The sequence below is a fragment of the Oryx dammah genome, unplaced genomic scaffold (genome assembly GCF_014754425.2).
Source record: "Oryx dammah isolate SB20612 unplaced genomic scaffold, SCBI_Odam_1.1 HiC_scaffold_25, whole genome shotgun sequence".
NCBI classification, from domain to species: domain Eukaryota; kingdom Metazoa; phylum Chordata; class Mammalia; order Artiodactyla; family Bovidae; genus Oryx; species Oryx dammah.
Window position 1 is genome coordinate 46,500,466 of NW_024070209.1, and position 72,089 is coordinate 46,572,554.

The following is a 72,089-nucleotide window of genomic DNA, read 5'->3' on the forward strand; positions in this document are numbered from 1 at the left end:
GTTCACGGCACCATTCAGGGTCCTTTCAGCAAAGAAAAGCCAGTCTGTATCTTCCAAGCAGGGTTTTATGAAAATACTCAAAATGTGCATCTGAACTATAACCTTTTTTAACTCTGGGGAGTGTGATACTAAGTGAAGCAATGATAGAATAAGTGATTCCCTGGTGCTTCCACAGAAGCCAGAACATATTTGTCACTGGAAATGTAGGCTGTGGCCAAATCAAGGGGCCTATGACACCCAGGGATGGGAGTGCAGATGTCGTGAGATGTCTGTAGCCCCTCAGGTGATTCTCAGCTCTTGCCGGTGTTAATGCATCTGCCTGCAGGTGCTGATATAGATTGAATTTTCCTTTTCTGACCTTCCAGTCTCACTGGAGTGCCCATCATTAAACAACTCTACAGAAAACCATAGAAGAAAACGTGGTTTTAAAAATGTGCTTCAATATGTGAAGATGATAGTGGAAATTTGACAGCAGGTTCATCAGTGTGGTCATTATATCCCATGTCTCAGAATCTTTCCATTTAGGCTGGCCCCACCATATATTTGAATGTACTTCTGAATAGTGACAGCAAGTCTGGGCTTATAACAAAGAAGAATCATTAACCTTTAATGATCATTAATCAGTAAACAGAAAAATGAGGAAAGTGCATGAAAAATACAGCAGCATTAGACTAAAACACTTGAAAAAACTTTCTTTACCCAAAAAAACCCCAATCACCAAAACGTAGATATAGAATTCTTTTGCTTATACATAAAACACGTTGCTACTCAGAGTTTGTTTGGAATCAAACAGCATCATCAGAATCATTGAGAAACTGCTTATTATGACGTGTGAGATACAGTGCTCACTGGTGACTCAGCGGTAAAGAATCCACCCGCCAATACAGAAGATGCAGGTTCGATCCTTAAGTCCAGAAGATCCCCTGAAGAAGGAAATGGCAACCCACTCCAGTATTCTTGCCTGAAGAATTCCATGGACTGAGTGAGGAGCCTGGTGGGCTTCTCCATGGGATCACACAGAGTCAGACACAACTAAGGGACTAAACAGCAACACCATCTTAAATTTACTTTTTAAATTTAAAAAGAGCAATCTACTTTTTAATAAAATAACAGATGATCTGTACAGCTTCTTAAAAATTATGTTTTAGGGTATGAGGCCATTTAAGAGGGTTTAAAAAAATTGAAGATAATTACTTTATAATATTATGATGGTTTTTGCCATACATCAGTGTGAATCGATTTTAGGTATTCATATGTCCCCTCCCTCTTGAACTACCCCCCCACCTCCCTCCCCATTCCACCTCTCTAGGTTGTCACAGAGCACCAGGTACCCTGCATCATACATCAACCTCCCACTGGCTGTCTATTTTACATATGGTGATGTATATGTCTCAATGTGTCTGCCCTCTGATGCCCTCTCGCAACACTTACCGTCTTACTTGGGTTTCTCTTACCTTGGACGTGGGGTATCTCTTCACAGCTGCTCCAGCAAAGCGCAGCCTTTGCTCCTTACCTTGGACGAGGGGTATCTCCTCACCGCCGCCCCTCATGACCTTGAACGTGGGATAGCTCCTCTAGGCCCTCCTTCGCCCGCGCAGTCACTGCTCCCTGAATGTGGGGTTGCTCCTCCCAGCCGCTTCCCCTGGCCTCGGGCGGGGGTAGCTCCTCTCTGCCACTCCTGCACCGTCGCAGCCTGGCACTGTCAGCCACTGCCCCTGACCTCCAACATGGCGTAGCTCCTCTTGGCCACGCTAAGTGCACCGGTCACAGCCGCCAGAAAACTAGTCAATCTAATCACACTAGGACCACAGCCTTGTCTAACTCAAAGAAACTAAGCCATGCCCGAGGGGCCACCCAAGACGGGCAGGTCATGGTGGAGAGGTCTGACAGAATGTGGTCCACTGGAGAAGGGAATGGCAAACCACTTCAGTATTCTTGTCTTGAGAACCCCATGAACAGTAGGAAAAGGCAAAATGATGATACTGAAAGAGGAACTCCCCAGGTCAGTAGGTGCCCAATATGCTACTGGAGATCAGTGGAGAGAAAACTCCAGAAAGAATGAAGGGATGGAGCCAAAGCAAAAACAATACCCAGCTATGGATGTGATTGGTGATAGAAGCAAGGTCCAATATTGTAAAGAGCAATATTGCATAGGATCCTAGAATGTCAGGTCCATGAATGAAGGCATTGGAAGTGGTCAAACAAGAGATGGCAAGAGTGAACGTCGACATTCTAGGAATCAGCGAACTAAAATGGACTGGAATGGGTGAATTTAACTCAGATGACCATTATATCTACTACTGCAGGCAGGAATCCCTCAGAAGAAATGGACTAGCCATCATGGTCAACAAAAAAGCCCGAAATGCAGTACTTGGATGCAATCTCAAAAACGACAGAATGATCTCTGTTCATTTCCAAGGCAAACCATTCAATATCACAGTAATCCAAGCCTATGCCCCAACCAGTAACAATGAAGAAGCTGAAGCTGAATAGTTCTATGAAGACCTACAAGACCTTTTAGAACTAACACCCCCAAAAGATGTCCTTTTCATTATAGGGGACTGGAATGCAAAAGTAGGAAGTCAAGAAACACCTGGAGTAATAGGCAAATTTGGCCTTGGAATGCAGAATTAAGCAGGGCAAAGATTAATAGAGTTTTGCCAAGAAAATGCACTGGTCATAGCAAACACCCTCTTCCAACAACACAAGAGAAGACTCTACACATGGACATCACCAGATGGTCAACACTGAAATCAGATTGATTATATTCTTTGCAGCCAAAGATGGAGAAGCTCTATACAGTCAACAAAAACAAGACCAGGAGCTGACTGTGGCTCAGATCATGAACTCCTTATTGCCAAATTCAGACTTAAATTGAAGAAAGTAGGGAAAACCACTAGACCATTCAGATATGATCTAAATTAAATCCCTTATGATTATACAGTGGAAGTGGAGAAATAGATTTAAGGGCCTAGATCTGATAGAGTGCCTGATGAACTATGGACTGAGGTTCGTGACATTGTAGAGGAGACAGGGATGAAGACCATCCCCATGGAAAAGAAATGCAAAAAAGCAAAATGGCTGTCTGAGGAGGCCTTACAGTCTACAGCCACACCACCCTGAATGCACCCAATCTCATCTGAAGAGGCCTTACAAATAGCTGTGAAAAGAAGAGAAGCAAAAAGCAAAGGAGAAAAGGAAAGATATAAGCATCTGAATGCAGAGTTCCAAAGAACAGCAAGAAGAGATAAGAAAGCCTTCCTCAGTGATCAATGCAAAGAAATAGAGGAAAGCAACAGAATGGGAAAGACTAGAGATCTCTTCAAGAAAATTAGAGATACCAAGGGAACATTTCATGCAAAGATGGGCACAATAAAGGACAGAACTGGTATAGAACTAACAGAAGCAGAAGATATTAAGAAGAGGTGGCAAGAATACACAGAAGAACTGTACAGAAAAGAGCTTCACGACCAAGATAATCACCATGTTGTGATCACTCACCTAGAGCCAGACATCCTGGAATGTGAAGTCAAGTGGGCCTTAGAAAGCATCACTACGAACAAAGCTAGTGAAGGTAATGGAATTCCAGTTGAGCTATTTCAAATCCTGAAAGGTGATGCTGTGAAAGTGCTGCACTCAATATGCCAACAAATTTGGGAAACTCAGCAGTGGCCACAGGACTGGAAAAGATCAGTTTTCATTCCAATCCCAAACAAAGGCAATACCAAAGAATGCTCAAATGACCACACAATCGCATTCATCTCACTAGCAAAGTAATGCTCAAAATTCTCCAAGCCAGGCTTCAGCAATACGTAAACCGTGAACTTCCTGATGCTCAAGCTGGATTTAGAAAAGGCAGAGGAACCAGAGATCAAATTGCCAACATCTGCTGGATCATGGAAAAAGCAAGAGAGTTCCAGAAAAACATCTATTTCTGCTTTATTGACTATGCCAAAGCCTTTGACTGTGTGGATCACAATAAACTGTGCAAAATTCTGAAAGAGATGGGAATACCAGACCACCTGACCTGCCTCTTGAGAAATCTGTATGCAGGTCAGGAAGCAACAGTTAGAACTGGACATGGAACAACAGACTGGTTCCAAATAAGAAAAGGAGTACATCAAGACTGTATATAGTCACCCTGCTTATTTAACTTCTATGCAGAGTACATCATGAGAAACACTGGGCTGGAAGAAACACAAGCTGGAATCAAGATTGCCAGGAGAAATCTCAATAACCTCAGATATGCAGATGACACCACCCTTATGGCAGAAAGTGAAGAAGAACTAAAAAGCCTCTTGAAAGTGAAAGAAGAGAGTGAGAAAGTTGGCTTAAAGCTCAACATTCAGAAAACAAAGATCATGGCATCTGGTCCCATCACTTCATGGCAAATAGATAGGAAACATTGGATACAGTGTCAGACTTTATTTTGGGGGGCTCCAAAATCACTGCAGATGGTGATTCCAGCCATGAAATTAAAAGACACTTACTCCTTGGAAGGAAAGTTATGACCAACCTAGATAGCATATTCAAAAGCAGAGACATTACTTTGCCAACAAAGGTCCATCTAGTCAAGGCTATGGTTTTTCCAGTGGTCATGTATGGATGTGAGAGTTGGACTGTGAAGAAAGCTGAGTACCAAAGAATTGATGCTTTTGAACTGTGGTGTTGGAGAAGACTCTTGAGATTCCCTTGGACTGTGAGGAGATCCAACCAGTCCATTCTAAAGGAGATCAGTCCTGGGTGTTCAGTGGAAGCAATGATACTAAAGCTGAAACTCCAATACTCTGGCCACCTCATGCAAAGAGTTGACTCATTGGATAAGACCCTGATGCTGGGAGGGATTGGGGGCAGGAGGAGAAGGGGACAACAGAGGATGAGATGGCTGGATGGCATCACCGACTCAATGGACATGAGTTTGAGTAAACTCTGGGATTTGGTGATGGACAGGGGGCCCTGATGTGCTGCAATTCTTGGGGTCGCAAAGAGTCGGACACGACTGACAACTGAACTGAACTGATGCAAACCAAAATATGTCAAAGTCTTATCTCTTCATCAACTTTCTTGACATTTGGCTTTATGTCATCATGGCCACAATTCCAATCCCCTCTGTATTATGGAGGAATAGGGGACAACATAGGATGAGATGGTTGGATGGCATCACTGACTCAATAGACATCAGTCTGAGCAAACTCCAGGAGATGGTGAAGGACAGGGAAGCCTGGTGTGCTGCAGTCTGTGGGGTCTCCAAGAGTTGAACATGAGTTAGCAACTAAACAACAACCGCTGGTTCTGTGGACCCATGATGAAATATGTTGTGTCGACATTCCACAGACCCTCAAAACACTGTGTGTCATCCTCAGTGATAGGAGGACAAGGGTCAGTTACCCGTTCTTTACCTTGAATAGGCTGTGGCAGCGTGCCTCGGGCATCTGGACCCCTGCCACAATCACTGCTTGGCAACCCATGAATGTAGGATTTACAGCACATCTTCTAGAGCACGTATATTTTTACCAGTCACCAGAAGTCCTTGCAATTTCTTGCCCAGAAAGTCTATTGAATACGTGTCCTCCACCCAGTATTGATGCACCATGAAATGTCCAGACAACCACGTTTCTTCAGCCTCCACTGTGATTGAGAGCAAGAGAATTAACAGTATCTGGGACCAAGACTGAGAGTGCGAGCTGCTTTTTATGCTACATAATCATAAACTACTCCAGAGGACTACATCAGTTTGTGTGTTTTTATTCTCTTGCTCAATTTTGCATGGACCAAGCATGGACAAACCTTTTCAAAATAATGAGAATAAAGTTTCAGCTCTGGAGATGAGGAAGTTCCAGCGACCTGTGGTACAACATAGTACCTAAAGTTCTCAGCACCATATTGTGAACTTAAACATTTGTTCAGAAAGTAGGCTTCATTATTACATAAAAGTAAATTGATTAAATTAAAAATCCTGACAACAAAAAAAATGAAATACATAATGGAATGTGATAGATATTTTAAGAGACTACAATGTATCCAATACTTTGATCTTGATGGTACTTCATGGGTGTAAGCACATATGTCCAAACACATTAAATTGAGCACACCAAATACATGCAATTCATGCTAAGTGGCTTCATTAGTATCCAACTCTTTGTGACCCTATGGACTGTATCCTGCCAGACTCTTCTGTCCATGGGGATTCTCCAGGCAAGAATACTAGAAATACTAGGAATATTTACAGTGGGTTGCCTTGCCCTCCTGCAGGGGATCTCCCCAACCCAGGGATCGAACCTGTATCTCCAGAGTTTCCTGTGTTGGGAGGCAGGTTCTTTACCATTGGAACCACCGGGGAAACCCAGGTGTAGTTTGTTGTACATCAGTGAAGGTGTTGGAAAAAATCCTCACCATGTCTCAACTCTAAATCAGCAGCAGCAGGAGACATAATACACTCAGTGAAGCCACAAGGGCACCTGCTCTCTTGACAATCATGAAAAGTGAAAGTTAAAGTCACTCAGTCATGTCCAGCTCTTTGTGACCCCATGGACTATTCAGTCCACGGGATTCTCCAGGCCAGAATACAGGAGTGGGTAGCCTTTGCTTTCTCCAGGGGATCTTCCCAACCCAGGGATCGAACGCAGGTCTCCCACATTGTAGGTAGATTCTTTACCACCTGAGCCACAACCTACATGACTATTTAAACCAATATGAAATATCCATTTTGTGCATGTTCTTCCTCTAACATGTGAAGAGACCTGCCTCTTAGAACCTTATAAGAAGGGCTTTACCTTGAGATGAGGCATGAGCAACACAGACAAGGCAGAAGCAGCAACATGGTGTTTCCATCACAGCTTCTGGGGCTTTGGATCCTCTGGTTTCTAGGTGAGAATACCTGGACAAAAGAAGAGTAGGGGTATGATGTCAATGGCTGATTCACTTACTTCATGGGGAAATCTTTAGCACATGAATTTGGCTTATGAATAATTCTAAAATTTTTGAAATGTGTAAAGAATAATCTTTTCTTATCTAACTAGATTAATGGTGAATGCTATAAGCATATAGTTATGATCTACTGATGTTTCAAGTGTGGTTTCAGCCTCCAGCAGGGAGATTATTCTGACCCAGTCTCCAGACCTCCTGTATAAAACTTCAGGGGAGGAAGCCGCCATCACCTGCTGGGCCAACCAGGACACTGACAGCAGCTTGCACTGGTACCAGCAGAAACCAAATCAGGCTCCCAAGTTCCTTATAAAGGATGCCTCCCAGTCCACCACAGGGGTCCCATCTCAGGTCAGCAGAAGCGGATCTGGGACAGATTTCACCCTCACCATCACTAGTCTAGAAGCTGAAGATGCTGCAACGTCTTACTGTCAGCAGAGCTATAATACTGCTCACACTGTGCTACAACCCAGAACAAAAACTTGCTCAGTCTGAGTGGACAGAAGAGCCAGGCAGGACCATGCACTTCTTCTGATCACTGCAGGTGCTACTGGAGCAAGAGCATAACCAACACCATATGTCTGAGTCAACCCCAGCAAAGCTGAAACCCAGCAGGCTCTGTCTTACATCTTTTTATCTTCTTCCAGTTCGGTTCAGTTCAGTCACTCAGTTATGTCCTACTCTTTGTGACCCCATGGACTGCAGCACTCCAGGCTTCCCTGTCCAACACCAACTCCTGGAATTTACTCAAATTCATCTCCATTGAGTCGGTGATGCCATTCAACCATCTCATCCTCTGTTGTCCCCTTCTCTGCCTTCAATCTTTCCCACCATCAGGATCTTTCCCAATGAGTCAGCTCTTCACATCAAGTGGCCAGAGTACTGGAGTTTCAGCTTCAACATCAGTCCTTCCAATGAACACCCAGGACTGATCTCCTTTAGGATGGACTGGTTGGATCTCCTTGCAGTCCAAGGGACTCTCAAGAGTCTTCTCCAACACCACAGTTCAAAAGCATCAGTTCTTCAATGTTCAGCTTTGTTTATTGTCCAACTCTCACATCCATACATAACTACTGGAAACCTTTGTTGGCAAAGTAATGTCTCTGCTTTTTAATATGCTGTCTAGGTTGGTCATAGCTTTTCTTCCAAGGAGCAAGCATCTTTTAATTTAATGGCTACCATCACCATCTGCAGTGATTTTGGAGCCCCCCAAAATAAAGTCTGACACTGTTTCCACTATTTCCCATCTATTTACCATGAAGTGATGGGACCAAATGCCATGATCTTCGTTTTCTGAATGTTGAGCTTGAAGCCAACTCTTTCACTCTGCTCTTTCACTTTCATCAAGAGGCTCTTTAGTTCTTCTTCACTTTCTGCCATAAGGGTGGTGTCATCTGCATATCTGAGGTTATTGATATTTCTCCTGGCAATCTTGATTCCAGCTTGTTCTTCTTCCAGACCAGCATTTCTCATGATGTACTCTGCATAGAAGTTAAGTAAGCAGAGTGACAATATATAGCCTTGACGTACTCCTTTTCCTATTTGGAACCAGTCTGTTGTTCCATGTCCAGTTCTAACTGTTGCTTCCTGACCTGCATACAGATTTCTCAAGAGGCAGGTCAGGTGGTCTGGTATTCCCATCTCTTTCAGAATTTTCCACAGTTTATTGTGATCCAAACACTCAAAGGTTTTGGCTTAGTCAGTAAAGTAGAAATAGATGTTTTTCTGGAACTCTCTTGCTTTTTCGATGATCCAGCAGATGTAGGCAATTTGATCTCTGATTCCTCTGCCTTTTCTAAAACCAGCTTTAACATCTGGAAGTTCACGGTTCATGCTCTTCACATCAGGTGGCCAGAGTACTGGAGTTTCAGCTTCAACATCAGTCCTTCCAATGAACACCCAGGACTGATCTCCTTTAGGATGGACTGGTTGGATCTCCTTGCAGCAACAATAGTTGCTGAAGCTTGGCTTGTAGAATTTTGAGCATTACTTTGCTAGCATGTGAGATGAGTGCAATTGTGCTGTAGTTTGAGCATTCTTTGGCATTGCCTTTCTTTGGGATTGGAATGAAAACTGACCTTTTCCAGTCCTGTGGCCACTGCTGAGTTTTCCAAATTTGTTGGCATATTGAGTGCAGCACTTTTCACAGCATCACCTTTCAGGATTTGAAATAGCTCAACTGGAATTCCATCACCTCCATTAGCATTGTTCGTAGTGATGCTTTCTAAGGCCCACTGGACTTCACATTCCAGGATGTCTGGCTCTAGGTGAGTGATCACACCATCGTGATTATCCGGGTCATGAAGATCTTTTTTGTACAGTTCTTCTGTGTATTCTTGCCACCTCTTCTTAATATCTTCTGCTTCTGTTAGGTCCATACCATTTCTGTCCTTTATTGTGCCCATCTTTGCATGAAATGTTCCTTGGTATCTCTAATTTTCTTGAAGAGATCTCTAGTCTTTCCCATTCTATTGTTTTCCTCTATTTCTTTGCATTGATCACTGAGGAAGGCTTTCTTATCTCTCCTTGCTATTCTTTGGAACTCTGCATTCAAATGGGTATATCTTTGCTTTTCTCCTTTGCTTTTGGCTTCTCTTCTTTTCACAGCTATTTGTAAGGCCTCCTCAGACAACCATTTTGCTTTTTTGCATTTCTTTTTCTTGAGGATGGTCTTTAGTTCAGTTCAGTTCAGTTGCTCAGTCGTGTCCGACTCTTTGCGACCCCATGAATTGCAGCACGCCAGGCCTCCCTGTCCATCATCAACTCCCGGAGTTCACTCAAACTCACGTGCATCAAGTCGGTGATGCCATATAGCCATCTCATCCTCTGTCATCCCCTTTTCCTCCTGCCGCCAATCCCTCCCAGCCTCAGTCTTTTCCAATGAGTCAGCTCTTCGCATGAGGTGGCCAAAGTACTGGAGTTTCAGCTTTAGCATCATTCCTTCCAAAGAAATCCCAGGGCTGATCTCCTTCAGAATGGACTGGTTGGATCTCCTTGCAGTCCAGGGACTCTAAACAGTCTTCTCCAACACCACAGTTCAAAATCATCAGTTCTTCAGCACTCAGCCTTCTTCACAGTCCAACTCTCACATCCATACATGACCACAGGAAAAACCATAGCCTTGACTAGATGGACCTTTGTTGGCAAAGTAATGTCTCTGCTTTTGAATATGCTATCTAGGTTGGTCATAACTTTCCTTCCAAGGAGTAAGCGTCTTTTAATTTCATGGCTGGAATCACCATCTGCAGTGATTTTGGAGCCCAAAAACATAAAGTCTGACACTGTTTCCACTGTTTCCTCATCTATTTCCCATGAAGTGATGGGACCAGATGCTGTGATCTTCGTTTTCTGAATATTGAGCTTTAAGCCAACTTCCTGACTCTCCTCTTTCATCAAGAGGCTTTTTAGTTCCTCTTCACTTTCTGCCATAAGGGTGGTGTCATCTGCATATCTGAGGTGATTGATATTTCTCCCGGGAATCTTGATTCCAGCTTGTGCTTCTTCCAACCCAGTGTTTCTCATGATGTACCCTGCATAGAAATTGAATAAGCAGGGTGACAATACACAGCCTTGATGTACTCCTTTTCCTATTTGGGGATGGTCTTTACCCATGGTAATTTTTCACATTGGGTGAAAAAATTTTGAAGACTGTTCTCTTTTATCCTCTCTACATGCTTTTGTAAACTGCTCATTCTAAATTGGTAAAATTTTGTGATTTCCTCTTCAGAGGCTAAAGTTACTCATTCAGGCCAAAAGGGAATTAAGTGGAGACAAGCATGAAATAATCAGGACGTGGCACAGTACTGAGGTGGCAGTGAAGCCCATGGATTCCAGTGTTGGTTCCCATGGGTGCAAAGGAGAAACCAGCTGAGCCCACTGTGGAGCGGACCCTGAAGCCTGGACTCTTGTCAAGTCAGACTAGCATTAAAGTTCATTTTGCCAGTGGAGCATTTTTGACTGAGAATGCAGAAGGCACTAGATAGTAAACTTTACATGTTTGAAAACTGGTCCATCAACAACAGGATAATAGATATGAAGCTGGTGCTTAGGAAAAGTATATTCTCCCAGAGAGAATGTTTAGCTGGAATAAAGGAAGGAATCTGAGTCCTCTGTTACAAGCCCTGGATAAAGCATAGCACTCCTAGTCTGTGGAAGTTGTTATCGAGAATCCCCAAGTTACCTATTTAGAATCCATTCACCAACGATAACATGTATCTGGTCAATGAACAAGTGAGAAGGTTGCTTGAGAGATCACATATTGGTAGAAAAATTAAATGGGCATTTTTGTTTCACATGTCATTTGTCATACGAAATACAGGGCATCACTCCTCATGCTAAGAGGACATACTATACTCTTTACCACTTATCAGAGATTTTGATTATCTCCTTCCTCATCCACATACAAGAGTCAATCTGCAGTTTGAAAACTTTATCTTTCTCTCTCTTTATTCTTGATTGTCAGGACCAATATCCTTCTCTAGGCATTTTTTATTACCATGAACAATTCATGTTCATTTATGCTTAAGTGTCAGCAGCACATTGATATTGCCGATTACTAAAGTTTAAAACTGTACCCACTATCATATTAAATATGAACCACATGTAGCTTCACAACTTAAATTCAGTTCAGTTCAGTCGCTCAGTCGTGTCCAACTCTTTGCGACCCCATGAATCGCAGCACGCCAGGCTTCCCTGTCCATCACCATCTCCTGCAGTTCACTCAGACTCACGTCCATCAAGTCCGTGATGCCAACAACTTAAATTAGAATTACTTAAAATTAAAAACATAGCTTCTCAGCTGCACCACCTGCGTTCTAGTGCTCAGTGGTCACCTGTGGCTAATGTGGGTCGCCATGCCCTCCTCCAGGGGGTCCTCCTGACCCAGGGATCAAACCCTCCTCTGTTTTGTCTCCTGTGTTGGCAGGTGTATTCTTTACCACTAGAGCCACCTGGGAATCCCAAATGGTTGCCATATTGAGCAACACAAATGCTGGCACTTTCATCATCACAGAAAATTCAATTATTCAGTAATGGTCCAAAAGATCACCCCTGGTCACTCAGCGGTGTTATGGCTCAGAGCACAGACCTCACACACTCTTGGTCCTGATGCTTCCTTGGCTGGTACAGCTACTATGGTTCTCAAGACTGCTCTGTAGAGCTTTCTGGGATGAGAGGATGAGGCTGGATCAACAGTTCTAGACTAGGAACCTGCTCCTACCCACTCGGCCCTTGCCATTGTACCTGCAGGGACCCTCCCATCCCACCTGCTCTTTCCCAAAACCAAGAGATGTCTTTGACATTTCATGTGGATCAAGAACCTAGCTCTAACTCTTTTATGACCAATATCTTTCCTGAATTCCTGTTTAGATGACTGGATTATTGAGGATAGAAATTTTGTGTGTTTTCTAAGGCATATACAGACTAGTGATGGAAGAAACAGTATCAGTTTCAGAAGTATTAATAACAGTAAAAATCACAGAGTCAAGATGCTTTGAGATTCCACATTGAAAATTTTATAACTGTACCACAAAACTGCCGTTAGATGGCAGACAAATGCCGCAGAAACACAAGAGAGAAGCCTGTGCTTAGCAGTGCTGAGATACTGAGTGCTACTGTCCCATTTTCAACATGAGCCCCTAAGGCTTGAATGGGCTCAGACGTGATGGGGACACCTGGAGAGGAGCTGCCTTGTGCTGAGTGGTGGAGAAAACCCGTGAGCTGGGAAGGTTCCCATGCCCTCCTCCAGGGGACCTTCCCAACCCAGGGACTGAACCCGCATCTCCTGCATTGTAGGTAGATTCTTTTACTGCTGAGCCACCGGGGAAGCCCCCCAAAATGGTACAAACAAACTTATTTTACGAAGAAACAGACTCACAGACAGAAAACTAATTAATGGTTACCAAAGGGGAAAGAGGTGTGGGTAGAATATAATTTCATTGTGTATAATATATATATATTCCATTGTATATTATATATATATATCCCTTTATATATATATATATATTCCTTTATATATATATATTCCTTTATATATATATATATATATTCCATTCTGTGTGTATGTATATATATATATTCCATTATATATGTATATATTCCATTATATACGTTCCATTTCATATATAGTAGAATATTATCCAGTGGTGTGAAAGGTGGAAAACCTGCCACATGGGCATATGAATGGACCTTGAGCACATTATGCTCAATGAGATAAGTCAAACGGAGAAAGACAAATACCATATGATATCACTTACATGTGGAATCTAAAACAGTTAAACTCGTAAGAGAGGAATGATCAATGAATGAGGAGTTTTCACCAGGCCATATACACCTGTGCAAACCCAGCCTGCATCTTTTGCTCCTGTCTTCCACACAGCTCATCCCATTTTCCCGCAGAGCAGTGAGCTTATTTGCTCAAGTCTCATTTCCCATGGGTACATGTAGTTCTAAAGCCGAAACAGGGTGACCACAAGACGTGTTTTATCCCTAGAGACCTGCCTACCCGCTCATCTCCCTGCTGTGTTCAGTTTACCTCTTATGGTAACTGACAGGATCCTCCTTATGAAAGTTGCCAATGGACAGTTAGACCCAGAGAAAGAAAGAAGGAAACCAGACTAAACCAGACATGTTGTCTAACATGCTCCAAGAAGATGCGAGAAGACTGAAGGAGATGCCTGACTTCCCAGGAGGTCTTCACAAACCTCACTCCTCTCAGTCTCGTCCACGGAAACCCCAGAGCTACACACTTGTCCTGAAGAGCTGAAAACAGCACAGATGACCTGATCTGAGACTGTGAGATGCCCCAAATTACAACACACAGGAAAGAAACCAAGGGTCCCCCTGTGGTCTCTGAGGGAAGCAGGATATCATTCCTTCTCTTGAGACATGGGCTGGACCTGCTGCTGCTTTGTTGAGTCAGTAACATGCATCCATATTCCATCAATATGTGAATTCCTGTATTATTTCCTCTAGCACCAACTTAAATTGTCAGTCTTTGTTGATAGTGCATGCATGCTTCAGTCATGTCCGACTCTATGTGACCCCATGAACTGTAGCCCGCCAGGCTCCTCTGTCCATGGGGATTCTCCAGGCAAGAATACTGGAGTGGGTTGCCATGCCCTCCTCCAGGGGATTTTCCCGATCCAGGGATCAAACCCAGGTCTTCTGCATTGTAGCCAAATTCTTTACCATCTGAGCCACTATAGATAACCTGTAGTATTTATTAGGGATTAATATCAAATCAGGACCCATATCTCAAAAAGCTGAGTCTTATTTTCAGAAGGGATTATGGCATTATCCCAATACTCTAGAGGTCTGAACCACGGTTCTCCTGCTGGAGCTTTCTGTAACATTCATCCACTGTCCCTATCTACCCAAAGCACTTTAGCATCATTGGTTCACTGGGTCATAAGATCTACTACAGGTACTTAGTGCAGACTCTTCTGTTCTGGGGATTACTCAGAACCAGCAAGCTTACAAATTATTCAGAAATGAACCAGAACAATTGACTCCAAAATGTATATGTTGCCATCATAACCCCAAGAGGACTAACCAAAGTAACTCTACTTTTCAGTTGTGAGGCTGGTGTTTTCATTTTGAAGATAATTTCCTGATATTCCCCCGACCACCCGCATGTTAGAAACTTCTTTGCAACTACAGGCAGGACCACAGTGGGAGTTATGGAAAAGGTGTGTGATTATTCTTGGGCTTCTCTATTTAACCACTGAATTCATGGTTTTGAGCTGACTTTGGCTTTTTAATTTTTAAAGCCCTGGGAATAATTTCTTAAAATCTGGAAAACTCTAGTGATGCATTCAAATATTTTTTGTGCTTCTTCTCACTACCTCTTCCTCTTCAAGACTTCAACTGTATACACAATAGATGACTTCAAGTTGTCATAGCTCATTTCATGCTCAGCTCATTTTATTGTATTTCTTCAATATCTTTTTCCCATGGTGCTCAATTTGGATATTTTCTATTGCTAAAGTCATTAATATTTTCTTCTATGGTACCTAATCTTGTCAGTTGAAATTGCTGGACTCTATTAAAGTCTTGCTTTTAAGCTTTATTAGGAAAGACCAAAATGGCATTTAGTATAGGGGCAATTTTGCCCCACTACTAAAAGAAAGCCTTTCAGAGTGTGCCATCTGATGCCTAATGAATTTTGAGCTTTACTGCTCTGTCTAGTGTAAACAACTAATCTTGGCTCTTTAGGTTTCTCCCTTAATATAACTTCAGAGGAATTTTTCTATAATATCAGTAAATTACTCACATGTCTGTATCCATCAGTACATTGTTAAATATGGAAGGGAAACTCTATAGTTATCCTGGGTTCTCTCTGTGTATTGACAATTTATCACCTCAAACGCATCAGGGAATCAGATCAAAGAAGAAGATGCTCTGGGCCCAATGATATCACAAGGTATCAAACACAGAGATCTTAGATGAAAAAGTAGCAAGAAAAGCATTGTATGAACATTGAAAATAGCAAAAGAGCACTGTACTGAAAGAACACTAAACAGATTCAATGCCTTGACCTCCAGAGAGAAACACACTGTCCATAGGCAAATTTGAGCTGCTCTCGTCAGACTTGGGCGTCGGGCAGACATTGCACCTGTGCTGTGTTAGGGAGATTGGCCAGCCCTGCAGCTATGCCCAACTCTCTGCTAATTTGCATGTTACTGGAGATCAACCCCCTGCCCTGGAGACTTATTAATGCTCTGATCACATCTTGTGCAGAAATCAGTCCCAGTCAGGACACAGAGTGAACATGAGGGCCCCCACTCAGCTCCTCGGTCTCCTGCTGCTCTGGCTCCTCCCAGGTAAGGATGGAGAGCTCTAGAATTTACTCTACCTGTGTGATGAGTACTGCCTGATCCTACAGGATAGTCCTCTTGTATCATTAGTAATAACATGGAGATGTGTTTTTATGTTTCCAATCTCAGGTGCCAGGTGTGACATCCAGGTGACCCAGTCTCCCTCCTCCCTGTCTGCATCTCTAGGAGAGAGAGTCTCCATCACTTGCTGGGCCAGTCAGAGCATTAGCAACTACTTAAACTGGTATCAACAGAAACCAGGGCAAGCTCCTAAGCTCCTGATCTATTATGCAACCAGATTGCACACCAGAGTCCCATCCCGGTTCAGTGGCAGTGGATCTGGGACAGATTACACCCTCACCATCAGCAGCCTGGAGGCTGACGATACTGCAACTTATTACTGTCTACAGGATTATAGTACACCTCCCACAGTGTTACACACCCAAACATAAGCCACCCAGGGGGGCAGATGTGTGAGGCTGGGCTGCCCCAGCTGCTCTGGGTGCCTCTATCTGCTGAGAGCATTTCAGAGATGCACCCATGTTTTGAATGCCACTGGAAGGTCTGGTAGAAGGGGCAGGGAGCCTCCTCAGCACACTGACTCCTTGCTCTTCCTCAGTGTCAGCAGCATAGACATGACTCTTCCCCACCTGATTTAATAAGGGACAGATGATTATACCTGCAGAGTCTGGTTTATGACACCAGTCAGAGTTCACTCAGCAAAAGAAAAGCCAGTCTACATTGCTCAGTCGTGTCCAACTCTTTCGACCCCATGGACTGCAGCCTACCGGGCTCCTCCCTCCATGGGATTCTCCAGGCAAGAGTACTGGAGTGGGTTGCCATTTTCCTTCTCCAGGGGATCTTCCCAACCCAGGGATTGAACCTGGGTCTCCCACATTCCAGGCAGACACTTTAACCTCTGAGCCACCAGGGACTCCATATTCCAGGCAGGGATTTTTAAAAATACATGGAAATGTTTGTTCCAATGCTACTCTCAACCATATGTAAAATAGGTAGGCAGTGGGAATTTGCTGTGTGATGCAGGGAGTTCTAATCCAGTGCTCTGTGACAACCTTTAGGGGTAGGATGGGCTGGGAGGTGGGAGGGAAATTCAAAAGGGAGGGTCCATACATATACTTATGGCTGATTCATGTTGATGTATGGCAGAAACCAACACAATATTGTAATTATCCTCCAATAAAAAATAAAAAGGAAAAATACATGGAGCGTGAATCTTAAATATGACCTTTCAAAGTCTGGGGAGTGTGATACTAGGTGAAGCAGTGGAAGAAATAAGTGATTCTCTGGTGCTTCAGGTGTGGGAATTGCGCCCCCTGGTGTGGGAATTGTAAGATTCAACATCGCCCATCAAGGGACCCAGGATACTAATCCCGCAGAGAACCACCTAATAATAAGCGGACTTATTACCCAGCATAAGCTGTGGACCTGAAGAACCGATGAACCTACTCTAACCCCCTCAGCTGTAGCCTGAGAACACCTGGAGAGTGTTTACCTAGGTAGACATCCATACATACCCTCACTTTTGATCCAGCAATAACCCTTCTTGGTATTTACCAAAATTAGTTTAAAACTTATATTCACCTACACATGGAGTTACTAGCAGCTTTATTCATAGTTGCTCACATTTGGAAGTAATCAAGATGTTCTTCAATAAGTGAATGGGTGAATAAAGTGTTGCACATTCCGACTATGGAACATCGTTGCTGTTTAGTCACTAAGTCATGTCTGACTCTTTTGTGACCCCATGGATTGTAGCCCACCAGGCTCCTTCTGTCCATAGGATTTCCCAGGCAAGAATACTGGGATGAGTTGCCATTTCCTTCTCCAAGGGATCTTCCCAACCCAGGGATAGAACCCGTGTCTCCTGTATTGGCAGGTAGGTTCTTTACCACTGAGCCACCAGGGAAGCTCATGGAATATTACTCAGCTCTGAAAAAGAAATAGCTATCAAGCCTCGAAAAACACGGAGCAAACTTAAATGCACATTACTAAGTGAAAGACGTCTGTCTAGAATGGCTACATATTACATGATTCCCACTATATGACATTCTTAAGGGCAGGATTATAAAGATAATTAAAAGGTCAGTGGTTGCCAGAGATTGGGTAGAGTAGAGGAGAAAGATAAATAGACAGAGCACAGAGAGTTTCCAGGGTTATGAAAGTACTCTGTGTAATATTTAAATGATGTATGCATTTCATTGAACATTTGTCCAAACCCACAGAGTGTACAACACCAACAGTGATCCCTAAGCTAAACTATGGACTTCCAATGATCTTAATGTGTCAACATAGGGCCAGCAAATGTAACAGAGGTGTCACTCTGGTGAGTGATGTTGTTAATGGGGGAGGCTGTACTTTGTGGGGCAGGGGCATAAGAGGAATCCCCTTACCTTCCTGTTAATTATTCGACCAGTACATTTTAAACTTCATCTATGTTGGTGGCATGGCAATCATGTGTTCCTTTTCACTGCAGAATAATTCTCTTATATATGAATATATCAAAATTAATTTATTCATTCTTTAATTAAAGAGTTGTTTTTAGGTTGTATGAATCAAGTTGTTTTTTGGAATATTCTTTTCTTAATACTTATTTACTTATTTATTTGGCTGTGGAAGGCAGGATCTTTTGTTTCAGCAAATGGGTTTTCCTCTAGTTGCAGAACAAGGACTTCATTGCTCTGTGGCCTCTGGGATCTTAGCTCCCTGACCAGGGATCGAACCTGCATCCCCTGCACTGGAAAGTGAATTCTTAACCACTGGATCACCAGGGAAGTCCCTGGAATATTCTTGCAATGTCTTTTGTGGAATTATACACTCATTTTCCTTGGGTATATTCCTAAGTGTGGAAGTGCCAAGTCATAGGATTAGGATGGGTTTGGTAAACCCTGCAAAATAGTTTTCCAAAATGATGAGTGTATTAAAAAATCCTCCAGCTATGTATACAAGTTCCAGTTGCTGCAGTCCTTTCCAATATTGACAGACTTTTTATAACATCTGTATTGATAAAGATGAAGTGGTATTGTATTGAAAATTTATATTTCCCTGATGACCAGTCATGCTCAGAGACTCTTTATATGTCTGCATGCTTGCTTAGTCACTCAGCCATGTCTGACTCTACAACCCCGTGGACTGTAGCCCACCAAGCTCCTCTGTTCAAGCGATTCTCCAGGCAAGAACACTAGAGTGGGTAGCCATTCTGTTCTCCAGGGGATCATCCTGACCCAGGGATCAAAAGTGAGTCTCCTGCATTGCAGACAGATTCTTTACCATCTGAGCCACCTGGGGATCCCTTTATATGTCTACATAGACATCATTATGCTATTTATGTAGGATGAATCATATATAACACAGAAAATATATATTTGAAGAATCTGCCTACACTGTGGGAGACCCGTGTTCAATCCTGGGTCAGGAAGATCCCCTAGAAATGGGAATGGCTACCCACTCCAATATTCTTGCCTGGAGAATCCCATGGACAGAGTGCAGTCCATGGAGTCACAAACGGTGGACACAACTGAGCGGCTAACACTTTCACTAGTTAATCTCTATTGTTCTCTTGTGTTTGCTTCATGAGTTTACATGTGTGTCCTGTTCAATAAATTTTGGCTACTTTTAGGGCCCAAAGATATTTTCCTAAACTTTCTTCTAGAAGCCTCAGTATTTTACCTCTCACATGAAAACTATAACTCTAATTTATATTTTTGCCCAGTGTTAAATGAATCAGAATTTTATTTACATTTCCATATCTAATAGCTCCTCACCATTTATTGTGAAACAAAAATAAACAAGCAAAAAACTAGGAAACTATACCCCACTTCAGTGCCTCTGTTAGAAATCAAGTGATTGTGCATGTGGCTCTTTTTTTCTTTGTATTTTTAAGGTTTTTAAACTCTTTATTGAATTTTATATAATATTGCTTGTGTTTGTTTTAATTTTTTGGCCAGGAGGCACGTGGGATCTTAGCTCCCTAATAAGGGATCAAACCCACACCCCCAGCATTGGAGGGCAAAGTCTTAACCACTGGACCACCTGGGAAGTCCCAGCTCTTCTTCTTGATTCTGTTCTATCTCATTTGTCTATTTGTCTATCTATGTACCTAGGGTACACACACTGTTGATCATTGTAGTTTTATAATAATCTAGAAGAATGATATTATAAGTCTACTGACTTTATTTTTATTCTTTAAGGTTTTCCTGGTTCTTTGAATTTCCACCTAAATTCTAGGATCATCTTTTCAACTTCAAAAAATCCTTTGTGGATTTTAGTTGGATTACATCAACTCTACATGTCAAATTTGCAGAAATAAACTCTTAACAATATTGAATATTCCACTCTATGGACAAGGAAAAATTCAGGGTGCTGACCCAGGCGCTAGACTTCAGAAAGAGTCACCATAACCAGCCAGGACAGTTAATTCTCAATAGGTACTTAGCCTAGTATTAGAACCCAGTGTAGGTTCCTATGATCTTCATCAGGAGTGCATCCATCTCTAATTTGGGGCTTTTTTCTGGTTCAATAGATTGGTTTAGGGCAAGTACCTTGCCCACAGTTAGAGGCCTGCAGGTTAGAGACACTACAGAGTCACGGGTCTTGGACCACCCTCACATAGTGCTACAGGTCAGGAATAATCCTCTTATGCTATCTGCTGACCCTTGAGTTCAGATTGCACCTGTTGCTTTCTACGCCCCCACAACTATTCTTGGAGTTACTGTGATGGAGTTCAGAAAAGCAGGGTAAAATTTCATGGAATATGATTAAAACTCATTTTATTCTGATTTCAACATTCAGTACATGAGAGTAAATGACAAATCAGGAAAGTTGCAAAAAAAAAAAAAGGAATCCAGAGCTCCATAGCGTTTTTTTTTAATTCACCTGCAAATAGTAAGAAGGCCATATCCTTTGATTCCTTCTTGGTGATAGTGTTGCCAAAAGCTGTGGTGGGTCCGGCTGCTTGCCGCTCAAAAACCAATAAACAGTCAGGTTGGTGGAAAGGAAAGTTTGCTTTATTTCAGGTGTTGGCAACTGGTTGGGGGAGGGTGGCAGACATCTGTCCAAAGGCCGGCTCCCCCCCCACCACTGGCAACCAGTGGGGCGAGAGCTTTTGTAGACAGAAGGAAGGGGCTACATGCAGAAGCCGCACGGTCAGCTCTGACAGTCAGCTTCACATTGGTCACTGATGGTCTGACCAGCTTGGTTGTTTCAGGTACAGTCGATCTTCAGTTCCAGGCTCCATTTGTTCCCATTTCTTTGAGGCCAGTTCTCTGAATTGTGGCAGCTCATGTCCTGGGCACAGTCTGATCATCATGTAGTTACCTTCTCCACCTGGTGTTCTAGTATCTATATGACAGCTCACAAGATATGGCTGAGAATATTACCTATGGCTCTTGAGAAAGAGCTAAAGGTCCTTGACTATGCTTAACGACTACATTGTTATTTGGTCTCCTTTGATTGTTTTCCTTTGTTTTCATATGTTCTCACTTCTCTGATTAAATGTTTTCTTTGACTAAAGTTTTCCACAGACAAAAGGCAGGCAGAGGACACGAGGGGAGCCCAAGGATCCTAGGGTATGACTCCATTTCAACAGTGTGACTATACGACTGTTTATTCTTTTAGGTATGAGACTATTTACCCTGTTTAAATTTAACAGTGTGGAAAGTGCTATGACATAACATTCTCCTTCAAAAAATGTGATCACTACTCAAGCACTCTTCCCAAACAATACAGAATTTTCCTGCTCCTCACAGATATAACTCACATAAGTAATGTAAATCTCTACTTCAAAGCCAGGACAATGGTATCCTCCAAAACTCAGTGGGGGTAGATTACTTTTTAATGTGAAATAACTTTGAATTTAAAAAAAAAAACCTATTTAACAAGTATTCATAATTCTTAAGGAAATTCCCCGGGGGTGCAGGGATTAGGACTCTGTGCTTTTACTGCTGAGGGTGCAGGTTCAATCCCTGGCCGGGGAACTAAGATCCTGCAAGCCACAAGATGCAGCCAAAAAATAACAGTAATAATTCTTAAATACAAAATAATCCAATAACTCTACCAGGATTGAGTCTGATTTATTGTATCTCCTCTGTCATAGAAATAAATGGCACCTAATTAAACCTATAAACCCACTAGTCCCCTATCCCTCTAACCAGTACCTGAGGTTTCAACATTTCTTCCCAATACTCTAGTCTACCTCCCAGGTCCATCTAGCCTGTCACTCAAAGCAATACCATGCCAAGAAAGACATTTAGAATAGAATGAACTCCGAAGGAGTCAGAGATTACTGGACCATCCTCTGTACATCTGTAAAGAAACTATGAGTATGAGGAAGAGAACAATTTGTAAATCTTTCAGCTATTTTTTCTCCTATTTTATTCCATAATTACAACAGCAGCAACAACCTCCTGCTTCAACTGCTTGATCTTAATAAGTTTCCTCTGCTTTTTTCCTCAAACTAACAGGAATAATACTGAACCTCTTAGTCATAATAAGAAAACTGGAAAAATCCAGTGTAGCACAGGGATTCCTTAAGCCAGCAATGCTAAAATATTTGAGTCACCCATACACACATATAGACCATATATGTCTAACATAAATGAAAAATAAATCCATGAAGCAGTAACTCTCATTAGTATACACAACATGCACAGGGATCTTCTTTTTATTTTAGCTCATTTTATTTTATTCTATTATTCTAGTTTATATCATTAAAAAATTGCTTACTGCCCACTAAATTAATTTTTTGATCCGTAATTGAATAAAACACTCCACTTTACAAAATGCCATTCTCAAGCATATGCTTCTTAGTGTGACTTATTGAAAATGAGATCCAAAACACGTGAAAAAATACCCTAGAGTAGGCCCCAAGCTGATAATAGTAGTTTTCTTTATTCTATGTCATGGGCTAAGTTTTGGAGACAAAGTGAAAAGATTTTAAAAACTGAATAAGAATTATATAAGAAAAAAAAAACAGCAATGTGACATTCTAGTCTTTCACAGGGCAAATATAATGGGCAGTGGGATAAAACATACTGAAAGAGTCTGAAGGGTCATGACTATAGACCTATGGGCTTTATAACTGATTGATAAATTAAGATTAAGAGACTTGTGAACTTGTTGGATAAAAGATGATGCTGAACCCTGGCTGTGGATGAAATATACTTAGAATATATAAAAATATTCTGTAAAGTATCTACTACTGCCAAAAAATGTCCATCTAGTCAAGGCTATGGTTTTTCCAGTGGTCATGTACGGATGTGAGAGTTGGACTGTGAAGAAGGCTGAGTGCTGAAGAATTGATGATTTTGAACTGTGGTGTTGGAGAAGACTCTTGAGAGTCCCTTGGACTGCAAGGAGATCCAACCAGTCCATTCTGAAGGAGATCAGCCCTGGGTGTTCATTGGAAGGAATGATGCTAAAGCTGAAACTCCAGTACTTTGGCCACCTCATGCCAAGTGTTGACTCATTGGAAAAGACCCTGATGCTGGGAGGGATTGGGGGCAGGAAGAGAAGGGGACGACAGAGGATGAGATGGCTGGATGGCATCACCAACTCAATGGACATGAGTTTGAGTGAACTCTGGGAGTTGGTGATGGACAGGGAGGCCTGTCATGCTACAATTCATGGGGTCGCAAAGAGTCGGACATGACTGAGCGACTGAACAGAACTGAACTAATTTCACAATTTCACAAGTATGGAAACTGAGGTAAAAAGTTCCAAAATTTGATTGATATTATACAACCAAGTAAGTTATGGAGCTCCAATCCAACTGAGATGGTTTGACTTCAAGGTTCAGTGTGTTAATCACTGTGGCTGCAAATAAAGCTCTAATTCCTGAATATACAGAGATTGTCTTACAATTTGGAATAACATCAATAAAGCAGTTTTTTGAGAGAGACAAAAGAAGAGAAAGTGAAGGATTTCTACTTGGCAATGGAGTTACTGTGGTGTAGTCAAGGTTGGGGTCCTCAGCTATTCAGTTAGTCTCTGCTGATACCACACTTTTGTTGTTCTCTGCTAGTTTAATCTATGTGTCAATTTTTGGTTTCTGTCTCACTGCATCCCTCAGCTTCCCTGGAAGGTATTGTGAGGACAGGGTGATGGCTGCACAGGAAAGTTGGTCCTTAAGGTCTCAGTTCTGATTGGATCTAAGCTTCACTCCATCTAGTAATCTCACAGGACATGGTGTCCACTAGATGCTTACAGAAGGAATGGACACTTTTCTGTATTCTCTAAACCAAGTATATCGTGGTTTTATGTCACTATTTATGGGGAGATTTAAATTGCTTCTTTAAACCATATTGAATGCATACAGTCTAAAGGCTGGGAGCAGTGCCTCTGGTCCTCACTCTGCTCTCTGGTTCCACAAAAGGCAAAGAAGCCTGTGTCTTTTAGGGTTTTGCAAAGGTGCCTTTATTACACAGCCCTTTCTCCTCTTCCCCAGCACTCTCTCCATCCATTCTAGGAAGAGATAGAAAATATGAACAGACCAGTCACAAGCAATGAAATTGAAACTGTGTTAAAAATCTTCCAATGAACCAAAGTCCAGGTCCAGATGGCTTCACAGATTAATTCTATCAAACATTTAGAGAAGAAATAGCACTTATCCTTCTCAAATTCTTTCAAAAATGGCAGAGAGTAAAAACTCATTCTAAGAGGCAGCATCTTCCTGATACCAAAAGCAGCAAAGATTTCACAAACAAGAAAATTACAAGCCAATACCACTGATGAACATAGAGTGGAAAATCCTCAAAGAAATTTGAGTAAACTATATCCCACAACACATTAAAAGGATCATACACCACAATCCAGTGGGATTTATCTCAGGGATGTAAAGATTCTTCAATATATGCAAATCAATCAATGTGATTCTCCATTCATTCTCTAGTCCACAAGTTCTCACACTTTTTAGCCTGAAAATGAATGAGTGCTCCTTCTTTGAATCTGACAATCAAGTACTCTATGATTTGTAAAATAGTAATTCTATAATGTTAAATCAACTCTCGTTTACTTCTCCAGAAAAGATTTTCTTCGTATTGTTTACAACAGATTTCCACATGACCTGACCATACTTCCACCAGATCCCTGGGGAGAGCAGTAATTTCAAAATGCAATTGACTGCTGGTGACTGAAACTGCTGAAGGTGAAACTTTGGATAAGGAGGGACTACTCTCATTGACTAAATTTTTATCATGACCAGTGGATATTACAAAACAGTGACGGATTTAAAGCGTCAAAACGGAAAAAAAAAAAGGCAACAAGAATTTTATAATGAAACTATCTTTTGAAAACAAAGAAATGTACAAATATCCCCTAATAAACAAAAGTGAAGAGAAGTCATTGCTAGCAGGTATGCCTATAAAAACTACAAAAGAAAACCCTTCAGATCAACTGACTCAAATCCACAGGAAGGAATAACAAAAGTAAAGAAGATAGAAACAAAAAATGCTTGCTTCAATTTACATAATGTTCAAGTCCAGGAAAAATCAAACTATTGTGGTAGATGTGACAATAACCACTACCTTGTTGCATTAGGAGGAGTCATTATTGACCCAAAAGCTCCTGGAGAGAGGTGTTTGGAAAAGATCTGGTCAGTGAACTTACATAAACTTGATTCAGTTGCACAAATAAGATTTCTGCCATTTACCCTGTATTTGTTTTAATCTCAGTTTTTAAAAAAGTACAAACTGAGTACAAAAAAAGTACATTTATTTCGTGTTTTAAATAAAAAAATATGAAAAGAAAATAAGCATCACTGAATATTTATGAAACTTAAGCTTATTAAGGAGAAGACAATGGCAGCCCACTCCAGTACTCTTGCCTGGAAAATCCCATGGACAGAGGAGCCTGGTAGGCTGTAGTCCATGGGGTCCCTAGGAGTCAGGACATGACTGAGCAAGTTCGCTTTCCCTTTTCACTTTCATGCACTGGAGAAGGAAATGGCAACCCACTCCAGTATTCTTGCCTGGAGAATCCCAGGGACAGCAGAGCCTGGTGGGCTGCCGTCTGTGGGGTCGCACAGAGTCAGGCACAACTGAAGCGACTTGGCAGCAGCAGCAGCAAGCTGATTAAAGAGAAGTGTAAATGTAACTGGAAAGTACTAAAGAACTAGAAAACTGGCTGACGAAATGAAGGAAACATTTAATTACATCTCTCTCCCATTGGGAAGCATTGATTGTATTCTCTGTTGGTTTTCCCTCAAACACAGACATTTTTATATTTCTCTGCCCTCTCGCGAGAGCCCTTATCCTCCCATTGGCACTCTCCAAGTGACTGCACCCACCAGGGTATTTGCATTTTGGTCCCTAAGAAAAGACTCAGATAAAACACTTCAGGTGAGAACTTTAAGTCTGAGATAAAAGATCAGCTCTAGTCTTGCTTTGACTTATCATGACTCATCAGATAAACTCTCAAAAGGAAATTCTCCTCAGCTCCTGGGGCTCCTCCTGCTCTGGGTCCCAGGTGAGGACAGAGTGGGGATGAGAAGGAAGATGAGGGGTGAGTTCTGGGGGCACCACTGCCCTCCATGTTTATTTTGTCCAAGAGTTAGAGGCATATGTTTTATCCTTTGGGAAGAGGTATGTGATGTTTAGGTCTATGAGTCTGAGGAACATTCTAGAAAGAAAAAGGACCTATCCTCTGGTGAAGACTGTGACACAGAAAGAGGGGGATGCTGTAGATGACTTGCAGAGACCCCTCAGTACATCACAAATCTTACACTCTTTTTCGAAATGGAATGTATTGGGATAGTAACCAAAATCACAAAATGTTGCTTAACTTGAAATAAATAACAGAAGGAGAGAATATGGCCTTGAGAAAACAGAAAAATCAGGCATGTAAAGATAATATTTCCATAAACAGAGTGGCTTCCCATGTGGCATTAGTGGTAAAGAATCTACCTGCCAATGAAGGAGATATAAAAGACATGGGTTTGATCCCTGGGTTGGGAAGATCCCCAGAGAAGAGAATGGCAACCCACTCCACTATTCTTGCCTGGGAAATCCCATGGACATAGGAGCCTGGCAGGGTCATAAGGAGTCAGACATGACTGAGCAACTAACATACTTTTTTCCCCACCAACTCAGATAATAAAGACATTTACAAGACCTTCCCTGAGCTCCCCTTAAACTAGAATATTTATCAATGAATTTTTCCTATAGCCAAAACAGGTACAGTTACTTAGGAAAGATAACCCACTTCATTCATAGGTCTCAGGGCTCAGGAATCCAGTCCAGTGACCTGCAGGTGAGGAGCTCCCTCTAATGGATGGCTTATCTCAATTATCACCCAAGGAGAAACTCTCACTTTTCATCAAAAAGAACCTCCATTTGGACCTGTCATGACACAATCCTATGTCTGTCTTTAATCTTGGCCAAAGCAACATGGATTTGTGCTATTTGGGCTGACAAAGTCTATAAATCAAAGTCTACAAAATATGTGGTGCTGGAAAAGACTCTTGAGAGTCCCTTGGACAGCAAGAAAATCAAACCAGTCAATCCTAAGGGAAATCAATCCTGAATATTCATTGGAAGGACTGAAGCTGAAGCGCCAATATTTTGGCCACCTGATGTGAAGCACTGACTCATTGGAAAAGACCCTGATACTAGGAAAGATTGAAGGCAAAAGGAGAAGAGGGCGGCAGAGGATGAGATGTTAGATAGCATCACCGACATGAGTTTGAGTAAACTCCGGGAGACAGTGGAGGACAGGGAAGCCTGGCATGCTTCAGTCTGTGGGGTTGCAGAGTCAGACATGACTGAGCAACTGAACAGCAACAATGACTACAAAACATTCAACCATATCACACTCTCCACCCCACAAATTCTAACTGCACGATAACACGCCCAAATGATTCCACCAACAACACTATCTGATAACATGCAGGAGGCAGAGGTTCTTTTTTAGAGTTAGGGATGTTATGTTCTCTGTGTACAGGCTCTATAAGAAAATTTGAAAGCTTTTTCTGACAAAGAAATAATTTTTATAAGCATTTACTTTTTCTGTGTATTTCAAGGCAACAGATGGTAAAATAAAACACCAATCAGAATTAAAAACTTAATGTTAATTTCACGGAAAATAGCAATACTATCTGAAATTCAAGCTAAAGAATACTTTGTAAAAGTAGCCTTTTAAAGAGTTGATTTGGGACTTCTCTGGTGGTGCAGTGGATAAAAATATGCCTGCCAAAACAAGGGACATGGGCATGGGTGTGATCCCTGGTCCCGGAAGAGTCCACAGGCCCCAGGACAGCTAAGCCCATGAGCCACAACTCCTAAAGCTTTCGTGCCTAGATCCTGTGCTCCTCAACAAGAGAAGCTACCACAATGAGAAACTCACACACTGTAACGAAGAGCATGCCCCATCCATGGCAACTAGAGAAGGCCCATATGCAGCAACGAAGACCCAACACAACCAAAAATTAATTTTAAAAAAAGAGAGAATTGATTTACAACAGAAGAAAATACGGCCTTATTTCCACTCTTATTTTTTCACTATAGAAGTTTCCATATTAGGTAGTGAGTGATTAGTTTCCGAGGCCTGCCATAACCAAGTATCACAAACTTAGAGACCTAAAACAACAGAAATGTATTCTCTCATAGCTCCAGAGGCAGAAAGTTTAAAATTAACACCCCTGAGGAGTTCTGATCCAGCACCATTTTCTACAATGACCTTTTTTTTTTTTTTCACTTCTTTTAAAATTGGAGTACAATTGCTTTACAATGTTGTGTTCGTTTCTGTTGTACAATGAAGTGAGTCAGTTATAAGTTCAGTTGCTCAGTCGTGTCTGACTCTTTGAGATCCCATAGACTGCAGCACACTGGTCTCCCCTGTCCATCACCAATTCGTGGAGCTTGCTCAAATTCATGTCCGTAGAGTCAGTGATGTCATCCAACCATCTCATCCTCTGTCATCCCTTTCTCCTCCTGCCTTCAACCTTTCCAAGCATCAGGGTATTTTCCAATGAATCAGCTATATAAATACATATATACCCTCCCTCGTGGACCACCCTCCCCTCCATCCGATATCCCACCCCTCTAGGTCATCACAGAACATTGAGCTGGGCTCCCTGTGCTATACAGCAGCTCCCCACTAGCTATTTTACACATGGTAGTGTATATATGTCAATGCTGCTCTCAATTCATCCCATACTCCCCTTCCCTGGCTCTGTGTCCACATGTCCATACTCTACATCTGTGTCTCTATTTCTGTCCTGCAAATAGGTTCACCAGTACTGGTTTTCCAGATTCCATATACATGCGTTGATATATGACATTTGTCTTTTTCTTTCTGACTTACTTCACTGTATGACAGACTCTAGGCCCATCCACATAGAGTGATCATCTCTGATGAAAGCCTAGGAAAATGTCAGTCATAGGTACAGAACACTGAGACATTAAAAGAGTAGATTTGTTCTCATTATAACACAGAATTTCCTTTAAAAACTGTAGATTCAAGACTATGGCCAGCCAAATACATGATGAGAAAAAGTTGATATGAGAATTTATAACCATTCAGAAAAAAGATAATATAGTAATATGAAAATATTCCTTGTTCATTCTCTCCTACTATTCCAAGGAAATTTTTCTCTTAAGAAATCCTTTGATTAATCTGGTATATTTATTCAAAATGTGATAGTCACCAGTCTATAACAACTGGTTACCACATTCACTGCCTGAGGCATGAAACTGTTTTCTTGTCTTTTGCCTTAAATAGGGACTATAAGCTCTTTAGTTAGAAGAACGAGATTTTTCTAGCCAGATAAATTTCTTTTGACCCGAGTCACTTGAATGCTTTGTAAACTTTCATTCACTAGGTACTGAAGAAAGACAGTTTCTAATACTTGGCTCTAAAATTCTTAAACAGTTAACCAGGTGATAGAACATGACAGATCACTCGAGGTAAGTAAAGTCCATGACGGTTTGGGGAGAAAACTGGAAGATCAATACTAACGGGGATGAAAGCTGTTTCCTTCGATCACTTAGCTAGGAGAAAACCAAGCACAATGCCCATTCACCTCCCAGAGACTGATCTGCACATACATCTCCACATTGTCAGGGTCTCTAATGCTTTCTTAGAGAGGCAAGACCTCTACACTGCGTAAAGTAGGCATCCTTAAGCCAGTGCCCCTGAAGTTTTTAGATCACAGTCACACATATATATGGGCTTCCCTGGTGGCTCAGATGGTAAAGAATCCACCTGCAATGCGGGAGACCTGGGTTCTATCCCTGGGTTGGGAAGATCCCCTGGAGGAGGGCATGGCAACCCACTCCAGTATTCTTGCCTGGAGAATCCCATGGACAGAGCAGCCTGGCGGGCTACAGTCTGTGGGGTTGCAAAGAGTCAGACACGAATGAGCGACCAAGCACAGCACAGCACACACATATACACAACATAGGTATAATACATATTTTAAAAATCCACAAAACAGACTTACCATAAGACGATATCACATATTCGTTTTCCATTCTATTCCATTTTACTCTATTTTATTCCATTATTCTAGTTATTATCATTAAACTATCTGGTCATGACACTCTAAATATGGGGTCCCCAAACCCCAGGCAATGGAATGCTGCCAGTCCGAGGCCTGTTAGGAATTGGGCCACACAGCAGGAGGCGAGGGGGGATGGGCAAGTGAGCAAAGCCTCATCTATGTTTACAGCTGCTCCCCATTGCTCACCTGACTGCCTGAGGTCCCTCTCCTGACAGATCAGCACGGCACTGGATTCTCATAAGAGCGCAAACCCTACTGCACTTGAGTCATCCCCAAACTATTCCCCCTCCCCCATCCATTGAAAAATTTTCTTCCATGAAATCAGTCCCTGGTGCCAAAAAGGTTGTGGACTGCTGCTCTAAATTAATTCTTGGCCCGTGAACAGATAAAATCCTCCATTTTAAAATATGGCCCTAGGGAATAGGCTTCTAAGCGTGACATGTTACAAAGGCCCTGCATTAAAAGCCTGAAGAAACTACTGGAACAAACTCAAAAGTCACAGCAGTACTTTCTCCTTATTGTAAATCATGAGGCAAGTGTTAGAGAAATGCAGAAAAGATTAAAAAGGATCTATCAAGTTAGAACCAATATTTCACACCCATCTCAAGAGCTTGATAGCTCATATAATACACAATAGGTTCAAATTAAAGTTTAAGTCTTAGAGATCTATATAACTATTTTTCTTTCTAAATTTTTATAAGAAGACCTTCCTTTTGTAATTAGATTTTAGACCCTCAGTACAGATAAGTACCACAAAATGCAGAGAGGATTTTATCTTACAAATACCAGAGAGAAACCCCTTGGAGTGAATGTGGATCCATGATGTGAGCACCCAGGAGGCCCTGAGCCCCACAGCAGCACTGGCTCTGCAGCTGCAAGGACAAAACTGCTTAACCCTTCATGATTTGCATGCTTTCTCCAGAGTCCGTTTCTGCTCTTCAGAACCCTCATAAATAGGCTGCTAAATGATTCTGGGCAAGAAAAAAGAACCTCAGGCAGGACCTGGATGAAACATGGGTGTCCTGACTCAACTCTCCTGCCTTCTGTTCTTCTGGCTCCCAGGTGAGAAGGGGAATGCAGGGGATACCCCCCGGGAGATGATGGGAATTCTTCCCTGCTAACTGGGAAATCCTGCCCAGGGTCTCTGTGGATCTCTGACCCCCAATCCCTTCTTGGAGACCCCAGTGCAGCTAAGCTCTGCTGGGAGGCAAGTGGCATGGGATTTGTTAACCACGGTGACTTTGTGTTTTGCTTCCTTCTCAGCTGCCAGCGGGGAGGCTGTGCTCTACCAGACTCCAGCCTACATCGCTGTTCCCCTAGGAGAGAGCATCTCCATCACTTGCAGAGCCAATCAAAGCATTAGTGATTACTTAAGCTGGTATAAGCAGAAACCTGGTCAGGCTCCTATGATTCTCATCTATGATGCTGATAATCGTCCTAGTGGTGTCCCAGAGAGGTTCACTGCGACTCAATCTGGGACAGAATTTGTTTTCACAATCAGCCAGGTAGAGGCTGATGATGCTGCCATGTATTACTGCCAGCAGTCTTATGTATTTCCTCCCACACTGTTACAGCCCCAGACATAAACAGTCCTCCCAGGCCAGTTATATGCTGAGGGTTGGTGGTTACAGCAGCTGCACTGTGCCGTGTGGTCTGTTCAGAGCTGCAGGGTTTACTTTGAGGAAGGGTTTGCAGGGTGCAAGGATAATCCTTGCAAGGGACTTCAGTCCTTTGAAAGCTTCCTTTCTGGACAACACAAAACCCTCCAACTTCTATTTAATTTATTCTAAAAAGAGATTTCCATTTCAAGCCTGCAGAAGAGTTTGTCCACAACACGGTCTTTTCACAGTGTGTAAAAAGTTTATTATCTTTTATTGAGGTATAGTTGTGTAACATGCGTGTAATATGTGTTTCTGGTGTACAACATAGATTCACAATTTTTTTAAGTTATATTCATTTATGTGAAAGTCTCTCAGTCGTGTGTGATTCTTTGTGACCCCATCAACTGTAGCCCGTCAGGCTCCTCTGTCAATGAAATTCTCCAGGCAAGAATACAGGAGTGGGTTGCCGCGCCCTTCTCCATGGGTCTTCCAGACACAGAGATTGAACCTGAGTCTGCTGCTTTGCAGGCAGATTCTTTACAGTCTGAACCACCAGGGAAGCTCTACATTCATTTATAGTTATTATAAAATATTGGCTATTTTCCCTGTGTTGCACAATATATCCTTGTAACTTATTTTTTTAAGTTTTTATTTTGGATTGGGGAATAACCAATTAACAGTGCTGTGATAGTTTCAGGTGAACAGTGAAGAAACTCAGCCATACATATACACATATCCATTCTCCCCCAAACACCCCTCCCATCCAGGCTGCCACATAACATTATGCAGAGTTCCATCATGGCACAGTCTTTGAATCTCTTCTCTGAAAAGCACTCTGAGAAGTATTTTTAAAGACAGATATCTAGACCAACAAAAAGAACCCATATTCAAGGAATATGACTATTTCTACTACTATTACAAATTCAAGTAAATATGACTATTTCTACTACTGATATTTTTACTAATACTATTACTACTAACAATAATATACACAAATAATAACTACATGGCCAATTGCCATTTAAGGAAGTCTTCAGTCAGTTCAGTCACTCAGTCGTGTCTGACTCTTTGCGACCCCAAGGACTGCAGCAAGCCAGGCCTCCCTGTTTATCACCAACTCCTGGAGTTTACTCAGATTCATGTCCATCAAGTCGGTGATGCCATCCAACCATCTCATCCTCTGTCGTCCCCTTCTCCTCCTGTGTTCAATCTTTCCCAGCATCAGGGTCTTTTCCAATGAGTCAGCTCTTCACATCAGGTAGCCAAAGTATTGGAGTTTCAGCTTCAGCATCAGTTCTTCCATTGAATATTCAGGACTGATTTCCTTTAGGATGGACTAGCTGGATCTCCTTGCAATCCAAGGGACTCTCAAGAGTCTTCTCCAACACCACAGTTCAAAAGCATCAATTCTTTGGTGCTCAGCTTTCTTTATAGTCTAACTCTCACATCTAACATGACTACTGGAAAAACCATAGCTTTGACTAGACCAACTTTGTTGGCAAAGTAATGTCTCTGCTCTTTAATATGCTATCTAGGTTTGTCATAGCTTTTCTTCCAAGGAGCAAGTGTCTTTTAATTTCGTGGTTGCAGTCACCATCTGCAGTGATTTTGTACTGATCCAAGCAAATAAAGTCTGTCACTGTTTCCATTGTTTCCCCATCTATTTCCCCATCTAGATGCCATGATCTTTGTTTTTTGAATGTTGAGTTTTAAGCCAACTTTTTCACTCTCCTCTTTCACTTTCATCAAGAGGCTCTTTAATTCTTCTTTGCTTTCTGCCATAAGGATGGTGTCATCTGCATGTCTGAGGTTGATATTTCTCCCAGCAATCTTGATTCCAGCTTGTGCTTCATCCAGCCTGGCATTTCTCATGATGTACTCTGCATATACGTTAAATAAGCAGGGTAGCAATATACAACCTTAACATACTCCTTTCCCTATTTGGAACCAGTCTGTTGTTACATATCTAGTTCCAACTGTTGCTTCTGGACCTGCATACAGATTTCTCAAGAGGCAGGTCAGGTGGTCTGGTATTCCCATATCTTGAAGAATTTTCCACTGTTTGTGGTGATCCACGCAGTCAAAGGCTTTGGCATAGTCAATAAAGCAGAAATAGAAGTTTTTCTAGAACTCTCTTGCTTTTTTGATGATCCAACGAATGTTGGCAATTGACCTCTGGTTCCTTTGCCTTTTAAAAATCCAGCTTGAACTACTGGAAGTTCACGGTTCATGTACTGCTGAAGCCTGGCTTGGAGAATTTTGAGCATTACTTTGCTAGCATGTGAGATGAGTGCAGTTGTGTGATAGTTTGAGCATTCTTTGGCATTGCCTTTCTTTGGGACTGGAATGAAAACTGACCTTTTCCAGTCTTGTGACCACTGCTGAGTTTTCCAAATTTGTCGGCATATTTAATGCAGCACTTTCACAGCACCATCTTTTAGGATTTGAAATTCCAATCAACTGGAATTACATCACCATCACTAGCTTTGTTCATAGTGATGCTTCCTAAGGCCCACTTGGCTTTGCATTCCAGGATGTCTGGCTCTAGGTGAGTGATCATACCATCATGATTATTTGGGTCATGAAGATCTCTTTTGTATAGTTCTTCTGTGTATTCTTGCCACCTCTTCTTAATATCTTCTGCTTCTGTTGGGTCCCTACCATTTCTGTCCTTTATTGAGCCCATCTTTGCATGAAATGTTCCCTTGGTATCTCTAATTTTCTTGACGAGAACTCTAGTCTTTCCTATTCTATTGTTTTTCTCTATTTCTTTGCATTGATCACTGAGAAAGGCTCTCTTATCTCTTCTTGCTATTCTTTGGAACTCTGCATTCAAATGGGTGTATCTTTCTTTTTCTCCATCAGGAAGCTTCCATAAGCCTCTTATCCTTCTCTATCAGAGGGCAGACAGACTGAAAACCACAATCACAGAAAACTAACTAATCTGATCACATGGACCACAGCCTTGGAACACAATGAAACTATGAGCCATGCCATGTAGGGCCACCCAAGACAGACAGGTCATGGTGGTGAGTTCTGACAAAACATGGTCCACTGTAGAAGGGAATGGCAAACCACTTCAGTATTCTTGTCTTGAGAACCCCATGAACAGTAGGAAAAGGCAAAAAGATAGGACACAGAAAGATGAACTCCCCAGGTTGGTAGGCACCCAATATGCTACTGGAGATCAGTGGAGAAATAACTCCAGAAAGACTGAAGAGATGGAACCAAAGCAAAAACAATACCCAGTTGTGGATATGACTGGTGATGGAAGTAAAGCCCGATTCTGTAAAGAGCAATATTGCATAGGAACCTGGAATGTTATGTCCATGAATCAAGGCAAGTTGGAAGTGGTCGAACAGGAGATGGCAAGAGTGAACATCAATATTTTAGGAATCAGCGAACTAAAATGGACTGGAATAGGTGAATTTAACTCAGGTGACCATTACATCTACTACTGCGGGCAAGAATCCCTCAGAAGAAATGGAGTAGCCATCATAGTCAACAAGAGTCCAAAATGCAGTACTTGGATGCAATCTCAAAAACAACAGAATGATCTCTGTTTGTTTCCAAGGCAAACCATTCAGTATCACAGTAATGGAAGTCTATGCCTCAACCAGTAATGCTGAAGAAGCTGAAGTTGAATGGTTCTATGAAGACCTACAAGACCGTCTAAAACTAACAACCACAAAAGATGTCCTTTTCATTATAGGGGACTGGAATGCAAAAGTAGGAAGTCAAGAATTATCTGGAATAACAGGCAAATTTGGCCTTAGAGTACAGAATGAAGCAGGGTAATAGAGTTTTACCAAGAGAATGCACTGGTCATAGCAAACACCCTCTTCCAACAACACAAGAGAAGACTCTACACATGGACATCACCAGATGGTCAACACCGAAATCAGATCAATTATATTTCTTGCAGCCAAAGATGGAGAAGCTCTATACAGTCAGCAAAAACAAGACTGGGAGCTGACTGTTGCTCAGATCATGAACTCCTTATTGCCAAATTCAGACTTAAATTGAAGAAAGTAGGGAAAATCACTAGACCATTCAGTCAGTTCAGTTCAGTCAGTTCAGTCGCTCAGTCGTGTCCGACTCTTTGCGACCCCATGAATCACAGCATGCCAGTCCTCCCTGTCCATCACCAAATCCCGAAGTTCACTTAAACTCATGTCCGTCGAGTCGGTGATGCCATCCAGCCATCTCATCCTGTCGTCCCCTTCTCCTCTTGCCCCCAGTCCCTCCCAGCATCAGGGTCTTTTCCAATGAGTCAACTCTTCACATGAGGTGGTCAAAGTATTGGAGTTTTGACTTTAGCATCAGTCCTTCCAATGAACACCCAGGACTGATCTCCTTTAGGATGGACTGGTTGGATCTCCTTGCAGTCCAAGGGATTCTCACGAGTCTTCGCCAACACCACAGTTCAAAAGCATCCAGAGACCATTCAAGTATGACCTAAATCAAATACCTTACAATTATACAGTGGAAGTGACAAATAGATTCAAGGAATTAGGTCTGATAGACAGAGTGCTTGAAGAACTATGGATGGAGGTTTGTGACATTGTACAGGAGGCAGGGATTAACACCATCTCCAAGAAAAAAAAAGTAAAGAGTTTGTCTGAGGAGGCCTTACAAATAGCTGTGAAAAGAAGAGAAGTGAAAGACAAAGGAGAAAAGGAAAGATATACCCATTTGAATAGAGTTCCAAAGAATAGCAAGGAGAGCTAAGAAAGCCTTCCTCAGTGATCAATGAAGTCTTAGAGATTTACTAAATGTTGAATATTGTAGCAAGGGCTTATTCACCTATAGCAATTATCTCATAATAACCCACCTAATGATGAACAATCATTAGTGCTTAGAGCTACTTAGAAGTACTTAGAGCTTAAGTTACTCAAGGTACTAGTGGTTGTAAAGGAAGAAGATGGAAAAAAAAAGTCTGTTAATCTGACTCCAGGAGATCTTCCTGACCCAGAGATCAAACCCACATCTCCTGAAGCTCTTACATGGCAGGCATATTCTTTACCACTGTGCCACTGGGGAAGCCCACAGTTTCTGCTGGTACCAGACAAACTAGGTTTTCTGGTTGAAGTATAGAAGATTCTGGCCGGACCTGCAGTTGATGGTGATCTTCCTCTCCTGCAGACACAGCCAAGGAACTTCGAGACTGGGTCATCATGATGTCCCCAGAGACACCTGCAGTCATGATGGAATGGCAATTATACATCGCATCATTCATATATTAAAGCATATATATATAAAATGTAGGGTTTGCTCCTTATCATAACTAATTACACCATTTAAGTAAAATGATTTACTCATTTTGCATGGTAAAATCATCTTTTAATTTTATAAAGATACTTCTTCCCTAAATCTCTCACCTGAGACCCAGAGGGCCAGGAAGATAAGGAGTTAGTTATGGCTGTGGCATTATCTTGCTGCTGTTCACTCGTCTGACACTCAGGCCCTATCTTCAGGAAACCCCTTTAATAGAGCCCTGAGCATCCTGCCTAGAGCTCCAGGAGCCTAGGCAAAGCATCAGAGCATGACATCAAAAGTATGTATGCAGTGAGCTGTGAAGACAAATAATGAACAATGAAAAGAAGGAGACAAAAATATCATATCACCACTCCAGGAAATGTGAGGTCTATGAGAGGCTTGGCAACCAAATTAAAACTGTGATTCCTCAATACCACTCAGCAAAAATTCCTAAATGTAGAATTTTCTTGATATCAGCTGTACTTTCTCAAACCAACTGAAGAAAGCCTAAAAACATAAATTAATTTATGTGCTCAATCTCTCAGTTGTGTCCAACTCTTTGCAACCTCATGGACTGTAGCCCGCTAGGCTCCTCTGTCCATGGAGTTTCCCAGGCAAGATTCTAAGATGCTCTATCCATATTATGGATAGGAGTCCATATTATGGACTCCATATTCCACACGGGTCTTCCATCTTCATCTTCCTGTGTGAATGCTTCTTCATCACGCTTGGGTTCTAATGTCTTCAGTCCAAGAGTCTCTTAGGATCTTGAAAAGATTTTGTTATAGGATGGTGCAATACACAGTTTAAGGAACATAGTATTAATAGGTGCAAGGGTATAAATGGGCATTTGGTCTAGGGAAGACCTCAGCTTCTAAATAAGAAGACCTTGGGGAAAGACAGGAGAGAAAGCATGAGGAGTAACATGTAGAATGCAAGAATATCTAGCATAAATATGTGTAATCTGTTCAGTCGCTCAGTCGTGTCCATTGCTTTGTGACCTCATGGACTGCAGCACACCAGGCTTCCCTGTCCATAGGTCAACTCCTGGAGCTTGCTCAAACTCATGTCCATCGAGTCAGTGATACCATCTAACCATCTCATCCTCTGTCGTCCCCTTCTCCTCCTGTGTTCAATCTTTCCCAGCATCAGGGTCTTTTCAAATGAGTCAGTTCTTTACATCAAGTAGCCAAAGGAATGGCATTTCAGCTTTAGCATCAGTCCTTCTAATAAATATTCAGGACTGATTTCCTTTATAATTGACTGGCTTGATCTGCTTGCAGTCCAAGGGACTCTCAATAGTCTTCTCCAACACCACAGTTCAAAAGCATCAATTTTTCAGTACTCAGCTTTCTTTATAGTCCAACTCTCACATCCATACTTGACTACTGGAAAAACCATAGCTTTGACTAGATGGACCTTTTTCAGTAAAGTAATATCTCTGCTTTTTAATGTGCTGTCTAGATTGGTCATAGCTTTTCTTCCAAGGAGCAAGTGTCTTTTAATTTCATGACTGCAGCCACCATCTGCAGTCATTTTGGACCCCAAGAAAATAAAGTCTGTCACTGTTTCCATTGTTTCCCCATCTATTTCCCCATCTAGATGCCATGATCTTTGTTTCCTGAATGTTGAGTTTTAAGCCAAATTTTTCACTCTCCTCTTTCACTTTCACCAAGAGGTTCTTTAGTTCTTCTTCACTTTCTGCCATAAGGGTGGTGTCATCTGCATATCTGAGGTTATTGAGATTTCTCCTGGCAATCTTGATTCCAGCTTGTGTTTCTTCCAGCCCAGCATTTCACATGATGTACTCTGCATAGAAGTAATACACTGTCTTGACATACTCCTTTCCCAGTATGGAACCAGTCTGTTGATCCATGTCTGGTTCTAACTGTTGCTTATTGACCTGCATACAAGTTTCTCAGGAGGCAAGTAAAGGTGGTCTCGTATTCCCATCTCTTTAAGAATTTTCCAGTTTGTTGTGATCCACACAGTCAAAGTAAGAGCACACAGAATTAGGAAGATGGCTGATATTTCTCAAATGTGCAGATAGAAAATTTCTGATCTTGGCTGGCCTTGATGGAGAGAATGGGACAGACCATACATAAATGCTTAGCTGGAGATGAGAGGTTAGTGATGACAGATACCCAGTGTCTAGTGCTTTCTTTACAAATCATTACTGTGCGCATTTTTATTGCTCTTCTACTTCATAGCATTTCTTGCTTGTACTGCTAATAATTTATCTTACTTAGAGCATCAGAGGATCAAAAAGAAGGTCCCACTGGCCTCCATAATGTCCATAGGTTCTCATTTGAAGAAAGTTATAAAATGTTTAAAGTTTTCAGTGTGTGCCATACCCGAAAGACTCTGCCTTAGTTGGAGAGATAGCATGAAAAGCATGTTTTCAACTCTGAAGGGAGCAAAATCAAACATTCTAATCATAGCATGGTAGGCTGATTGTGTCCTATGGCCTGCATGAAGAAACATTTTCTCTGCAGGCTACTTTGTGTTGCTCTGGCCTGACGTGGGATGCTGGGAACTCATTGCATCTGTGCTGTTACTGAGCTCAACCAGCCCTGCAGCATCGACCAGCCCTGCCCCTCCCCTGCTGATTTGCATGTCCACAGAGCTCAGCCCACTACCCCAGACACTTTCTTATAGTCTGATCACAGCCTGGGCAGGAGCCCGTCCCGGTTAGAACACACAGTGAACATGAGGGCCCCTGGGCAGCTCCTTGGTCTCCTGATGCTCTGGCTCCCAAGAAAGGAGGGAGAACACTAGGGATTTGTGCAGCCCAGTGTGGTCAGTACTACCTGGCCCTTCAGGAAAGTCCTCTTATAACTTGGTTAATCCTGTGGATATATGTTTTCATGTTTCCAATCTCAGGTGCCAAGTGTGACATCCAGGTGACCCAGTCTCCATCCTCCCTATCTGCATCTCTAGGAGATAGTCTCCATCACTTGCCAGGCCAGTCAGAGCATTGACATTAAATTAGCCTGGTATCAACAGAAACCAGGGAAAGCTCCTAAGCTCCTCATCTATGCAGTATCCAGGTCGCCTTCCTGGTTCCCATCCCAGTTCAGCGGCAGTGGATTTGGGATAGATTTCACCCTCACCATCAGCAGCCTGAAGGCTGATGATATTGCAACTTACTACTATCAGCAGGATCACGGTTTACCTCCCACAGTGTCACACACACGAACATAAACCACCCAAGGAAGCAGACGAGTGAGGTTGGGCCGCCCCAGCTACTCCTCCTAGTTCCTCCATCTGTTGAAAACAATGCACAAATACTCTCAGATGCCTCCCCACTTTGAAAGTCACTGGAAGGTTTTGGCAGAAGGGGCAGGAGGCTCCTCAATACACCCTAACCCTCTTTCTTCCTCCACAGCACCAGCAGCACAGACATGGCCAGGTCACTCCTGATTTAACATAAACAGAGATGATTTACCCTGAGGAGCCTGGTTTGGGCTTCCCAGGTGGCTCAGCGGTAAAGAATCCTCCTGCCAATGAAGGAGATGTGGGTTCGATCCCTGGCTTGGGAAGATCCCCTGGAGGAAGAAATGGCAACCCCCTCCAGTATACTTGCCTGGAGAATCCCATGGACTGAGGAGCCTGGCAGGCTACATGGGGTCACAGAAGAGTCAGACACGACTGAGCTGCTGAGCAGGCATGCACACACGCACACAAGGGTTCATGCAGCAAAAAGAAGTCACTCTAGACAGTTCAAACAGAAGTTGTTTAAAGCAAGAAATTAAAGTCTAAAGTACAATATTCACATGCTTGGGGATATGCTAATAAGGGAAGTGGATGCCAGAAATGGAAAATTCCCACATGGTTTCCCCAAAGCCAGAACACGTCTGCTATTGGAGATACAGACTGCCTAACCGTGTGGTCCTCAGACTTGGGTAGGAAACCTAGGGAGAAGGATGTTGATCTTCCTACCTGCCTGGAGCACCTTACTAGGTGATCCTATGGTTCTCACCTCTGTCCATATATTATCCTGCAGAAAGGCTCAGTGGTGAGGAACCGACCTGCCAATGCAGGAGCCACAAGAGACTCCGGTTTGATCCCTGGGTTGGGAAGATCCCCTGGAGAAGGAAATGGCAACCCACTCCAGTATTCTTGCCTGCAAAATTCCATAGGCAGAGGAGTCTGGTGAGCTACAGTCCATGGGGTTGCAAAGAGTCGGACACGACTGAGCATGCATGCACATATATAACCCATGGATAATATTGAAGACTTCTCTTTGGGCTTCCAAATATTAGAGAAGTCCCTCACTGGACAACCCTACATCTGGTCCCACCACTTCATGGCAAATAGACGGGGAAACAATGGAAACAGTGACAGACTTCATTTTCTTGGGCCCTAAAATCACTGCAGATGATGACTGAAGCCATGAAATTAAAAGATACTCCTTGGAAGAAAAGCTATGACAAACCTAGACAGCACATTATAAAACAGAGACATTACTTTGCTGACAAAAGTTCGTCTAGCAAAGTTATAGTTTTTCCAGTAGTCATGTATGGATATGAGATTGGACCATATAAAACGCTGAGCACTGAAGAAATGATACTTTGGAACTGTGATTTGGAGAAGACTCTTGAGAGTCCCTTGGACTGCAAGGAGATCAAACCAGTCAATCCTAAAGGAAATCAACCCTGAATATTCATTGGAAAGACTCATGCTAAAGCTGAAACTCCAATACTTTGGCCACCTGATGCGAAGAGCTGACTCATTTGAAAAGACCCTGATGCTGAGAAAGATTGAAGGCAGGAGGAGAAGGAGACAACAGAGGATGAGATGGTTGGATGCCATCACTGATCCAATGGACATGAGTTTGAACAAGCTCCAGGAGATGGTGAAGGACAGGGAAGCCTGGCATGCAGTGCATGTGGTCACAAAGAGTTGGACATGACTGAGCAACTGAACAGCAACATGGAAGTAAGAGCCAAGAACAAGCCTAGTTTAACCCCACTTAGAAACCAAAGGAGCCAATTTAAGAAAAATCTAGTTTTAGAAGAGGGATTAAACTCACACATTCAATCACAATACTCCCCCTTGTTTAATAACAAAATCATGAAACTTCCCTGGTGGCCCAGGGGCTAAGAATCCATGCTCCCAATGCAGGGGACTTGGGTTCCAACCCTGGTCAAGGAACTAGATCCCACATGCTGCAACTAAAGATCCTTCATGCTGCAACTAAAGATCCTTCATGCTGCAACTAAAGATCTGGCAGGCTGCAATGAAGAAGATTTTGTGTGCCTTGACTAATACCCGGAGCAGTTTTAAATAAATAAATACAAATTTTTTTTTTAACCTAAATTGCAAAAATGATTTTTTAAAGAAATAAACCCAAAGCAAATTCCCTGGCATTCCAGTGGTTAGGACTCCACATTCTCATTGCCAATGGCCCCGGGGTCAATCCTTGATCAAGGAACTGAAATCCACAAGTTTTGTGCTATAATCAGAAAAAAAGAAAGAAAGAAACCCACCAGTACAGGAAGAACAGGGCAGAGACAACAGCAGCAAAATATTAGGTTGTGTGGTAAGCAGCTTAACTGACCCCTGGAGCTGAACAGAGTGGCGGGGCGGGGGGCAGGGGGGCACGGGGTGGGGTGCAGAATTGGAAAGTAGAGTGAGATTGAAATCCTTTTGAAATGGAAGCAGGACATACATATCAAGGGAAGGGGGTAATGCGGGTGAGTGGGTAGAAAAGATCCTGAGCCCAGGTTCTTAGTCAAGATGAGCAAGACTGGGAAGAGGAAGAAGGGGGAAGTGGTCAGAGGGGTGGGAGGGGCCTCTCACTGAGTGGTCCTGAGTCAGCAGAAAGCAGAGTAGAGTGTTCATTAAGGATTTGAGGATTTTGACAACAAAGGCAAAAATGTAAGGAACCAAGCCTGAATTCAGGGACTCCATGGCTGCACGCAGAGCTGGCTCAATCACAGTAGTTGTCCGCGATGGGTTTCTGTGCAGTAGGTTGAGGGGGACACAGGGTTGCATGCCAAGTAGACAGACAAGTGGCCGGGGAACTCCAGGGTAGAGCTTGAAAGGTTCATCACTAGTGTAAAACCAACTGGAAACCACAACATTCAATATGTAAATCTCATTGTCAGAGCTTCTCCAAGGGTTCATAAGCCCTGGTATGTTGCTACTGTTTTCTTTTTCACTCTAGAAAGTAAAAAAAAAAAAAACACCTGCAGCCTTCATGTCTTCGTGGAAACAAGATGTGTGTGTTTGTGTGCACGTTCAGGCACTCAGTGGTGTCTGACTCTTTGCAACTCTATGGGCTGTAGCCTGCCAGGCTCCTCGTCCATTGAATTTCCCAGGCAGGAATACTGGAGTGGGTTGTCATTTCCTCTTTCAGGAGATCTTCCTGCCCCAGGGACTGAACCTGAGTCTCCTGCATCTCCTGCACCAGCAGTCGGATCCTTTACCACTAGCGCCACCTGAAAGCCCCGGAAACAAGATGAGTGTCTACATTTTCCAGAGCGGGACCAGACTTTCAGGTCAGGAGTACAGCTGATGTGTTTGCACGTGGTTAGGCAAAGGACTTTGCTTTTCTCAGCATGTCTTTCTTCAGAAATGGATGGAAACAGACACAGCCCCAAAGCAGCAAAGAAGCAGTGAGTTCTCAAGTGACCTCTGTCTCCCTCCTTCCGGCCAAATGGGGGCCATCCTTGCCCCTTGGGGATTCAAGTCAGATGTCCATTTATGGCACTCTAGCCCGGAGAACAACAATTGATCAGGTTCTGATCACCACTGAATGTGGCTCAAGAATTTCCTCCTCACCTTTTGAAATATCAGCTTAAGTCAAGTACAAAGGACAGACAGTATGATCCTAAAGAGGAAGGAATCAAGCTGAAGCCAAAAGAACCACACCTACTTTGGACTTTACTGTGAATGATGAGCTGGAAAAAATTTTGAACCACAGACTTCTGCATGGATTATCAGACTCAAACATTCAGGAACCAGGTAGGGAAGCCCTCAGTCCTCAAACTTTGCAAAATTGTGTCACTGTGTCTCTGACATGTTGGGTGATTTTCTGTATGGTACTGATGGGAGACAGACCTTTCAAACAGGCTGGTTACTGTGTCAAATTAAAAAAAAAAAAAAAAAAGGTGTTTCTTGAAATGCTAGACCTGAGAACAGTGATCAGAAAGCTTCTCAACAGTTTTCAGGATGACTTATACACGTGTATTTCATCTTTCTCTCTTTCATTTTTTCTTTATCTCCCTAGGACAGAGGATCCTGGTGGGCTACAGTCTATAGGGTTGCAAAGGGTCAAACACGACTGAGCAGCTGAGCACACACACACACCATGAGCAGTTGAGAATTTATTCTAAGAATCTGACTTTGTTGTCAGCCACATGGAAAGCAGCTTTCAGTTCAGTTCAGTTCAGTCGCTCAGTCATTTCCAACTCTTTGCAACCCCATGAAGCAACTTTAGTGATGAGTTTTTTGGAACGCTCGCCTAAATTTTCTGTTTCCATCACTCATGCATAAATCTAAGAGCCCGTCAGACTGGTTTATTGACTCTATTTTTCCTTAGTAAATCAATCTTATCAAGGCCCATCCTGGACACTCCGTAGAATAGTAGGTCCTCACAGATGCTTCTAAGACATCCTTTGCCTTCAAATGATAAACCACATGCACATTAAGGTTCTCAGCCACTTTTCAGTGATCCATGTGATGTTACAGCAAACATCACAACAACCGTTCCCATTGATCCTACTGTGTGTGGTCAAAAAAAACTAGCTTTTGCACAACAGTTCTTATAATAAGCATCTTTTATTAGTAGCAAATTCTGCTTTTAATAGTCATTTACTTACATGCTTCACTTTCAATCTCCTATTTACTCACTTAGGAATATACATTTTTCAGCCCCCACATCACACCCACATGTCCTACACTGGTGAAACAATATCTCCTATACAGAATGGGAAAACTACCTTTTTTGCACTCTTAATTTAAAGATTATTAAAACAGTATTTGAATGACAAGAATTAAACATGTATAGATCATTTAAAAATTATATTTACAATTGCACATGACTGGAGAATGGCGAATGGAGAATTCTACTTGATGATAGCAAACTATCAAAATTGGTACAGCCTTAGTGTTTCTGAAAATCAAAAAATGAATATATTCCCATAATTTTCAAAAATCAAATAATCTACAATAGTACAGTAGAAAGAAAAGACATTGCTCCCCTTTCTTCCACAACAACACACCACCGTAATCAACTTTAGGAGACAAAGCTACAGTCCATCCATAATCAAACAGGAGAACTGATGGCACATTTTCTATGAAGAACCAGTCAGTCTCTGGGTGAGAATAACTTGCCTGAGTGATAGTTTCAGAAATGTATTGGGGAGCGGTCTGTTCTGAAACAGAGCTTTGCTCAATGGTCAGGAAGGGAAAGGGTTTTTGTATAGGAACAAGGTTAAGAGGAACTGTTGTGTTAATAGTTTCGGCCAAGGAACCAAGCTAGAGATCAAAAGTAAGTATTGTTTTCAGCCAATCCTTTGCTGTTTCTGTCTAATTGGTTTACTTTTTGTTCCTTTTTGCCTGTTTTCATTAATTTGGTGTCAGGGCTAAAACAAATTTCATTCCCAGGTTAGGTACAGAGGAGGGGAAGGGAAATTCTTCCATAGGAGGCTAGCTGATGGTAAATTTAAGATTAATTTTAATGTATTTGGGGAAAGGGGCTTGATGCCCCTTAAGGGTAGGTATTTGTACAAGCAGAAATTAGGGGGAATCACCATGGTTCACTTTCGGCCCAGGGACCAGAGTGGAGATCAAACGTGAGTAAATTTTTGTTCAATTGTTTGTGAGACTTTATCCTGTTGTATCAGTTGTGCAAGTTTGTGACATTTTGGTTACATGAGCCATGCCTGGTGTCCCAAAAAGCAAAAGACAGAAAATCAGAAGATAGTCAATTTTTAAGCTGAACAGACAGCCAAATCATTGAATTTGTAAGGAGAGTAGGTTTGTGGACAGAAAGGGGGAGAAATGACTGGATTTTTCTGTGGATTGGGCTTTTTCCTGTAATTGGCTTCAGAAGGAGGTTTTTGTTAAGGGGGATATGTCAGGGACGCGGCGGGACCAAGGTGGAAAGCAAACGTAAGTGCACTTTTCAATTCCTTTTTCTTATAGAGCTGTGAAATTTGGGGGGTTTAATGCTTGGGATATGAGTTGAGGTCAGTTTTGAAGAGAATGGGATTCTTCTGAAAAATCAGATGAGTCAGGGGCTGGAAATCAGTTTGTCTCAAGGAAGAGCAAAGAGCTAGTTAGTTGATGTGGCACCTAAATGGCCAGATTTTCTCTGTATTTGACCATTGAAAGAGATTAGCAGCAAAAAGCAGTTTTTGTTGAGAGCAAACCAAGTTAAATCTGTGGATCATCTTTGGCCAAGGGACACATCTGGGGATTAGACGTAAATAATTTTTCTCTATTACCTTCTGAGATGTGGGTCTAAATGCCAGTATGGACTTTTAGAGGCTTAAGTATGAGTTTTGTGGAGATGGGTAAATGAGAATATTTCAGATTTATTATTAGTTTGAAAAGTTAAACTCAGCTCCAAACTGGATTTGTAGACAAAAAAGATTAATTTAATCTAAACCAAATGACTCAAAGGGGAAAAAAAATAAGTGTCGATGAAAAAGGACACTTTTTCAAAGATAAAGATGTTTAGCTTTTAAAAATCATAACAGAGACTTAAATTTTTTACATCTTAAGATTTGTAGAATGTCCCCGGGATAGGATATTAAAATTTTTTCAAATATCTCCTTAAAAAGGAGTCTTTGCAGCTCTAAAGAGCCAAAGTGAATTAATTTTCATTGAGATTTGCCAAATATTGTACTGATTTTTGCTAGATGTACAAAACAGAAAAATAGAGAAATGTGTTTGTCTTCTCTCTCTGTCTGACAAATTATTTTATACCAACAAAAATTAACGGAATGCACTAAAAAATCAGTAAGACATTAGAAAAATATACTTATCTATGTTAAAGTTTCTGCTTGATTGAGAATCAGCAGCTATGTTATTTTTAGAGTCTAAAATGAGTGATAAACTGTCAATATTCAGAAATGCTATAGGGGTTCTATACCTTGACAGATTACTCTTTAAAAAACAAATTTCTGTATTAGACTATAGTGAAAATGTATAAATACATCTCCTCTTATAAATGAAGGAAAGAGGGTTATTCCTAAAAGCTCAGCTTTGAAGAAATTTAAGTGAAGAAGAATAAAATAATTGCACTTTTTAGATGCTCACAGATGTTAAAAAGATAGGAGATACTTTAATGAGTATGATTTTTGTTATTACTTGGTGGTGTCTTTGTACCGCTGTGGAGGCCGTGGCCCTGCTACCGTGGTCTGCAGACCTCGCGGTTGTCTTTAAACTTCGGGGCGGTCTTCTTTGGTGATTGAAGGACATTGGCGACCAGGCCCCTGGGCTCTAGTGGCCGCGCACCTGGCCGCTAAAGGCCGCGCAAGGCATGGCCAACCCTGTGATCGCCCATTCAGCTGTGTTATGGCCCGCTTTCCTGACACAGTGATACGAATCATGTCGCTAACAGTAGAGAACAGAAATGTGATGGATGCAAGCTAACATGGGGAAAATAGGGAGAAGCCTGATTTTTATCAGCAATTACAAAAATAAATTTTATATTATTGTATCTGCTTGATAAAAATTTCCAATAGGGGACTATAAAGAACTTAGTTATTTTTTCAGTGATCTATTCATGGGGTCGCAAAGAGTCGGACACAACTGAGCGACTGAACTGAACTGAACTGATAATTATTTCAATATCCTCTCGTGAAATATATTTATGTAATAAATGTTCAATCAAAATGAAATATATATAAAAGTTAACATTATATATTTATTTATATATATATATGTAAATCTCTATATATACATATAACTCTTTTAGGGCAAAACTCACACCAGCAAAAATCTAACTGAAGACTAGCAACCTGGCCATTCAGGTTTTGATTAGTTAACTTACTAAGTTAAAAGTTCAAACTAAATATCATTATAGGTATTTGCTGGAAAAAAAATTAGATAAATTTGTGATGTTTTTAATTTTCAGAAATGTAATGGCTTCAGTAAGATTATATTTCAGGTGTACAAAATATCTAAATGTATATAAATGCCATTGATAAAAACTCAATGGCATTTTTTATAAAAAATAGAAAAGTATTTTCCAACCCCCTCATTCCATGATAGAAAATTTTTAATCTGGGTGTTTTACCGTTTAAAATTATTTTAAATTTTGTTATTGTCGTTGTTGTTTACTCTGGCTAATTTCAAAAGTGATACTTGAAAAAGATTATTTTTGGTTTGCAGACAACCTGACAGGACTATTTTAGGGACATTTTAAAACTCTTTTCAAACTGTTTAAACTATGTAAGTATTTTAAACTCTTCTAAAATAATTTAGAGCCTTTTAAAAATCTTTCAATTAATTTTAAACTCTATTAAAAAGTTAATACGAGGTCTTACAAGAATTTCCATGTCAAATATGATAATTGTTTAATATTTTAATGCAAGATAGAATGTTTAAAGCCATCAAGAATTGACCCAAATAGGAGTATCTTCATAGAATATTTCATCTCCTTTTTTTCTAGAATTCATCTTCTTTTACTGCATAGGCTATTTTATAAAATTCTCTGAAAAAAATTAATACAAAGGTTAAAAAGAAAGGAGAATATCAAAACATTAAAAAATCAGTATCTGATATTGAACTGCTTGGTTAACATGGAGGTTTATAGCTTTATAAAATCTGTTCACTGATCTGTGACTTCTCCCAGCAAAGAATTCTTTATTTGTTATTTAATTCACTCTCTCCCATTTAAGAACTCAAAGGCCCACCAAGGGGATTTCTATCAGGCCATCTGACAGCTGCTCAGAAGTGAAGCTCATCAGTTTCTCCTGCACAGGTGGCTGAAATTACAGTTGACCCTACGAGTCTGCCTGAGACTTGCCCCATATGGTGACAGTCATAAGGCCAGGGCTGGGGGGTCTCCCTTTGAGGCCTTTTGCAAGGAGTGGGAGAGTTGCTGGCCTGATCACAGAGGGTGAAGGGGTTCACACGCACACACTTGGACCCAGACTCAGAGTTTAGGGCTCACCCATGAAGGGTGGGTCTGACCCCAACATGGCCAAAGGAAGCCCAGGAAGTGGAAGACAGCCTGACATCACAGCTCAGGACTAGGAGAGGCAAGGGGGAAGTGATCTTGTTAGATCTGTTCTCACTTCTAAACTCCAAGAGGGTCTGATGAAGTGGTTTTGTTTCTTGGCCTCTTGCACTGGGTTCCCTTGTAGGAGGCAGGGAACACAGATGAAGGAAAGAAAGCATAAGGTCAGAAAACTTAAAACTCTTTTCAAACTGCTCAAAATATTTAAGTATTTTAAACTGTTCTAAAATTATTTAGGGCTTAAAAAAAATCTTTTAATGAATTTTTAAATTCCATTAAAAAGTTGATAGGGCTTCCCTGATGGCTCAGCCAGTAAAGAATCTGCCTGCAATGTGGGAAACCTGGGTTTGATCCCTAGGTTGGGACAATCCCCTGGAAGATATAAGAACTTACAAGAATTTCTATATCAAATATGTTAATTATTTAATATCTTAATGCAGGAGAGAATGTTTAAAGCTATCAAGGATTGACCCAAAGAGGAGTATCTTCATAGGATATTTCACTTCATTTTTTTCTAAAATTCATATTATTTTGCAGCCTTAGAATAGCTGCAAAGAGTACAAAAAATTCAGAGCTTTCTTAAGGAGTAGGGGGCTACAGAAAAACTCAAAATCATGGCAATTGTGAGTTTGCTTCCTGACTTCCTGGGTGGCCTCTGGATACTAGAAAAAGAGCATGCGGCTCTCTGCACATCTGTCTCTTGCATTTCCAAGGTCACCCCCAGACAGTGCACCCCAGTAGACAAATTCACTGTTACTTAAACACCCTTCTCTGTTCTTCCTTCCTCAGGGTCTGATGCTCAGCCATCCGTCTTCCTCTTCAAACCATCTGACGAACAGCTGAAGACCGGAACTGTCTCTGTCGTGTGCTTGGTGAATGATTTCTACCCCAAAGATATCAGTGTCAAGTGGAGAGTGGATGGGGTTACCCAGAACAGCAACTTCCAGAACAGTTTCACAGACCAGGACAGCAAGAAAAGCACCTACAGCCTCAGCAGCACCCTGACTCTGTCCAGCTCAGAGTACCAAAGCCATAACGCCTATGCGTGTGAGGTCAGCCACAAGAGCCTGACTACCGCCCTCGTGAAGAGCTTCAATAAGAACGAATGTTAGAGCGAGAGGTCTACAGGCTCCCCACTCACCTGTGCTGATTTGGTCCCAGCCCCTCACCCCTCCTCAGGCCCTGTTTCCACAGATCAACCCCTATTGCCATCCTCTGACCCATCTCCCCACCTCATCCCCTTCCCCCTCTTTGGCTTTAATCATGCTAATGTTGGGGGAACAATGAATAAATAAAGTAAATCTTTGCACCTGTAATTTCTCTCTCCTTTCTGATTTAAGGGTTTTGTTCTGTTTTTTTAATTTTTTGGGGGGTGAGGAGCTGCTGCACTGGGTCTACCCACTCCAGTGTACTTGCCTGGAGAATCCCATGGACAGTGGAGGCTGGTAAGCAATAGTCCATAGGGCTACAAAGAGTTGGACTCAACTGAAGGGGCTTAGCACACATGCACACACTGGGTCTTTGTTGCTGCACGAGTTTCTATAGTTGCAAAGAGCAGGGGCTACTCTCTAGTTGCAGTGAAGGGGCTTCTCGCTGAGGTGATTTCTCTTGTTGTGGAGCATGGGTTCTAGAGCATGCGAGCCTCGGTTGTTGCAGCACATGGGCTCAGTAGTTGCCCAGCCACAGCATGTGGAATCTTCCTGGACCAAGGATGAAACCCAAGTCCCCTGCTTTGGCAGGCAGATTCTCAACCACTGGAGCACCAGGGAAGTTCCTTGATTAAAGGTTTTTAAACACTGTTTTTCTAATGACCTGGTTTATCTTCTAAGGAACTAAATATTGAGTTGATAAAAACCATACCATCATTTATAAAAATCATCAGCCTCCATTCTAGCCTACCCTACTTTAGCTACAAGACACTCTTTCATGAAACACATAAGCCATCTATATTCATAGCCCTCTCCTGGGCCATAGTATGAGAGACTTGCTTCTTCTTTTTTTTTTTTTTTTTTACTATTGAAATATAGTTGATTTACAATGTTGTGTTAGTTTCAGGTGTACAGCAAAGTGATTCACTTGTCCATATACATATATGCACTCTTTTTTAGATGTTGTTCCCATACAGATCGTCATAGGGTATAGAGTACAGTTTCCTGGACTATACAATAAGTTTTCCTTAGTTATATATGTCATTGGGATTGAGTTGAGACTCTTGCCTCTTTGATTTCCCCTTCTCAGCAGGCTTCAGAGCCCTTTTCAGGGTGATGGTTCTTATGATCACATAGTCTTTCATCCAGTTGAATCTAATTTACCAACAGAAAATCTTTCAAAAGAATGTAATGGCTAGAAACAGAGTCATTCATTGTGACAAAACAATGATAATAATGTAGGTGAAGCAGCAATAGGGAAATATTTAAGTCCATTATGGCACTTTGACTTAAGGGAATACGATGCCTTCATTACATTTTAAATACAATACATATTGAGGGTCTCCTATCTACCAAGGACCACATTAAATGTTTCCACAACCTAATTTAGTTCTTACTACACTACACAGTTAAAATGAAAGAATGTGAAAGTTGCTCAGTTGTGTCCAATTCTTTGTGACCCCATTACAGTCCATAGAATTCTCCAGGCCAGAATACTGCAGTGGATAGCTGTTCCCTTCTCCAGGAGCTCTTCCCAACCCAAGGATAGAATCCAGGCCTGCCGCATTGCAGGTGGTTTCTTTATCACTGAGCCACCAGGGAAGCCCAAGAATATAGGAGTGGGTAGCCTATCCCTTCTCCCGTGGATCTTCCTGACCCAGAAACCCAATCGGGGTCTCCTTCATTGCAGGCGGATTCTTTACCAGCTGAGCTACCAGAAAACACAGTTAAAACACAAAATCTTTATTAAAGTGTAAGTCAGGTTCTATATAGCTGAGAGATATTCATACCCTAATACCTACCAATCCTGCCCTTGAATGAACATGTCCCTGCCCACCAAAAAAACTTATGTAAGAATTTTTCAGAGCATCTTCATTCATAAAAGCCCCAAACTAGAAACAACCCAAATGTCCACCAACAGTAGAATGAGTCATTAAAGTGTACCATGTTTGTATATTAAACAATAACTATACCAAACAATATAGATAACTCTCATAAGCATGACAATCAGCAAAAGAAACCAGACACAAAAGATATGCCCTGTATTTTCATCTATGAAGAGTTCAAAACCAGGAAAAATACAATTAGAAATTGGGATAGGAATTAATTTGGGCTGAGACAGTGCCTAAGAGGGCTTCCCTTGTGGCTCAGCTGGTAAAGAATCTGCCTGCAATGTGGGAGACCTGGGTTCTATCCCTGGGTGGGGAAGGGAAAGGCTACCTACTCCAGTATTCTGGCCTGAGAATTCCATGGACTACAGTGCATGGGGTCACAGAGAGTCGGACATGACTATATAAGATGGGGCTTCTTGTATTCTTGGTAATGTGAAGCATGCCATTTTGTGAAAATGTATTGAGCTGTGAAATTATAATCTGTGCACAATTCTGTATATGCATTCTACTTCAAGATAAGCTCACATAAATATCTTATACCCAATTTACAGGCAAGAGAGGCTAAGAGGAATAAGTAATAGGTCAAAGCCACACAGATGGTAAATGGTGGGCCAAGGATCAAATTCCCTCCTGCCTAATTCTGCTCTCTTGACACCCATACAATTCTGCCTTCCGGAGCTTAGGGTACTGCACAGAACAGAAGGTCAAATGCTACCTCCTCAGGGACTTCTCCATTTGGAAGTCAGAGGCATACACACATAAGTAGCAATGGAACGGAACAGATGTTCAACTATGGGCAAAAGAATGTAGTTAACCTGATCCAGATATTAGGATCCCATGAATGAAAGGTTATGTGTTTGGGAAGTGGGGAGGTCAGGAGGAGGCCACATGTAAAACCAACCTTGACTCTCTTCCCCCACTTCTGTGCAGGCATCCTAGACTCTCCCATCTCACCTACTTATCCATCCAACAAACATTTACTGAGCACTTTTTTCAGCTGATACCCTGAAAGGTACACAGGTAACTAAGATGGTGTCCTTTCCCTCAAGAACTTTATAATTGAGTTTTTCTTCCATTTTTTTCCTTTCCTTTGTCAGTACTGGAGCAAGTAGGAAAGGACTCTCATGGGAAAAGAGGGTAGGGAGACAACAATGACATTGTACATCTTGAGAATATTTATTATTATCAAGTCTCTGAAATTTTGGAGGTCTGAACAGAGTTCAGAAAGACTCATCAAGGTCCCTTCAAATGACATAAACTTTCTCATCCATCTCTGGAGGCAAAACTCAACAGTCAATAGCATCTCTGATCCCATGCAAGGGTCTTTTCATAAAGCAAAACTTTGATGACAGACCTGCTATGACTCAAGGAAGTAGAAACAGGTATTATGTATTGAACTGTATCCTACAAAAAGATATGTTCAAATTCCAGCTCGCATTCCTATAAAAGTGACTTCATTTGGGAATAGGGTTCTTGCAGATGTAATCAAATTAAAGTGAGATTATACTGAAATGCTGGTAAAGATGCAGTGAAACTGGATCTTTCATCCATTGCTGGTGGAAATGTAAGATGATACAGGCAACACTAGAAAATAGCTTGCTGGTTTCCTAAAAAACTAAGCAAAATACACCAGTAATTGCATTCCACAGCATTTATCCCCAAGAAATGAGAAAGTACGCATACACAAAACCCTGTTCGTAGTTATTCATGACAGTTTTGTATGTAATAACTGAAAACCACTGACATGGCCCCCTATACATGACTCGAAAGGTGACTCTGCAGATCCTTCAACATCCCTCTCAATAATAAGCTGAACAAATTGTGATATATCCATTTCATGGATACCATGTAACAATAAAAAGAAACAAAACACTGATATATATGCAACAACTAGGATGATCCTGAAGTGTACTATCAGTTCAGTTCAGCCGCTCAGTCGCGTCCGACTCTTTGCGACCCCATGAATTGCAGCACACCAGGCCTCCCTGTCCATCACCATCTCCCGGAGTTCACTCAGACTCATGTCCACCGAGTCAGTGATGCCATCCAGCCATCCCATCCTCTGTCATCCCCTTCTCCTGCCCCCAATCCCTCCCAGCATCAGAGTCTTTTCCAATGAGTCAACTCTTCGCACGAGGTGGAGAGTGGAAAAAAAAAAAAAAAGCCAGTCTCAACAGGTCACATAGTACAAGATTCTTTTTACGTAACATTATTGTTGTTGTTGTTCAGTCGCTCAGTCATGTCTGACTCTTTGTGACCCCATGGACTGCAGCACGCCAGGCTTCCCTGTCTTTTACCACCTCCCAAAGCTTGCTCAAACTCATGTCCATCGAGTCGGTGATGCCATTCAACCATCTCATCCTCTGTCATCCCCTTCTCCTCCTGCCATCAATCTTTCGCAGCATCAGAGTCTTTTCTAATGAGTCGGCTGTTCACATCAGGTTGCCTAAATATGGGAGCTTCAGAATCAGTCCTTCAGTGAATATTCAGGGTTGATTTCCTTTAGGATTGACTGGTTGGATTTTCTTGCAATCCAAGGGACTCTCGAGAGTCTTCTCCAACACCACAGTTCAAAAGCATCAATTCTTCTGCACTCAGCCCTCTTGAAATTATATTATCGAGGTGAAGAACAGATTACTGGTTGCCAGGGGTGAGGGATGGTGGGGGAAAAGAAGACTGAATGTAACTATAAAGGGAGACTTTGGAGGGCATCCTTGGTGGTCTAGGGGTTAAAAATCCACCTGCCAATGCAGGGGACTCAGGTTCAATCCTTTCTCTGGAGTTTTCCACATGCTGTGAGGCAACGAAGCCTATGCACCACAACTGCAGAGCCCAAGCTCACTCTACAGAGCCTGTGCTCTGCAACAAGAGAAGCACCACAGTAAGAAGCCTGCATACCGCAACTCAGGAGGAGCACCAGCACATCCAGGTTTGCCACAGCTGCAACTAGAGAAGGCCCCAGTGCAGCAACCAAGACCCAGTGCCTCAATAGTTAATTAATTAATTTAAAATTTTTAAAATATGGGAAGAAATTGGTGATAAGGGAATAATCCTATTTCTGGATTGCAGTAGTGGTTACATACATCTAGAAATGTGATAGGGCTTCTCTGGTGGCTCAGACAGTAAAGAATCTGCCTGCAATGCAGCAGACGTGGGTTGGATCCCTGGCTCGGGAAGATCTCCTGGAAAAGGGAATGGCAACCCACTCCAGTATTCTTGCCTGGAGAATCCCATGGACAGAGGAGCCTGGCGGGCTATAGTCCATGGGGTCTCAAAGAGTCAGGCACAACTGAGTGACTAACAGTTCCACTTTCAGACATATGATTAAATGACATAGCATGATACATACACATTGTAGCAACGTCACATTGCTGAGGTGGATATTGTGCTGTAATTATGTAAGAAGTAACCACTGGGGGAAATGGGTGAAGAGCACACCAGACATCTATGTTCTGTCATTGCAGCTTCCTGTTAATCTCTAATTTTTTCAAAATAATTTCTTTTTAAGTGAGGTCATTTTGAATTAGGGTGGTCCCTAAATCCAATGCCCGGTGTCCTTCTATAAAGAGATTAGAGATGCAGTGACACACAGGGAGAAGGTCATTGGTGATGAAAGCAAAGACTGGAATAAAGCCACTGCAAGGCACCCCACTCCAGTACTCTTGCCTGGAAAATCCCATGGATGGAAGAGCCTGGTGGGCTGCGGTCCATGGGGTCTCGAAGAGTTGGACACAACTGAGCCACTTCACTTTCCCTTTTCACTTTCATGCATTGGAGAAGGAAATGGCAACCCACTCCAGTGTTCTTGCCTGGAGAATCCCAGGGACAGGGGAGCCTGGTGGGCTGCCGTCTATGGGGTCGCACAGAGTCGGACACGACTGAAGTGACTTAGCAGCAGTAGCAGCAGCAAGGTAATTCACATCAAGGATCACTGTGCGTGCCTGTGTGCTCAGTCGCTTCAGCTGTGCCAGACTCCACCAGGCTCCTCAGTACATAAGATTCTCTAGGCAAGAATACTAGAGTGGGTTGCTGTGCCCTCCTCCAAGGGATCTTCCCAACCCAGGGATCCAACCCATGTCTCCCGCATTGCAGGTGGTTTCTTTACCACTGAGCCACCAAGAAAAGCTAGCAAGGAGGCCTGTGGTGGCTTCTGCCTCAGAGCTTCAAGCAGGAATCACTTTAATTTCAGGCTTCTGGCCTCCAGAACTGAATAAATTTTTGTCGTTTCAAGTCACCAAGTTCATGTATCTGGTTGGCCAAAAAGTTCATTCTGGTTTGCCCGTACCATCTTATGAAACTATTTAGCCAACCCAATACTTTGTTGGGCTTCCTTGGTGGCTCAACGGTAAAGAATCCACCAGCCAATGTAGGGGTCGAGAGGACTCCCCGGAGGAGGAAATGGCAACCCACTCTTGTATTCTTGCCTAGGGAATCCCATGGACAGAGGAGTCTGGCAGGTTACAGTCCATGGGGTTGGGCATGACTTAGCAACTGAAGAACAACAACAAATGCTTTGTCACAGCAGCCCAAGCAAACTAACATAATGGTGATAACAGGGATGAGAGTTCAGTTCTCAACAAACTTCCACCTGTACAGATGAGTGAGTCAACATCAGAAAATCATTAATGCTCTTACTGTTTAATAGGACAAGGAAGCTGAGTCAGCCCTATGAGAGGACAGCACCAGAAAGGAGAATGGTTTAAGGGAATTGAAAAAACCAATAGACTATAGGTCTGTGGCACCTTCTATGGGAAGAAGATGCCTGGCAGCCACGTGAGCTCACTAAAATCCAGCGTCTCAAGAAAATACAAAGAGACTTACTAGGTTGGGGGACACAATGAAAGAGCTAGGTCTTGGAATTGTTGGTGCTTGGACCAGGTACAGTGTAAAGAAACAAACAGACAAGCATCTATCTTCACTTCCTCTTTCCCGTTCCTCTTTCCTTGCTTATCCTCCGTAGATCAGCATTTGCTGCTGCTTCCTCCTCCTCTACCTCCCTTTTGGTCCCCCAGTTCTTTCTCTCCACCATCCATTTCTTGATTGTTTTTTTGTTACTATTTCTTGACTCATCCTCTTTTCTCTCTTTCATTTTATCCAAATGATACATGTAATTATCAACTTGCTGAAGAACCTATGGGCATGTGTTAGCATTAAATCTAAGACCCATGGTTAATTCTGGAATACTTTTTTCTTATTAAAAAAAAAGTTAATAGAAAGGTACAGCACAGTTTTGAAGCTACTCTAATGTACTCTAATATAGACATTAGAGTTGGAAAAAAAGACTCCAGGATCCACAATCCATAGCTTTGTCTTAATATAATGCAAATGTCTTTTATCATGCAAACCCAGAGGGGAAATGATACATCCAAGAGTACTTGGGGTGGTGCGATGTGTGGAACTGGTGGCTTAGGAGTGGTGGGTGGAAGTAGTGGGTTAGCTATTGGACTATCCCAATCTTATGACACTAAATATTTATTATTATTCTAAACCCACTCCCAACTACCAGGAAGTTTTGGTTCTTTTAACTGTGTCTTAGTGTATATGCAATCCACATGCTGCTCTCAAGATATCCAATTATTTTTATTCCCAAATAGGTGATGCCCAGCTCCATGCCATAGATGTGGACCTCTTTATTCTCACAAATGATTGATATTTCATGCTTAGTAAGTCTTGAACACTGTTGAAACGCTGTCTCTGCCCAGGAAAAGATTACCAGCCTGGCTGAAGGTGGGGGTATGCCAGTGTAGGGCCCTCCAAGTTTTCCTTGAGAGACTTCCTTTTCTCATTTTTTAATTCACTATTGATTGAATGCCTAAACTATTGCTGGCACTGTTTTAGATGCTGGAGATACAACACAGGTAAAATTCCCTGCCCTCGTGAGGATTATAGTCTAGCTGTAGAGATAAATGATAAATAAGATTAATACATAAACCATATCTTAAATAATGATATGTATTAAATAGAAATTTATAGCAGAGAAAGAAGGCAGTGATTGTTAGAGTGAGGTTATAAAGCGCAGATCAGTCATGAGGAATGTTGTCACTAATAAGGTAACATTTAAATTTAAAGACCTAAATGAAGTGAGGAAGTGAATCGTAGTAAGTGGATAAGATCATTTTAGGCAGCGGGGAGAGCAATGGATGAAAAGTCCTAAAGTAGGTGTGTAACCAGAGTGTTGGCACAGAGTCACAGCGGGGAGGGGCAGGTCCTACAGGCACCCGTTGGGTACAGGAAAATCTTTGATACTCCAAGTAAGACAAACGTTGGTGGATTTTGAGCAAAATAATTTCACATGACTTATACATAACAGGACTTTCCTGAGTGCTCTGATGAGAGTACACTGTCAGGGCTGGGCTAGGACCTCTCGCCAGGAGTTTACTAAAATAACCTAAGGCAAGAGGTCATACTGCTTTGAAAGCAGGACTAACAGGACATGCTGACAGTGTGGGTGCAGAAAAAGACAGAAGAGACAAGGTTGCATCCAGCATTTTCTGCCTGAGGAACTGGGATAGAGTTGCTTTAATGAAATGAGGAAGCTTACAGAAGTTGCAGGTCTGGGAGAAAAGACAGGTGCTCAATTTGATCCATCTAGAATTAACTTTTGCATCAGAGAAGGCAATGGCACCCCACTCCAGTACTCTTGCATGGAAAATCCCATGAACAGAGGAGCCTGGTAGGCTGCAGTCCATGGGGTCGCTAAGAGTCGGACACGACTGAGCGACTTCACTTTCCCTTTTCACTTTCATGTATTGGAGAAGGAAATGGCAACCCACTCCAGTGTTCTCGCCTGGAGATTCCCAGGGACAGGGGAGCCTGGTGGGCTGCTGTCTATGGGGTCGCACAGAGTCGGACACGACTGAAGGGACTTAGCAGCAGCAGCAGAATTAACTTTTGCATAGAGTATGAGGTGTGAGAGTCAACATAAATATTATTTTTTCATACACATATCCAGTTGCCCCAGCACCATTTATTTTTAAAGATTTTAATTTTCTCTATTGGATTACTTTGGCACATTTGTTGAAAAACAGTTAACCATAAAAGTGACAGAAAAACTGTTAGTCACTCAGTAGTGTCTGACTCTTTGTGACCCCATGGACTATAGCCCACCAGGCTCCTTGTCCATGGGGATTCTCCAGACACTCAATATTCTTTATGGTCCAACTCTCACATCCATACATAACTACTGGAAAAACCATAGCTTTGACTATACAGACTTTTGACAGCAAAGTGACGTTTCTGCTTTTTAATAAGCTGTCTGGGTTTGTCATAGCTTTTTTTTCCAAGGAGCATCTTTTAATTTCATGGCTGTGTTCACCATCTGCATTGGTTTTGGAACCCAAGAAAATAAAATCTGTCACTGTTTCCACCCTTTCCCCATCTATTTGCCATGAAGTGATACTAAACATTACTTTTCCATCTTCATATGAATTGCCTTCCTCTCCTTTGAAATGTTAAATCACTACCTCCAACATCCTCTTTTGTCTTTAGCTGAAGATGATATTTAAGATGACGGTCTCAGCCATTTGGGCAAGTTACTCAGTTTTTCTAGATCTCTCCCACTTACCCATGTGATTAAGCTATGTTTTCTCCTGTTAATGTGTCTCACGTCAATTTAATTGTCAGAGTAGCCAGAAGAATCTAAAACAGTAGAAGAAAATGTATTCCTTCCTGACAAAGGCTTATGAGAATCATCTAGCAGAGAAAGAAGATTGGTGCTGTAAGAGAGAGAAGGAAAAATTGCTGAGGCATATCGAGTATGTGAGGTGGGAAAGTTGGAGCACAAGTGGAGATGTTACCCTTACCTAGGAACACAGACAGCTCACCCAGTAACAGAAGAGAAAGGGGTGTCCACGGGCACCGATGACATTAACCTTGCCTTGTGGATGCACAAACTAAGAAGGTTATGTAATGTGCTTAAGATTACAGAGTTCATACGAGGTAGAACTATGACTTAAACCATGATTACTAAGCCCCAAACATCAGTTTTTCTCATAGTTTTGCACATGGCAGGTTCTGTGTAAGTTTTCAGTGTTACTAGTTAGTAACAGTACTAGTTAAGCCTCAATTAACTTCTCTAACACTAACAAAGGGCTTCCCTGGTGGCTCAGATGGTAAAGCGTCTGTTTGCAATGCAGGAGACCAGAGTTCGATCCCTGAGTTGGGAAGATCCCCTGGAGAAGGAAATAGCAACCCACTCCAGTACTCTTGCCTGGAAAATTCCATGGACGGAGGAGCCTGGTAGGCGACATTCCATGGGGTCACAAAGAGTCAACAGGACTGAGTGACTTCACTTTCACTTTTTAATACTAACAAAACAGTTGAACTTTACAGTGAATATGGATCTTTTCTCTCTATCAGTCCTTCTCAAAAATATATATTTATATATATTTTTTAGACTTTTTATTTTATCTTTGGCTATAGCCAATTAACAATTTTATGATAGTTTCAGGTGGACAACAAAGGGACTAGCCATACACAAACATGTCTCCATTCTCCCCTAAATTTCCCTCCCATCCAGGCTGCGACATAACATTGAGCAGAGTTCCATGTGCTATACAGTAGGGCCTTGTTGGTTACCCATTTTAAATATAGCAGAATGTACATGTCCATCCTGAATTCCCTTACAGTCTCTTCCTTCTTGGCAACCATAAGGTCACTCTCTAAGTTGGTGAGTCTGGTTTTTTTTTTTTTTTTTTGTAAGTAATTTTGTCTGGAAAAAACACAAGTTTTTATTTCATTACAGGCTCAAAGAACAACCTCCAACCTATGACACAGTAACAAAATATTGATGGTCAAGGTAGGAAACAAAAATTACACAGAGAAGACCTTCTGCAATACTGTTGGTGGCTCAACACATACCAAGTTGTACACAACAGATTTGTACACTGTTAGAGTAATGGATAGTAATGTCTCAGCACTGACAGAGATCATGTCACTGAATCCACCAACAACCCATTTGCAGTTTGTATTACAAGCAAACTAAGACTTATAGTACATACTACATCCAGGGTCATTTCCTAAGTCAGGAAATACTAAAATCAGTTTTCAAACTCAGGTAGCCTGATCAAGAGCCCAAATTCTAAAATGCAGTCCCTTGATAACTACTATTCATGGTTGCAGTTTTCAGGGGCAAAGAATCACTGAACTTTGTATGAGAGGAGCTAGAAATTAAATCTCTCTTTAACAGATTTAGAGACTAAAAAGTATGGCATGACATGGTCACTCAGAGACAGAATCAAGATTTGAAGTCAGTGTTCTTTCTACCTGTTTTGTTTTTACCAGATGCAGCAATGAACTAATTAAAGACATCTCAAGGGAGGAATTCATGACCCTCAGCAAAAGTGGAGAGTCATCCAAGCCCAAGACAACTAGGAGTGTTGGTCTAGTCTGGAAAGATAACTCATTAACCAAAGGTCCCTCTTTGGATCCCCAGTGTTTTCCACCATCACAGTACTCAGGCCCCAACCATGCCCAAACCACCCTTACCCCAGACTGGTTATTACTTAGTTTCATGGTGACTGGTCTAAGACCAAAAAAGTAATGAAATCTTAACAAGGAAGAAGCCCAAGGACCAAGATAGCAACTGTCATAGCAACGGTCACAGTGCTTTGGTCAAGGAGAAGATCTTTTGGGGAACTGAAAACAGAACCTTGAGCACATCTGCTGGTTTCACTCCCATCCTCCTTCAACAGCCTGGGTGGTTCATACATTCCACACCCTTGCACTAGTTTCCATGGCCCCCTGCACCTGGGACCCCCCACAGCACCTGACCAAGTCTGTGTCCAGCACTAGGATGGAAGTAACATGGACCCTAACCTTGTTTAATACCATACTACCTAACCCCACTGCCCCATCTCCAGTCCTAGAGGCTTGAAAACCTCAGCCCAGAAAGGTCAGCATCCTCTAAGTGGCTTGATATGGTAACAGAACACATATACACTACATGTGAGAAGGAAGCTGTGAGCAACCAGGTTCCTCATGAGGCCCAGGAAGAAGTGTCTGAGAGAAACAAGAAATAATTCAGTGGAATCTAAAAAGAAATGATACAAACAAAATTACTTACAAAACAGAAAGAGACTCAACAGACTTAGAGAATTAATTTATGGTTGCCAGGGGTAAAGGGATATTTAGGAGTTTGGGATGGTCATGTACACACTGCTATATTTAAAATGGATAACCAACAAGGTCCTACAGTATAGCACAAGGAACTCTGCTCAATGTTACGTGGCAGCCTGGATGGGAAGGAGTTTAGGAGAGAATGGAGACACATGTATATGTATGGCTGAGCCCCTTTGCTGTCCACCTGAAACTATCAGAGTATTGTTAATTGGCTATATCCCAATACAAAATAAAAAGGTTAAATTTAAAAAAAATTTTTTTTTTAAGAAACCATTCATGTTGAATAGTTTGAGCATCTCAGGGATAGGAGGCTGGGAACATAGGGATGATTCACAGGAACATTTCAGATCACATATCAGTAAATTTCCCAGCTCCCAGGACAGAAGCATTCATTCTCCTCTACTTTTTCCCCCTTCTATCTATGCATGAGGCCACATTCACATCCATTCAGCCATGTGTTGGTCCTCACTCAAGTCACAGGGTTAACTGTTTGCACTTCTACACCTAGCAACCCTAACTAATATAGGCAATATTCATTTGTATGGATGCCCACCTTCCTTCATTCCACAAATTTTCTTATTAGCAACTTCAGTACCTGGCTCTGTGCTATGTTCTGCAGAAACATGGTGAACAAGATAGAGCTCTCAACCTCAAGGAGCTCCCAGCCTAGTGTGGAAACAAGCTAGGAGAAATCTCACCAGAGCAGTGGCATGTCTATAGAGCCCTGTGGAACCGCACAGAATGGGCCCATAACACATGTTGGAGGTCAGGAAAGATACATACCTTCATCCTCCTGCCCAAACAGTAGCCAACCTGGGATTTACCTGACCCCAGGTTAACACCCCAGGGTGTTCTCTGGCTTCCCTTGTGGCTTGGTGATAAAGAATCTGCCTGTCAATGTGGGAGAGGCAGGTTTGATTCTGGGTGGAGAAAATCCCCTGGGGAAGGAAATGGCAACCCACTCCAGTATTCTTGCCTGGAAAATCCCATGTACAGAGGAGCCTGCCAGGCTACAGTCCATGGGTATAGCAAAAGAGTCAGACACAATGTAGTGACTAAACAACAACAGGATGTTCTCATGAAATCACTCCAGTGCTCCAACCCTTTGAGTGGGAAGCCATGGGCTAAGGCACTGTGACATAGGGATTCATCACTTAGAAACTTATTTACCCTTTCTAGTTCTAGGTTCTTTGTCTATAATAAAGCAATAGAAATAAAACCTCTGTCTCTATTACTATGAACATCAAATGAAATATTGTATGTAATTCACTTAGGATAGGGCATGTCACAGAGAATGTGGTCAATCCACAATCTTTTCTGATTTTTAATGTTTCATAGGTTCTTGGTTTCCACGGCTGAGCTCAGTGGATATTCTCTCTGCAGTGATTCCACAAGGAAACGTTTTAGTTTTATGTGAAATCTTCATTTCTTCCAATTTGCAATAATATACCACAGTCCTTCTGTTCCTCTTCACCTAGTTGATATGTAAAGGCAAGAAAATTCTCTCAACCTTCTGAAAAATGGAAATACTGAGACACAAAGTAGAACCATTTATTGTTACAATATCTCGCCCACAGGCCTAGGGATCAACTTCAGTTCAGTGTATTTCCTCCCCCAGGGCATCTTGCCTGACACCATTGTGGAACATAAAAATGTAGCAGGATCAGCAAACAGTCCTTGAAATTACTGGACAGTAGCTATTTGAGGCAGAGAAGGCAATGGCAACCCACTCCAGTACTCTTGCCTGGAAAATCCCATGAATGGAGGAACCTGGTGGGCTGCAGTCATGGGGTCGCTACGAATTGGACACAACTGAGCAACTTTACCTTCACTTTTCACTTTCATGCATTGGAGAAGGAAATGGCAACCCACTCCAGTGTTCTTGCCTGGAGAATCCCAGGGATGGGGGAGCCTGGTGGGCTGCCGTCTATGGGGTCGCACAGAGTCGGACATGACTGAAGCAACTTAGCAGCAGCAGCAGCAGCTATTTGAGGAATTATGCTCTGAGCCTTAATTTCATTCCTTTTCTGATCATAATCCTATAGGTTTGGGATTTTATCTGCACTCAGTGACCTGAAGAATAGTAGCCTTACTGTAGCATACGGAACTCTGCTCAATGTTATGTGGCACCCTGGACAGGAGGAAGTTTGGGAGAGAATGGATACAGGTATATGTATGGCTGAGTCCCTTCACTGTTCACCTGAAACTATCACCACATTGTTAATCGGCTATACCCCAATACAAAATAAAAATATTTTAAGGGTTGTAGGATTAAGGTGGAAGGTGCATTTCCCAAAAGACTAAAATTTCATACTGGAAAAAAAAAAAAAAAAAGAAACGAGCTCTCCCAACATCAGCACGTGGTTTCAAGTGGTCCAACAATTCAGCTCTCTTCTCACCAGAAGGATGGTGAACTAAGAGTGTGTTTATATCATTGTGGAAAGGAGGCTCTGGAGTCTAAGACCATCACAGACTCTTCTTGGACGACCTGCCAGCTGAGACCTGGCTTCTCACCCACTTGGTTCACATGGACACAGGTGACGGCTCATTAACTAAAGTCCTCTAATGACCAGATCTGGGTTTTTTTGCCCTTCCCTATTGGAAAGAGACACATAACAAGGAAAAACTGAGCATCACAGACAGAGAGGAATGAGAAAATAAGTAGATTAATAACTTGGGGAATCAGAATATATTCAACTCATTCTCTTACAACTTCTGCCCCTATACCTATTCCTGGATTCTTTCATTCTGTAGACATTTATGAGCACTTGGGTCTGTGTCCTGGGGGCTGGTGGGTAGGTGAGGGAAGATGCACAGTGAAGAGGAAGACACGGATGTCCCTAACTTCATGAGGCTGCAGATGACCTACAAACACACTTTGGGCCCTTTAAGATCCTCAGCCACCAAACAGAAGCTTGAACGTGTTCCCTGGACCTGAATAAAATAAGGACCTTTCCCTACTCCCATTCATGTCTCTGTACTCGTCACAGACTCAAAGATCCACATATGAGCTTCCCACATATGTTTTCTTTCATTGCCCACCAAAGACAATGATCCAGAAATGAGGAAATTCTGGATTGAGGATCACCAATCTAAATGGATAATCTATCCTAGACTTCTACATTCTGGGGGAGCTGCTTAAATTCTCTTCTTCTGTTTTAACAAACAGAAAATATTTTGTGTGTGGGTACACAGTGTTTTATTTAACAAATTAATGTTTGTAATTTAATTCCATAGTGTGTTGAATTAAAGAACATTTGGAAAAAGATTAGAGAGAAAAGGGGACTTCCCTAGTAGTCCAGTGGCTAAGACAGGGGGCTTCCAGGCAGGGGGCCCAGTTCGATCCCTGGTCGCCAAACTAGATCCCACATGCTGAAACTAAGAGTTTGTGAGCTGCAACTGAAGATCCCCCATCCTGCAAAGAAGATCAAAGATCCCATGTAAATCAACTAAACCCCAGTGCAGTCAAAAAATAAATATTTTTTTAAAAAATTAGAGGGAAAAGGGAAAATAAAGAGAGCTGTGAAAGAAAGTGTTAGTTGCTCGCCTGTGTCCAACACTTTGCGACTCCATGGACTATAGCCTGGCAGGCTCCTCTGTCCAGGGAACTCTCCAGGCAAGAATACTGGAGTGGGTTGCCATTCCCTTCTCCAGGGGAATCTTCCTGACCCAGGGATCAAACCCAGGTCTCCTGCATCACAGGCAGATTCTTTACCATCTGAGCCACCAGGGAAGCCCAAAGAGAGCTGGAAGAAAGGCAAAAGATAATAGAAATGGGAATTAAAAAGGGAAAGACAGAAAGAAACAGAGAAACTGGGTATCTCTCAAGAGAGTTCTCATTAGGTCTTTCCCCTGAGAGCCCAGGCCACAGGCTTCTGAGAACTTCTTTGTCGAGGTGGTGATCAGCTTGTCTGCCGTGCACTGTATCATCTAGGTTTCCACTGCTAGATGATAACCTAGCAATTAAATACTCTAGTAATGGTGACCTAGTGAAGAGTTTCCACTGACTTTATTGACCAGAGCAGCCACCCTAAGATAGAAAGATTTCCTCCGATTTCAGCAGTTGTGAAGAGAGCCCCAAGCCCAAGGGCTGGTTGGGTCTGAGGCCTCCTGCTCTTCTGTGAGCTTGTCTTCTCCTCCCCTCCCCATTCCCACTCTCTGAGGATTGAAAAAGCTTGAAGACACAGAACAAGGAAAAATAAACATCACAGAACATTTCAAGAAAATAAACAGATAAGTAACTTGGGGACTCAGAACAACTCACTCTGTTACAACTTCTGACCCAACATATATTCTTGGATTCTTCTCCCAAATTGACTGTAAAAATCCAAAGTTCTTGAAACAGGAGACACTAATCAGACAGATGAAAATGACATAGTGCAACCCTCCTGGCCTCCACCCAACACACATTCAGACCCACAGACTGGTATCTAACAGGAGCATCTCCACCCTCAACCTCAACATGGCTTTCAATTGTGCATTCTGCTCAGAAATACAGTAACACCTGATTTTTATGTAAGAAAAATGAATACATGTCTTCCAGTTACTGTATTCTGTAGTCAGAGTTAACAAGTGAAATCAAACAAGTTGTGTTTTCATAGGATTATCTGATATGACAGTTGCAAATACACTTTTAGCCTGTGTTGTCAGATTCATGACACACTCCAAAATAATGAGGCACAAGTGATTTGTGCAATGGCATAATATCAAACTTCTTCACTTCATAATTTATTAGCTATTTATCTGCAGGTATGTCTGAAAATCAGTGAAAACTTGGTTCTATTTTCAGCTGACCTCCAGAGATCCCATCTCCTCTAAAAGATCATCCCTGAAAAATGAGAAATTCTGCTGATTTCACCCAATCTACTCTCTTGATTCCCTGCATCACTGTGTTCAGTACATACCATCCATCATTCATGTATTTGATTTGTGTGAGACCCAAAGATTTCTGTCTTTATTTCCTATCAAAATATAAGCTCCTAAAAAGCAGGGCATTCTGTCCATTATAAAGAAACTGATAGTGATTTGCTTGAAAACTATGTGACAAAACAGTATTTGAAGATCACAACAGTAGCTTGAGAACCAACTGAAAGTCTTTCTTTATTCTCCTACTTTGGTTGATGATCCATCTACCATGTATTAAAACCTTGAACTAGAATTTTTGCACCTTCATCTTTATGCAGTTGTATACATGTTTCAGTGCCTCGTATGAGGCACAGTGCCTTGGTTGAAAAGCATTTGTTAAATAAATAAATGAGTAAATGAATATGAATTATTTATGGTTGATATATGTTTGTGTAACTATTATAGGGGTTGTTTTTCTCTGTGTGTGATTGCCCTTATTTATTATTTGGATAGACAAACTCATAGAGTGTGACATTATTACCCCAGTTTACAGATGAAGAAATAGGACCGGAAAGATTGAGAAACTTGCCCAAGTGGAAAAGCCATCTCTCAGATACCTGCCCTCTGATTTCAAACCTCCTTTTGCTCAAAACAACCACCTGCTTGAAACACCACAGGATCTGACCGTCCAGGTCTTCCTGAAGAGTCCCATTGCACTTGGAATCCACCTTCCAAAAGTGACCTTCAGGGACTCGTCTTCTTGCTTTGCTGTCCATGTATAGTGTGCCTGCTCTATGCTGCCTTCAGCCGCAATGAATCTAAGTTCTGATATCATGTAAGGATGGGAGATCTCACCTTCTGGAGCCAGCCACCTAGAAGTTAAGCATCATTTCCCACAATCCCCAATATTCTAGTTCAAATCCACCAACACCACCCCCGCCCACCACTTTGCCACTTTCTCTACTCTGTGCACACATGATGGGCATTTCCTCTTTGTGTGGAAAGGAAGTACTTGGGTAGACCAGAGGTAAGAAGTCATTGAGTTGATGGGAAAGAACTTATTTGCACTGAATGACTAAGAATCACTGCTCTTTCACAACTGGAAAGGATTGCTTATGTTTCTCACCAGACAGATTTATCAAACAACCTCAGTTATAAGATGAAATCTTCAAAAAAAAATTGTGTGTATAAAGTTATTTCCAACACTTACTCCAAAAAGAAATGTCAGAGTTATAAAAATTCCAAGATTTATTTAAAATTTTGATAACATTCTCTTCTTGAGTTAAGACTGCTTTATAGACATGAAAAAAACTCTAACATAAAGGATAGACTCACCAGGAAAAATGTCATTTGACAATAGCCCTAAGAAGTCAAATCACTGTGAAGAGATATAAGGACGTGGAAGTCACAAGTTCTACCCTCAAGAAGTCTGTGTAAAAAATAAAACATAACCCTCATTCCCTGAAATGGGTATAAACAAGGAAAATTAGAGCAGTGCCAAATTGAACACTATCACCCCAAGAAGAACCAGCTAAAAGTATCAGAATGATTGGGATTTGGTTTGAGTTAATCATGAAGTTTGGATAAGAGAGTTAAAGGTGAATTCACAGAACATTAGGACTGAAGAGAAGTGGCCAGAAAAATCAGTGAGATAAAAAAAAGAAGAGAGAGACTAAGCCCTCAAAAGGTTAACTGACTTGGTAGTTGACTTAAGTAATTAACTAGTTAACTGCAAAATTTTGAACGCACTGAAGGATTGATGCTTTTGATTTGTGATGCTGGAGAAGGCTCTTGAGAGACTCTTGGATTGCAAGGAGATCAAACCAGTAAATCCTAAAAGAAATCAACCCTGAACATTCATTGGAAGGACGATGCTGAAGCTGAAGCTCCAATACTTTGACCACCTGATTCAAAGAGCTAACTCACTGGGAAAGACTGATGCTGGGAAAGATTGAGGGCAAGAGGAGAAAGAGGCAGCGGAGGGTGAGATGGTTAGACAGCATCACCAACTCAATGGACATGAATCTGAGCAAACTCTGAGGGATAATGGAGGACAAAGAAGCCTGGAGTGCTTCAGTCAACGGGGTCACAAAAAGTCAAACGTGTACACCTATGGCTGAGTCATATTGTCGTTTGACAGAAAAACAAAATTCTGTAAAGCAATTATCCTTCAATTAAAAAATAGATTAATTTTTTTAAAGTCAGACACACTTAGTGACTGAACAACAGTAACATAGCTTAACTTCCAATGATTTAGTAGTTGCAATTGAGCCAACACTAGAAGTCAGTTTTGAGGCTCTCTGTCCATTTCTCCTTCCTCTACATTCTCAAGCAGACTTAGGCAAGGAGGCTTTGAAAGGTTGGCACATAGAGTGAGTGGAAAAGGACTCCAGGCTTCCCTGAGGTGGCAGGAAAGACTAGAGGGCCACCTGGGCCAGGCTGCTTTGTTAACTTCTGATCCAAAGGGCATGACTGATCCTCAGAGTTACTGGCTTAAATACCCACACGTTTTCTGATTGGTTAGCTTTCACTAGATGGGCTTGCATAGAGTTGAATCAGTTTGACTGAGGGTCCCAGTTGTGCTGCATTTTCTCAGAATCTTTCTCTTAATAAGAACCCACCTAATCAAACTATGGAAGAACCAGTCCTGAGTATTCATGACTTGACCTATAAGGCAAATCACTGCTTGGAGTCAATGTGTCCCTGAAAGATTAAGATATTTTTAAGGGACATTTATGGGGAATTCTTTTGAAAAGGAAGGGTCCATCTACCAAATAAAACATAAATTTGCCAAGTTGACTATGGGTATATTTTTTTAATCCTAAAGGGACATGAGCCTCTATTGGGGTTGACTGATTCTTAGTGGAACCAGACATTTTCTACAGAAGTAGCAAAACAATTCATAAAGCTCAAAATCAGAGCTTCTAGGGCTTCTTCCTTCCTTGGATTCACTAACACGTTGCAGAAGGAAGAGCCACAGAAATGTAAATGGAAGAGGGCTCCTGAACCTACTGGATTTGTATTTTTTTTCTCCTTAAAAAAAAAAAATTGAGTCAGTCAAGACAGATCACAATGAATTGAATATCAGAGAGGAAGTCTTAGCCCAGAGAAGGCTGGAACCTTCACTCGTGGACTGGTATGATATTCAATCCAAGCCATTATCCAGTATGAAATTATCTAAAATATTTGGTCTATGTCAATTTTTTTTTAATTTTTTTACTTTCAATTTTATTATTTTAAAATATTTATTTATTTATATGGCTGCATTGGGTGTTAGGTGAGACTCACAGGATTTTTTTTTTTTTTTTTACTTTCACTATGTAAACTCTTTTCATAGTTTTCCCTTTTAGCTGCCTGGTCTATGTCAATTTTTATAAGTGAAACCCTACTAAAGAGAATGTTTTTGAAATTTTATCCATTTCCATAACCCTAATACATCTATTATCTTCATTTCTCATGTCATATTACTTTCTAATATTTATCTATGTATTTAATTCATACTGACAGGAGTAATTCACACTATTACCATAATTTTGTGTACAACGTCTTTCATTTACTTTTATTTCCCAGCACTTCTGTTTTTTTCTCCTTTTTTATCTTTTAAATTATAAAAGCATGATAACATTTACAGAAGACTTGGAAAATACAGAAAAAGGTTACATATAGTTCTACTATATATTACAGTTATTTTTAAGGAGATAAATTAAGATTTTTAGTTGGAGTTTCAAGATCAAACTCTCAAAAATTAATAGAATGAATATACCAAAGAGTAGAAGGATATAGTAGACCTGAAAAGCACCGTGAACCAATTCAACATAATTAAGATTTGTACGATTTTCACCCAACAATAAGATACAAATTCTATTCAAGTTCCCATAGACTATAAACTAGGAGACACTGGAACATATCCAGGGACATAAAACAAGGTACAAAAATTTCATGATCTAAGTGTATTGAAATTGATACAGAGTCAGTTCTCTTATCACTGTGCAATTACATTAGAAATCATTATCAAAAGATATTTGAAAACAACCCGTATATTTTCAAGCCAGCCCTTCTGCTTTTGACTTAGATATTATCTTGATCATTCTGACAGATACACATCATTCTCTCTTATTGATAGTGTGTAATTTTACTCAGTCTTTTCTTTATTGTTGGAACCCACAACCTGTGGCCTTGACTCAGGGTAGTCAGCTATGCTGGCACACCACTCTCCTTGAAAATCTGACTCAGAGACCATCACTGTGAGAATCTGTCTGCTCTGGTTGGGGTATTTTGTCTCCAGGACAACAACCGGTCATGTCCTGACTTCAGCTGTTCTCTAATTGTTTCATATATGTTTATTTTGCTTCATTCAAATATTGCTAGCTTCTCAAGATCATGGGGCCAATTTTTTAGCCTCAAGGTTAATCAATAGCTAGTACTCATGAGCAGAAAAAATGTAAGTTATTATTGAACATTTTAGTGAACATTATTAGTGAACATTTTCTGAATGCCTAAAATCTGTCAAAGGCACATTTGCTAAGCAGGGCTACATCCTTTTTCTCATGTATTTACCACAACAATCCCATAAAGGAGGTATTACTAGTCCTAAATTACCAGAAAAAAAGGAGAATAAGACTCAAAGATTGATTTGACTTAGTCACTCAGTCATTTCCAACTCTTTGCCATCCCATGGACTGCAGCCCATCAGGCTCCTATGTCCATGGGGATTCTCCAGGCAAGAATACTGGAGTGGGTCTCCATTTCCTTCTCCAAGGGATCTTCCCAA

At 41.7% G+C, this 72,089-nt stretch overlaps 1 protein-coding gene across 1 annotated transcript; it reads left to right on the forward strand.

The window, feature by feature from the left end:
- The first annotated feature begins 15,664 nt into the window (after window positions 1–15,664).
- Window positions 15,665–50,630, forward strand: LOC120851471 (immunoglobulin kappa light chain-like). The gene is made up of 4 exons (XM_040224250.1): window positions 15,665–15,746; window positions 15,870–16,173; window positions 45,581–45,612; window positions 50,104–50,630. The coding sequence occupies exons 1-4, from the start codon at window positions 15,695–15,697 to the stop codon at window positions 50,424–50,426; spliced, it is 711 nt and encodes a 236-aa protein (XP_040080184.1). The 5' UTR covers window positions 15,665–15,694; the 3' UTR covers window positions 50,427–50,630.
- The last annotated feature ends 21,459 nt before the right edge of the window (window positions 50,631–72,089 follow it).

Coding starts and splice junctions, on each gene's coding strand:
- LOC120851471 (XM_040224250.1), top strand. CDS start 15,695: ATGAGGGCCCCCACTCAGCTCCTCGGTCTCCTGCTGCTCTGGCTCCTC. Junction 16,174..45,580: donor TATAGTACACCTCCCACAGT/GTTACACACCCA, acceptor TTGTGTTAATAG/TTTCGGCCAAGGAACCAAGC. Junction 45,613..50,103: donor AACCAAGCTAGAGATCAAAA/GTAAGTATTGTT, acceptor TTCCTTCCTCAG/GGTCTGATGCTCAGCCATCC.